The sequence below is a fragment of the Pseudophryne corroboree genome, chromosome 3, assembly GCF_028390025.1.
Source record: "Pseudophryne corroboree isolate aPseCor3 chromosome 3, aPseCor3.hap2, whole genome shotgun sequence".
In the NCBI taxonomy this organism is placed as follows: domain Eukaryota; kingdom Metazoa; phylum Chordata; class Amphibia; order Anura; family Myobatrachidae; genus Pseudophryne; species Pseudophryne corroboree.
This window is the reverse complement of record NC_086446.1, coordinates 119879656-119940603: the sequence shown is the minus strand read 5'-3', so window position 1 is coordinate 119940603 and position 60948 is coordinate 119879656. Positions and strand designations below refer to the sequence as shown.

General features: G+C 45.5%; 1 pseudogene; it reads left to right on the top strand.

Annotated features, from left to right (window-relative positions):
* The first annotated feature begins 19000 nt into the window (after window positions 1-19000).
* Window positions 19001-19119, top strand: LOC134887003 (5S ribosomal RNA; annotated as a pseudogene).
* The last annotated feature ends 41829 nt before the right edge of the window (window positions 19120-60948 follow it).

Sequence of the window (60948 nt, the reverse complement as noted above, 5' to 3'; positions counted from 1 at the left end):
GGAAACCTGGAAATCTGGAAATATTACCAGCGTCTGTGAATTGCACTGAGCCAGCATTTAACAGAGAGTCTTAATTAATTATGTCGTGCAGCTGCCCTGCTGCACAACTGAGAGGTGCAATCAACAGACAGGTGAGGCTGAACACATGGGAACAAGCTGCAATCACACAGACTCACCACTGGCAGCAAACAAGAATCTTCTTAAACCAGAGCAACGGGAAATCCTGGCCTGCAAGACTACTTATAAACATAAAATAGGAATGAACCACTACCTGTGGTTCATAACAGTACCCTCTCTTTAAGGGTGGGCTCCGAACACCCCATGACACCCACGGGGAACAGAAACAGAAGTATAACATAAAATACATAACCAAAAATGCAAAACAGGAATGAGCCACAGCCGTGGCTCATAACATTACCCCCCCCCCTTGAGGAGGGGTCAAAGGACCCCAAAATTCAGACTTTCCAAAACAAGGGATACAAAGAAAACCTGACACAGTGGTCTAACAGAAACAAGCTGTGACAACAGCTTGTAACGGTGCCCCCCTCCCCCCCCCTTGACGGTGGCCACTGGACACAAGACAAGGAAAGAAAAAAAAATCTTTTATTTTTTTTTATTTTTTTTTTAACAAGGCAAGAGTCAATAATCATTTCTTTTTCTTCTTATTATTATTTTTACAAAGTTCTTGAGGTCTGACCAAGGTAATTCCCCAAACATTGTCTGAACTGATGGTACCTCCCAGCTAGGCTGGGTTCAAATCAGAGATTGGTTTCTTAACCTTGGGAGCTGAACTTTCAGGCAAAGTACTACTATTAGAAGAAGAGAGAAAAGCACATCCTGCAGTCAAAACAACGGGCTGAGACTCTTGTGCCGAATTTACAGAATACGGTGAACTCTCAGCAGATAAGACGGGTGACCTAGAGGAACCTGAACCAATTTCTTTGGAACCATATCTCTTAAAAACTGCATCACTGAATGCCGGGGGATCCTGAAGAATGGGATCTTCAGCTTTCATTAGGCTGGTTGCCCACTCAAAAGGCTCTCCTCTAAAGGAATATATCAGATAGAGCACAAGGTTCTCTGAAGTGATGCCCAGAAATGGTCTAAACAACAAAATGGTGTAATAGTTGATAAAGCTGAATATTTATCAAATATAAAACCCTTTATGAGGTCTAAGAACACTGTACGCTATTTACGTATGAAGTACCGTAAGGGTACGCTTGTTGCGTAACAATCGCTTAGCCGTGGTCGAGACGCTCAATCGTCACGTTCGCTCACGGCCAAGAGATCACAGGCAGGCACGCTATTGGCTGCTGACTAACGTAATGGTTCACTAAAACGTAACGGACGCTGTATCGGGAGCGGGCTGCTCGAGCGATACAGACGCTCACGAGAATACGCTGTTGGTATCGGACACACTTATGGGTGAGCGACTACCGTAATGCTACGCTATCAGCGTAGCGGACGCTCGAGACCACGAGGAGATCACGAGCGGCGCTGACGCTCACAATGTTAAACCTTTAAATCTAAACCATAAACAGTATATTATGCAGTAAAACCTTAGTGTAGTGATAGTGTGTAGATGCAACCTTGTGTAACCTGATTAACTTAAAAGCTGTTTGAGCGTCACCGACGCTCTGAGAATACTAGACACTATAAGAAATACACAGATACCTGGGCTTAGGGTCCAACGCCTAATATGTATATATTTTGAATGATATACTTTGCAAAAGAATTAATACAAATACAAATCATACACTACAATATAACATAGACTACCTAACCAGATAACTACACAGGAAATATAATACAATTACTATTTAAGGGAAAATAAGAGAAAAAGAGGAGGAGAGAGAGAGAGAGAGAAATTGGCCCACAATAACAAGAAGATCAATATAGTTGCGGAGAAACACTTACGCACAAAGGAAACGATCGCATGCGCCTCTGGACATCCAGCTCCCGATTTTCAGCAATGATAACCGTTGAAGAGAGTGAACTGGATATGGTCGGCTTGCCTATTTATGCCCCACACACAATGCAATTCAATGGTCCCTACAATCTCATTGTTCATTGGACACAGGAATTCGGCTTCGCATTATAACAAAAGGTCATAGGTTGATTCATACAGGTGGGCTGTGACTGCTTCCAACTGTTCAGGTGGGTGGGACACTGAGTTTCCCGCCGCATGACTAAATAAGAACAAATAATAGTAAATGGACATAAACTTCTTATGTCCATAACTATTCGCACGAGCGATTAATCCGCTCCAAACCAACACCGGAATATTGCTATTTAAATACTCTTCCGATGGGTACCAAACACCACTGTATGACCCCTGTTAGACCCTTTGTACAATACAAAGAGGGATCTCTCTGTTCAGGAACATGCTATGTTAACTAAACTTTCAGAATCTATCAAAGGGACCATGATCTACAAAATACATTATATAGTGAAAATATGTAACGATTGAGTCGCACGCTACGATCACATAAACTCTACCGTAAATACGCATACCGTGCGCCTGCGGGTGCCCGCGACTGTGAGTATGCGCACGTACGGGAGAGCGCACGCATGCGCAGCACGGACCTGTGTGAGGTGCAAATATGGTAGTGTGCATAGAGATATTTTTCTGACTTTGACAGTCCACCCTTTGGCAGTCAATAATAACTGCCACCTTCTAAAACATTTCAAAAGAGAAAAATATATGTCAGGGGTTAATACATTTACATGGTTGGGTAGGGGAGGAGAGGAGAAGGTAGGAAAAGGGTATGACCTAGTGAGATAGCAGAAGCATGTGTGTATGAATCCGTGCTTGGGGGTCATGTATCATCGTGCCGTACGTGTTTTAAATCAAGCTTCGAGGTATTGCGAAGTATACATTTGAATTCCTTCTTATCCCGTGGTACGGGTCTGTGGATGGGCTGTCAAACTTTACCGAGCTCTTTCGGCTTTGGTTGTAACAAAATGGGGGAGCACATTTTAGTTGATGATACATGAATGGGGGAGATATGTGATTGCTGATATCTGTGCCTGTATTCCCTATCGACTATGTGTGTCATTACCTGAGGGTTGTAGAAATGAAGAAAAGACATAATTACGGTAAATGCGGTGGTATTCTATGTCAGGTAAATGTACATTCGTCGATTGAGGTCTTGTTTGGTGTCTGTTGAATGCAGTCTTCTTTGTGCTTTTGCCCATAAGGTGCGAGCAAAAGCTGTCAATGTCCATAGATTTACAAAAGTGTTGGGCTAGCGTAATTTTAAAATTTCTAGGAAAACTGGGGATCCATGGCATAGTTCATCAAAAATCTGTGTATCAGGTTGTCGAAACTTCTTCTTTAATCTCTCTGTTGTCTGTATATCGGCTCATCAAATTCCTCGTCCAAGTGGGTCTTTTTACCTTGGAGGAAACGGAAAAACAGGTGAAAGAAACGGACCGTAGAAATCGCATTTTCATCACATTATTGTTTCTACATTTGGGTCATAAATCAAGTCCATTGGAATTACAGTTTCCTCACTCCTTAAACTCATTACCTTAGTACGACGGTTGCACCTCATTAAAGCCTGACCGCATTTAAATATCAAACCGATCGTTATGATAACACCTAAGATACATAGGAGAAACTTCCCAACATCCATTATGACTCCTTGAGCCCAGTCTCCTAAACCAGAGAACCAATTTCGCGGGTTCAACCATGACACCCAACCAGTCAGCTCATTACCTACAGTAGCAAGAGTGAGATTGTGTCTCCTGCGAAATTCCCACTTCAGTTGGAGAATATCGTCCATCTTTTGGTCTATGACCTCGACTGGGTCCTCGGTGCTATTCGTAATATATGTGCAACATTTCACGCCGTATTGTGTTGCCAGTGTGACACAATATCCGCCTGTCACTGCTGTGAGGTAATTAAGAACCATTCTATGCTGTACCAGTTCTGTTTTATAAGCTTGAAGTTCCCTTCCAGTATACCTAAACGTGTCATCATACATTTCAGTGATATTATCTAACAAATTGGCGAGCGCAGATATGTATTTATAATTCAACACTCCTCTAGCGGTGCGAGTGATGTCTAACGCGATTAGAAACTGAATCCCGGTGGATTCATGGATCATGTCAGAGGCCGGATGCTCTGTTCTTTCTATCAGGTGCCGTTTAACTACGTGCTCGTAATGGGTGTGAGTATAAGGAGTTTGGGCAACACGTGTATGTCTTTCATTTTGTCATGTGATACAGTCATTACTTCAGGCAGTACTTTTCCAATATAACACAATCCTTCAGAGTTTGGGGCAAGCCACTTATACGCCTTTCTCCCGCATATGAAATATGCATCATCGGGGAGAACATATGGGACGGAGTAGGACATAACCATATTACACACCTTCCATGTGAAATCTCCTAACCCTAATTCTTCCATCTGCTTAGTACACGTATCAGGTTGTACGATATGTGCACAGTATCCTGGTGATACCTCTCCAACTCTCGTAATCCTATTTCCTAAGGTATACCTATACCGGAAAGATTTTCCTCTACTGGCTATGTGGCGTATAAGCTCTGTATCTGTAGGCATTCTATCTGCTCTATGCGAAAAGGTCATGGTTTGATTACTCCATGACACTTCCCAATTTCCCGGCTTTCGGGGATTGGAGATGTTAAAACATAATAGGGACCTATCCACATGGTATTGGTGGAGCTTCAAACTAGGAGGGCTGGAGATATTAAACCTCCTGTCCACCGGTCTCCCACCCTTTAGCTCAAGTACCTCCCCTACCGTTAAAGGAAATGGTACTAGCCCTGATTTGCTATGACCTTGAGGTACTTGAGAGCATACTCAACAATCTGTTTGATTTAACACACTACCCACTAAGGAGTGATAGTCACTCAATGGATGCCGGTCCACGTGGATATTAAAACTGGATTGGCATTTCTTGATGCACCCATCCTCAACTACGTTGTCACAGAGCCTACAGATACAGTTCTCTTTTCAGCTAACAATCCTTAAGAGAAAAATGTTTACAACTAGCATGGCTAGATCGTTTCTGGTACTCGCCTTTTGCTTGGTGGTTGTATTGCTATTGGAAATTTACACCTCCGTCTCAGTCATCGGAACCTTTCTGGATCCTTTCTCGACCTCCATGGTACTCTCGCCGGAACAGACTGCTCTGGTCAACATCATGGTCAACAGGAAAATCCATATCACAGTCTCTTTGGGCAAGTCCATCTTACAGGAGGAGAAAAGAAGAAATTTGTAATGGGGGTACAGAAAAAAACAGTTTGAGGGGGAGAGAAACTTGTCACGATAATTAAGTTCTCTAGTCTTGTTGTTCTTCTTGTTCTGCTGTCATCTCAAAGGTGCTGTCTCTCAGTCTTCCAAACGAACATTCCGGTGATGCAATATTCCCTCCAAACCAGCGATCTTTCTGTAAGGAGAAAAAAATCTTGCATTGCCATTTGTCTAACTGAGGTGTGACATACCATCTTTAAAACATGAGTGAGAAGAGGAAAAGAACAAAAGAGAGAGAGAGAGAACAATTCATATATGTATATATAACATAACACATCAATAAACACCAGAAAAAGAAAGAAACATTTTTCAACATAAACATTTTCTAAAACATTGTCAGATCATCAGGCTGTCATATCTACATGTCCAATGGTTTCCTTGCGCAGTCCCTCCCCCCCAGCACTTCCACATTCCATTGTCTGTATCTGGCCAGAATACATTGATGCGGATAGGTCATGCTGGGGTTTGGTAGACTTCTGCAAAGACCGAGTATATATGTAATGTTTGAATCCTACCAATAATCGTCAGAGATGGGGAGAGAGAAAAAGAAACATTTCACAGACACATTTACAACGTTTCACCCGGTCATTCCTGTGTCTTCAGGGAATGACCTCCCAATTTATTAACTATAACCTCAGGCTTACCATCAGTCCTAATGATCACCTTTCTTGATTGCACATTATGGGTGTGGCTCAAAATTCTTCCTATATGATCCCTGTTTATAATTGTGTGTGTTTTAATTTTGCTCATTTCTTGGTCTAGGGGGTCTGACTTTATGTGGGTTATTACAGTCGCTGGCATAATGCCCTTCTCTTCTACAATGATAACAAACCCTGGGTTTCCTCCAAGTGTCAATGACCTGAGGTCTTGGTTGATTTGATGCCTCCTCAAACGCTCGGATGCTCATCGCCATCAACCGTTTTCCCTGTGCTTCCCTGATTTCTTGGATATTATGATTATGTCGTTGTCTAGGGGGCTGATGTGACTTTTGTCTACTTCCTGATCTACAATCTCTTGCAAAATGACCTTCCTTCTAGCAATTGTAACAGACTTCCACATTTGAATTTCTCGCAGGGGTTTGGGGCTTATGCTGGAGTGGTCTTGTGGTTAGGGCCTGTATACTTGCGGCCATTAATTTATCACTTTGTGACTCTCTGTATCTGGTGATATTTTGATCAATATCAATAGCGGCCTCTCTTAATGCGGCCACTAAGATATTGCTCCAGTTTGGGTTGGTGGTCTGTACCCTTGTTCTCAATACCTCCTTTAAACCATTCATTAATACCTTAACCGCTATTTCTCTATGCTGTGCGCATGTTTTGATGTCTGTGATCCCAGTGTTCCTAGCCATTACTTGCAGTGCTCGATTGAAATAATTGGAAATACTTTCCCTTTCGTTTTGTCTTATGGAGAAGATTTCATTCCACTTGACAACGGCAGGGAAATATACTTCCAACTGTTGGTTTATCTGCTTAATACATTCCTGATTGTGTTCCTCCGTTTGAGGTACTTCTGTGTCTAATTGACAATCAGTAATAAATTTCGCAGGGTCAACACTGGAGGGCAAACATGCCCTCAGCACTGTCCGCCAATCTTTGTTGGTGGGTTCTGTTGAGTTTCCTAGTTCTTTAATGAACCTTTGACATGCGACTAGATTTTTCCTTGGATCAGGAAATTCGGACATAATTGATCTCAATTCGGTCCGGGACCAGGGACAGTGCATTGCACTGTCCTGGACGGGAATGGTTCCCTGATCGTCAGTCTTCCCATTGGGGACTGTGATCACCCTGACAGGACTAAACTCAATTACATCACCTTGTTTTGGTCTTACAATATGGGGTACATTTGTTTGTGCGTGATATAAAACATTGTACGTACCTGTGGACACGACCTCACCTGACCCTCCGTTAGGGGGTTTGATTATTGCCTTTACCGATTTGGTCGCGTCCACCTGGATGTCTTGTGTGATGGCTGCTGGAAGTGGTGCCGACATTGTGTTGAGTTCACTTTCTTGCTCGTATTCCTGAGGGAAGTTTGACATGGGGTGCAACTTGCACGGGTTAATAGTTGTACATTTAACAGCATTACAATTATCATCGTTATGTTTATTACACTTATTCTTATCATCTATACTACAGTTGCTAAGTGCGTTTTTATTGTTCAACATTGTGCCTTTCTCCGCAACCATAATCCTCTCCATTGCCACATCTCTCCTCCCAAGATGAGAGTCAGGTATGTCAGTTAGCTGTTTTTGCATTTCACTTTCCTGTTGCCATAACTTTAAACAGTCATAATGTTTGATCCGTCTCTTTGCTGGTTCAATAAGACCTATCCTTCTCCTTAGATTTAGTAACACTTCTGGGCTAAAGCTACCTATTCTTGGGAATTTCTCCCCGTCATGTACAGTCATTCTTTCCCATTCATCACATAAAACCTCTGTGTGTGAACCGTATTTTTCACACATTACATACCTGGCCGACCCTATTGGTCGGTTTACTAAATCAACCCGAACCGAGGTTGATCGCCCCCTACCTGAACAACTGGCCCCCATAACTTGCAGGTGTTGCTTTTCTTCAGCGAACCCTTACAAAAACCAAGATGTCCGGGGCAGGCTGGCGGTGAAGTTTACCGAGTACTCCACTCACTTCTCGCCCACGTTGGCCAGTAACACAATCACTGTATCCAGAGCTGTTGTACCCAACCTAGGGCCCCTGTGAACCTTTATTTACTGGGGCGCGTTCCCCAGCAAGTATCGGTTGTTGGATAGTTCCTGAGTGACCAGCGAACTTCCCTTAAAATAAAAAAATTTCACAAATCACGTTAAAATGTAAAAATAGCGTTTATGACCTTCGTACACAAATAGTACCGGTCAGGTTTACTAATGCACACAATTACGTGCGGTACAATCGTTCAGCACATAAGCAACTAATCTTATGTGCGGAGCGACCAGTGGAATCGAAAATTTCGGCTGCGAATTCCTTCAGCCAGAGCTTAATGGCCTATATGGGTTCCGCACCAACCCTTCTTGGTGTTGTGCTACTTGTCTCTATAGCGGACTTCCTTGTCTGCTGTACCTGGACCTCCCGGTCTGTTATGCGACCTCCTGGTCTGTTACAGTATGACCTCCTGGTCTGCTACACTCTAATGCTCAAATTTTTTATGTTTAACCAGAGATGCCTCCCTAGCCACCATGCACGTCACTTACATGTATGTACCTTCACGAGAACTCGATACTTTTCTTGTGGTTCAACCTCAAAATTGTATAATTGCAAACACTCACTCACCACATGTACACTTTTGTTTCTATTTCTATTTCTGCGCAGAAATTTTCTTTAAACCAGATGTGTTGTAAATTTGGAGAAGGATCTGTTAATCTAAATTTCGGATATAAAAATAGATTTGCGCTATTTATCGCCTGTTGCGTTACTTACCGCGTTGCGCTATTTATCGCGTTGGGAAAAAAAAATTAACACTTGTGATTTGAGTTACGTGGGCGTACCCGTACGCTCCGTTGCGTAATATACGCTGCGTGCGTCGGCCCTTGGATTGCGTACACAAGTCTCAGTCCTTTGTTAGAGACACGTGTACGCAAAGCAAAGATCCACCGTAACACAATTTATACGTTTATCAATGTAGATGATCCTTTATCATCTACCACGCACCACACTGACTTCGCCTTGTCTCTCAGGCACAGCTGTGTGTTTGTCTATACTTTAACTATATTACCTTTACTCTTAAACTATGAAATAGCGGCAAATCTCTCTTAGCACGTTTATCAACTATAAAACTGGCAAACAGGAGAGTGATATACGAAAATACACGAATGAAAAGAAATGCAGATATGCGTGCGTGTGTACGCAAGACAGAAATAAACAGTTTTAAAAAGACACTATCGTTTTGTTCTTACCTCCGGTTCCCGGATTCCTTCAGCACCCTTTACTAAGAGAAGCAGACGCTTATCCCGACAGCACTACGAGGAATATAACCTCCCGCCCTTTGCTGATGGATAATGTCTGCTGTATCTACCTAGTGCAGATATGTGAAGGACGGGCGAGCCGCCAATTGATAAAGCTGAATATTTATCAAATATAAAACCCTTTATGAGGTCTAAGAACACTGTACGCTATTTACGTATGAAGTACCGTAAGGGTACGCTTGTTGCGTAACAATCGCTTAGCCGTGGTCGAGACGCTCAAGCGTCACGTTCGCTCACGGCCAAGAGATCACAGGCAGGCACGCTATTGGCTGCTGACTAACGTAATGGTTCACTATAGCGTAACGGACGCTGTATCGGGAGCGGGCTGCTCGAGCGATACAGACGCTCACGAGAATACGCTGTTGGTATCGGACACACTTATGGGTGAGCGACTACCGTAATGCTACGCTATCAGCGTAGCGGACGCTCGAGACCACGAGGAGATCACGAGCGGCGCTGACGCTCACAATGTTAAACCTTTAAATCTAAACCATAAACAGTATATTATGCAGTAAAACCTTAGTGTAGTGATAGTGTGTAGATGCAACCTTGTGTAACCTGATTAACTTAAAAGCTGTTTGAGCGTCACCGACGCTCTGAGAATACTAGACACTATAAGAAATACACAGATACCTGGGCTTAGGGTCCAACGCCTAATATGTATATATTTTGAATGATATACTTTGCAAAAGAATTAATACAAATACAAATCATACACTACAATATAACATAGACTACCTAACCAGATAACTACACAGGAAATATAATACAATTACTATTTAAGGGAAAATAAGAGAAAAAGAGGAGGAGAGAGAGAGAGAGAGAAATTGGCCCACAATAACAAGAAGATCAATATAGTTGCGGAGAAACACTTACGCACAAAGGAAACGATCGCATGCGCCTCTGGACATCCAGCTCCCGATTTTCAGCAATGATAACCGTTGAAGAGAGTGAACTGGATATGGTCGGCTTGCCTATTTATGCCCCACACACAATGCAATTCAATGGTCCCTACAATCTCATTGTTCATTGGACACAGGAATTCGGCTTCGCATTATAACAAAAGGTCATAGGTTGATTCATACAGGTGGGCTGTGACTGCTTCCAACTGTTCAGGTGGGTGGGACACTGAGTTTCCCGCCGCATGACTAAATAAGAACAAATAATAGTAAATGGACATAAACTTCTTATGTCCATAACTATTCGCACGAGCGATTAATCCGCTCCAAACCAACACCGGAATATTGCTATTTAAATACTCTTCCGATGGGTACCAAACACCACTGTATGACCCCTGTTAGACCCTTCGTACAATACAAAGAGGGATCTCTCTGTTCAGGAACATGCTATGTTAACTAAACTTTCAGAATCTATCAAAGGGACCATGATCTACAAAATACATTATATAGTGAAAATATGTAACGATTGAGTCGCACGCTATGATCACATAAACTCTACCGTAAATACGCATACCGTGCGCCTGCGGGTGCCCGCGACTGTGAGTATGCGCACGTACGGGAGAGCGCACGCATGCGCAGCACGGACCTGTGTGAGGTGCAAATATGGTAGTGTGCATAGAGATATTTTTCTGACTTTGACATAGTGTTTGTAAAGCGCCAGAAATTGGACTAAGTCCCCATCAAAGATTATAGATGTTGAGATATCAACAGAGTCAGGATCTGCTTCCTTCCCATCTGACTGACTAGAGTGCTTTGCTAGGACCTGGTCACTATTGACCTTACTCGAGGCTAAGACTTTCTGAACCCCACCTGGGGCAGTGACTTTCTGAACCCCACCTGGGCAGTGACCCTCGGAACCCCACCTGGGGCAGTGGCCCTCGGAACCCCACCTGGGGTAGTGACTTTCTGAACCCCACCTGGGGTAGTGACTTTCTGAACCCCACCCGGGGCAGTGACTTTCTGAACCCCACCCGGGGCAGTGACTTTCTGAACCCCACCCGGGGCAGTGACTTTCTGAACCCCACCGGGGCAGTGATTTTCTGAACCCCACCCGGGGCAGTGGCCTCCGGGAACCCGCTGGGGCAGTGACCTCCGGGAACCCCGCTGGGGCAGTGGCTTCCGGGAACCCCGCTGGGGCAGTGGCCTTCGGGAACCCCGCTGGGGCCAGCACCTCGGATTCTTTTACTGGGACCGGGCCGTTGGCCTCCCTCACTGGGACCGGGCTCTCGGCCTCCCTCTCTGGGACCGAGCCATCGGCCACCCTCTCTGGGACCGAGCCGTCGGCCTCCCTCTGGGACCGAGCCGTCGGCCTCCCTCTCTGAGTCGATAATTATCGAAACTTCTCCCGGGACTAAGACTTCCGGGACCTTTGAAGCTATAACCTTCAGAACCTCCACTAACGCTATGCCTCTTAAGTTCTTTCCTGGGGAAGCGACCTCTGGACCCTTCTTTGGGGCTGCGTCTCTCGAGACCCCACTTGGGGATATTACTTCAACGATCCCTTCTGGGGTTTTGCTTCTCGAGTTCCCTTCTAGAACTATGGTTTTAGATACCCTTTCTGGGGTTGCGCTTTTCAAGTCCCTACCTGGGGTAACAGCTTCTGAGACCCCTTCTGGTATTGACACATGAGCTATAATATTCGATGTCCCTCTATAACCTAGAGCATCGGGTACCGCTCCAGGACTCTGGGCATCAGGCACCGCTCCAGGACTCTGGGCATCGGGCACCGCTCCAGGACTCTGGGCATCGGGCACTGCTCCAGGACCCTGGGCATCGGGCACCTCTCCAGGACCCTGGGCATCGGGCACCACTCCAGGACCCTGGGCATCGGGCACCACTCCAGGACCCTGGGCATCGGGCACCACTCCAGGGGTTTGCAACTCTGCTTCCACAGGAAAATCAAGAGAGGAGAGAAACATTCTCCTTTGGTTCCTGAATCTATAATGGGGCTCCCTAGCCCAAGGACCCCAATTATAGGACAGAGTGCTTTTTAGTGTGGGTTGTGTGACAAGTACCTCTGCCACAGTAGAGACAGGAGTTGGTCTTGTATCCTGACTCAACTTGGCCAGAGGGCAGGACTTGTCGCCACACTTTGGCTTGCGCAACTCACAGGTCTGCAGATAGTGGCCTAAACCCCACAATATAGGCATAAATCTAAGTTTCTGCGACGCAGACGCTCCTCTTCTGAGAGCCTGGGCCGCAGAAAACTTTCAAACTTTTTCTCTCTAATTAAACCTGAGGATTCACTTGTCACCATACTGTGAACAAGAGTCTCTTTAGAAAATGAACTCTCAAGAACTTCTGGCAAAATAAGCAAAATTTTGGTCAGAAGGTTTTGCAGTTGCTTTAAGGATTGCTGCAAAACTTCCAGCCGCTAAGGTTTCAAAGCACTGAAAGCAGAGTTCAGGGCTGAGAGAGACGCCTGCAGGGCTTGCATAGTTGGCATAGGAGGTTTTTAAACAAGACAAGATTAGACTAAACTAGACAAGACAAGACTGGACTGGATTTTTAAACTAGACAAGACAAGACTGGATTTTTAAACACCGGACTGGATTCTGCACACCGAATTCTAGACAGGACTGGATTCTAAACACCAGACTGGATTCTGCACACTGAGTTCTAGACTGGACTGGATTCTAAACACCGGACTGGATTCTGCACACTGAATTCTAGACAGGACTGGATTCTAGACAAGACACTGGACTGGGCCAAAAAAGAAAAAGTTTTATTTATTTTTTGTTGTATGGCTGGTGATAATGTTAGGTTCCTGGTGCTCAGAACAAGGGAGATGTTGCGTAGTGAGTCCTGAGCACCAGAACGTGACGCTGAGACGAGGTGTGGTGTGGAAATAGCCCCTAGCACCCTACCTCTGTTGTTTCACCCGTGTGGTCCGTTCACGCCTGTGTGACTATGGTTTCTTGGGCCCACGGCAGCCGCGTTTGTAGGGCGGATTAGGTCTGCCCAACTCCGATGCCCCCAGGTCTTAGATTGAGACAAGGCGTGAACCGAGACAGGATAATAACAAGGAGACCTCTAGCTAAAACAAACAGAAGGCTAGGGGCTACTAACAACCCTAAACCTAAATATATGTGCGGCACGCCACCAAAGGAAAAGAACAACAAAGGAAATGCTGTCCACTCGCCAACACAATACCGTTGTGTAACGGCGGTGACAGCACAAGCAGAACCCTCTGCAAAACACCAGAAACAAATTATAACCAAAGAATACTGCGGCCTGAGCCGACGGACGCGGCAAAGCCGCTACTCACGGAACCGGTACAAATACTGGCAAACGGACAGGAACCCCCAATGTAGCCGACACAGACTCTCAGAACTGGAGGACAGGCAGAATCCCAAACGACAGACCGGTGGACACCAAGAAGCCAGATATTCAACCAGGCACAGACAAAGCCACAGGACTCCTGGACAGGAATGCTTCACGGCAGGACACAGGATCAGACACTGGAATCGACACTGGAATCGACACAGGAACCGACACTCAAAGCAGCTAGACAGACACTGCTAGACAGGAGCTCAGGAACTGGCAGGGACTAGCTCAGAACTCAAGAACTCTGGAACCCAGGAAACCTGGAAATCTGGAAATATCACCAGCGTCTGTGAATTGCACTCAGTCAGCATATAACAGAGAGTCTTAATTAATTATGTCGTGCAGCTGCCCTGCTGCACAACTGAGAGGTGCAATCAACAGACAGGTGAGGCTGAACACATGGGAACAAGCTGCAATCACACAGACTCACCACTGGCAGCAAACAAGAATCTTCTTAAACCAGAGCAACGGGAAATCCTGGCCTGCAAGACTACTTATAAACATAAAATAGGAATGAACCACTACCTGTGGTTCATAACAAAACCAAAGATACAATCCATCCGGAAAAGACATTTATGGACACTCTAAAGACTTTTATGGACACTCTAAAGACATTTATGGACACTCTAAAGACTTTTAATGGACACTCACAGCAAAGATACACCCACACGGACAAGACTTCAACCAACACCCAAGAACGATTGCACAAATGTTATGTGAATGTATTTGTGATACGTGTCTTATCTCCATCTCTACAACCTTCAGGTAGTGACACACATAGTCGACAGGTAATATATATATACACATATTAGCATTCACATGTATTCCCCCTCCATGTATCATCAACTAAATGTGCACCCCATTTATTGGAACAAGAAGCCGAAAAGAGCTCGGTAGTGTTTGTTGGCCCAATTACAGACCCTTAATACGGGATGAGAAGGATTTAATGTATACTTCGCAATACCTCGAAGCTTATCTAGAACATGTACGGCACGATGATACATGCCCCTCAGACATGGATTTCATACATACATGCTTTTACTATCCCACTAGGTCATACATTTCCCGCCTACTCCTCTCCTCCTACCATCCAATTATTTTATAGATATTGTATTGTATATTTTTCTGTTTAATGTTTAGATAGTGGCAGTTATTGTTGACTGCCAAAGGGTGGACTGTCAAAGTCGAAAAATATTGTAATGCATGCCTAACGTACTAACCCCATGCACATGCCCGCTGCGCGTGCACTCGCTCTGCCGTGCGCGCGCATATCCGCAATTTGCGTAACGGAGCTCTTCACGGCCATGCGCCTTAGCGCGTGGTATGCGCATTTACGGTAGAGTTTGTGAGCGCATAGAGGGTTATTAGAACATTACATATTTAACCCAAATAGTGTACATTATAGATATAGTTCCCCTAGACCATGTCAGCGTGTATTAATAGTTTAAACAGTTCCTGGACAGAAGGATTCGCCTTTGCATAATAGGAAGGGTCAGATAAAGGTTGGAAGGTGATGTCTAGTATCCAGCTGTTGGGTATTTTGAGGGTAACATTCCGGTGTTAGTTAGATAAAGATCGCTTGTTCCCGCGTATAGTTATGTACAAAAGTAGAGTATGAACATTAACTGTATTTACTGTATTTTATGTATGCGGCGGGAATCCAGAGGATACCACCCACAAGAGCAGTTGGGGAAAGACATCGCCCACCCTTTCAAATCCACCTATGACCTTTTCTGTAATGTAGAGACACATCCCTGTGTCCAATGGACAATGAGATTACAATGACCATTGTATTGTGTATGCATGTTGTGTATAAAAAGACCATTGTTGCCTGGCCGGTCAGAAGACTCTAAACGCTATCTGTATGACCAGCGGAGGACCGAGCCGGGTTGCGCTTGCGAAACATTCTCACGTATGTACATTCTCTGTAGCCATTATTCTGTTTAGATTTACTTGTTAGCCTGTAGTGTATGATTTGTATTGTTTCACCCTTTTGGAATTAATCCACTGAGGCCTTAGAACCCGGTGGTTTCAACTACAAATCAGTGTTGTGTTTTCACTTTCCTGCATGGGTTTTAAAGTAGATTTATCTGTATAAGGTGTATCAGCATTGATAAGGTGTACGCACTGCGGGTACTTTGTATCGCCAGCGCTGCTTAAGGTTTAAAGGTATAACATCATTGCAGTACTTTACGGTTAAGGGTTTAAAGTGTAAGCATATCATTACATTGTATCATTAACAAGGTTTAAAGGTTATCCATTGTGTGTGCGCACGCTGAGCGTACTCCGTACACTCAGCACGGTGTGTGTATGCCAAGTGCGTACCACATGCAGGGCTCTGTACGCAAATAGCGTACAAAGTGCTTAGCACGTGCATTCAGTCTAGCGGCCATAGCGGCTCAACGGTAAAAGTGTATTTAGAGGTATAGCTTTGCGGTCTAAGATAATATCGACATTATCAATATGTGTATATATACATACATACACGCACGCACGCACACACTCACTCACTCAAGTGTTTATCAGTCACCATATAAAGTTTAATGAAATATGTAGGTTTAATACATAACGATGTGTAATATAAATCCAAATAGACTAATTGTACAAATTCAGTTTTTGTACAAATAATACTTGCATGTGAATTGCAAGCAGGACAGATAAGATATAGTAGCAGATATTCGGTACAAACAAGCTATTCTGTTTTACTTGTGTCATACTGGAGAGAGAGGGGAGAGAGAGAAAGAGAGAAAGTCAGAGAGAGAGAGAGAGAGAGCGGGTGCTAGGGAGAGAGGGGGGACAGAGAGTTAGTGCTAGGGGGTTAGCGAGAAAGACAGAGGGTGTCAGGGAGAGCGAAAAGGTGTCAGAGAGAGAGAGGGTTTAAAACATGGGGAGACAAAAGAAGGCATGCCCGCAAATTTTGCAAACTAACACGGTCATTGACAGGTTTGACCAGGTGGTCAAGCTACAACATTATTTTAACTGTAACACACAGGCGGTGATATACTGCATAACGTGTGAATGTAATCTAAAGTATGTAGGCATGACCACACGAAAATGGAAAGAAAGAATACTAGAACATCTTGGAAATATCCGTAATGCCTCTCGAGATCTCGATAGAATGAAACAACTCACATCGGTAGCGAGACATTTCAACTTTGTTCATAAAGGCTCCATCAAAGGCTTCAAGACCTTCTGCTTAGATCAAGTACGTCTTGGAATACGGGGAGGAGACATTACCAAAGAACTATTCAAAAAGGAGAGTGAATGGATCTTCCGCCTGAATAGCTTGAAACCCTTCGGCCTGAATGAAACCATCAATTACGGGGTTTTCTTGTAAAAAAAGTTCATCTATATCTCACCTGTCACTTTAATCTCTACAATTATAATCTAATTTCAATTTTATATTCATGTTTTAACAGCATACAGATACATAAGTCATTGTCTAACATGCACATTCTGTTCATACCCCATATTTAGGCTCTTCCACCATCCCCATCCCCTTCAAATTTTCACTCCCACTCCCAATCTCCCCACAACATTAATCACTCACACCACCTCTCAGTATTTCCTCCACATCCCACCCCTTTCCCCCCCCCTTTCCCCCCCCCCCCCTCCCTATAACTCTACCCCTAACCTTTCCCCCCCCCCCCCCCTCCATAACAACAAAACACCCCCCCCTCCCCCTCCCCTTTCCTTCATCTCCCCCGACCTTGTTCCTCCCCCTCATCCTGGTCGCCGTCCCTATCATTCCCTAATCACGCCCAAATTTTGCACCTAGTGCACCCATATTTCACTCACTTCACACCTAATCACTTTATCACATGACATACTCACACATGCCTCCCCAACTACCCAACATACACACCATTCACCACAGCCAACTTTTCATTACTTCAACATTCACTGTCATCACTCTATCACGATCCCTTCAATTCCTTCACACCAGTCACCAATCCTCCAATCCTATGTGCTTCACCTTTATCTAATAATAGGCACCCCCCACCCCCAACCCCCATCAATTCCGAACATACTCCCTCTATATATATACTGCATAGAATGAATTGCATCCTCCTATTTTGAATTTTAAAACTTTTATTTCTTCTTTTCCCCAGCAGTATATATCTCTCTCTCTTGTTTTCATAGCCAAAACGGAGATTGCAACATGTGTTAATAATATTGGATCTCCGGTAATGCTCGGTTTAGCTCTGCTTATTTAGTCTCCTAGCAATTAATATCAACAGTAAATATTATGACTAATCCGCATGGATATTTGTATATGTTGCACCAATTCCGCCGTTGCAGTCTCTTAGCAACTGCCCATATCACCAGCAGACACTGTTCCCTTATCCAACATGGCGTCCGTTATCTCGCGAGAGGTGATTATCCTCTGCCTTCCTGAATTACCGGCATTGTTGCGGTCTCCTAGCAACCGCCTATATCGCAAGATCACACCCACTACATCACGCCTCCGGATTGGACAGCTCTACTGGTAGCTGGTTTAAAAGCCCGCTCCCCACACCGGACCATACGGAACCCGGAAGTGAACAAGCCTGAGGGCGAAACGCGTCTTCCACGTCCTGACACTGGGGTCTCGTCGACACCTCCTTATCCTGGCATCTGCCATATCTATCTCTGTGCTCTGCTGGCTTTCTTACACCCTGGTGAAACCGTAAGATCTACTATCCGGTGGCTGCATGCCACGGATAGCAACTGTTACTGCAAAATCCTAGCCAACCTGCCTTATCACCTAGTCTACAATGTATATTATAGTGGTAATTAATTAGGGGCATCTATATTCTTTTGTAAGCAGTAAAGTCTCACCATTAGATGTATGTAAATCAACATACACCTTCACCTCTAGGAATGCATTTTGCACTTATCTGCCTTTATCACTTCATGCCTTCCCAGTAATTAGTGTATGAACCTAATGAGTATGCACCTAGTACAGGTTCTAATTACTTGAATGTCCTATCTATAACCAGAGGCTAATATTGAATCTCTGGTGACTTATGAGTCAATGTATTTGTTAACGGATATATGCATGTATAGTTTGGAAATAAGCTGATACCTCAGCACATAACTCGGCAGATTCTTACCTCTTTTTGTGCCTTGCAACAAATCTGCAGTACCAGAGCAACTACATATTTACCTAGCTCACTCAGAACTGCAGATCATTTACTATCTGTTTGACTAAATTACAATATATCAGCAGCCAGTCTCTCTTCCAACTGTAGAACCAAATCTTATCACTTTATCTTACTAAGATCACCATTTTTCGTGGACTCTCATTTACGATTCCCGGTACATTGCACCACGTGAGTGGGAATTCTGGAATTGGGTCTAACGTAAAAAGCAGATCCACTTATTTTCACGATTCTTTTTCTGATACTTTCCTATCAACTTCTAACTTTCAACATTCCTAAATAGGTGCACTCTCATTGGCGTTCGCATAAAACTCTCTACTACCATACCACGTTGTCAGCGCCCAATCTCGTCTGATCTTGGAAGCTAAACAACGTTGGGCCAGGTCAGTACCAGGAAGGGAGACCACCTGCGAATACTTGGTGTTGTAGAGCAGGATCTTCCTCATTTATGTGGTAATATCACCAACAGCAGTATCACCACTTTCTACTATCCTATCCAACCTAGCCTTATGGTCACTGGCACCATTACTGTGATGTGTAAAACTTCTCACTATCATCATCACTGTTTCCAATTCTTATGAGTACAAGTGATTTTTGTCTATAATACATGAGAGGAGTGACCACTGATCACTACTCTAATCCCTGATAAGCCTAAGAGCACAGTCTCATACTTCCTATATATCTTTGTGTGTCGACCACCCCGTGGTTCCATCAATACAGCAAGTCTGTACTGGTCAAGGGGAATGGGGGTATGACCAATTCAATGTCTACAACCCTTCCATACATTCTTTACCAATAAAGAGACCAGAACATTTTAATTAAGATGCTACATATTTTGCATTTTTGAGGGACAGATCTTTGGGAAGCACCTAGATTTCTAACAATACGAATAAAAGTTATGTTTTAAATATACTTTTCTCAATCATATCATATTGATTTGTTTCTATAAGAGTTTGCCTTCTTTTGTCTCCCCATGTTTTAAAGTTTGCATACTTTCTGGCTCTGGGTGCACCACCAACAAGGACAAGACTAACATTTATATGTGTATATATCTTTCATACACAATATAGTAAGGGCCACCTCCTGCCCTTCTCTCCCTTGTGTTATAAGGGAACTCCACTGTCCAATTTTGGTATTCTTCTTTACTTATTTGCAGGATTATCTCTAATTATTAATCGGTGCCGGATCGCCCAAGTTTTCTTTAGAGAGAGAGAGGGTGTCAGGGACAGAAAGAGGGAGAGGAGACAGAGTGCTAAAGTGTCAGAGAGAGATAGAGTGCCAAGAAGAGTGAGAGAATTGGAGCAAGGGGGGGGGGGGGTACTACCTGTTCCAGCATCAGATCTTTTTGGTGAACGGACACTTCATGGCATTAGGCCTCCTTCAACATACACCCGCGAATTTACGCCATTATGTCCGTGAGGGGCGGGGCTACGATTGTCAGTCACGCTCACTCCACTCTGTACAGGGACTGAATTAATGAACAGAACTCACCAACTGTGCTGATTACTGGAGCCAGAAGTTAGGGTAATGTCTGCAGCAGTGTTGGGGAGGGGTCAGTTTGTGGGGTGCCCTGACTGTCTGTCCTGCCTATAATCCGGCACTCGCCCCGACCAACCCTTTATTCAAAGAGCTTTAACAGGCAATCCAACCGAGCATCTGTATGTAAACATAGCACGATAAGCAGCTCCAACAGCCTACCCCTGTCCCCAGACTGCCTGCAGTGCCTGAGCCTGGCTCTCAGTGGCTGTGCTGCGGCAGCACTTGGAGCATTTCCCTTCATACAACCATGGCTGCAACTTTAAGACATACGGGAGATGTGTAAAGTGCGTAAAAGCGGGACTTTCCTAGCTGCATGCCACTACCTGTGCCCCCAACAGAACTAACCTGCACAATGAACGTAAATCCGCTCCTGGTCCCCGGTTAAGGTCCGCCCCCGACCTCCTCCTCTGGCTGCAGCAGCTCCGTGGCCTCTTTGCGCGGTTTCAGGACCCGTTGGAGAAAGCAGGTCTTACACGGTCATCGGGACAGGAGGGAGGGGGGAGTTAGGAGGAACGCGGTCACTTATTTATTTATTTTTTAGTTGCACTCAGTGCCGCCCTTCCAGCGCTGCCGCTCATAGGCAGCTGCCTAAAGCTGCCTAGTGGTGGCGCCGGCCCTGTGTGTGTTTGTATCTGTATGTGTGTGTCATTTGTAAATAGAAATTTTAATTGATACCATGCAGTACATAGAATTGAATGTATGTATATATCTATAGATGTGTGTGTGTGTGTGTGTGTGTGTGTGTGTGTGGTGTGTGTGTATATATATATACATATATATATACACACATACTGATAAAGCTAAATATTTATCTTATATAACACCCTTTATGAGGTCTAAGAACACTGTACGCTATTTACGTATGGAGTACCGTAAGGGTACGCACGTTGCGTAACAATCGCTTAGCCGTAGTCGAGACGCTTAAGCGTCACGTTCGCTCACGGCCAAGAGATCACAGGCAGGCACGCTATTGGCTGCCGACTAACGTAATGATTCGCTATAGCGTAGCGGACGCTCGGGACCACGAGGAGATCACCAGCGGCGCAGACGCTCACAATGTTAAACCTTTATATCTAAACCATAAACAACGTATTATGCAGCAAAACCTTAGAGTAATGATAGAGTGTAGATGCAACCTTGTGTAGCCTGATTATCTCAAAAGCTGTTCGAGCGTCACCGACGCTCTGAGAATACTTAACACTATAATGAACACACAACTACCTGGGCTTAGGGTCCAACGCCTTATATATATATTATGAATGTTATACTTGCAAAAGAATTAATACAATACAAGTCATACACTACAATATAACATAGACTAACTAACCAGATAACTACACAGGAAATACAATACAATACTATTACGTTTAAGAGAATACGAGAGAAAGAGGAGAGAGAGAGAGAGAGAGATATGGAGAGATATGGCTCAGAATAACAAGGAAGACAATATGATTGCGGAGAAAAACTTACGCACAAAGGGGAACGATCGCATGCGCCTCTGGACATCCAGCTCCCGATTATCAGCAATGAGAACCGTTGAAGAGTGAGCTGGATGTGATCGGCTTGTCTATTTATGCCCCACACACAATACAATTCAATGGTCCCTACAATCTCATTGTTCATTGGACACAGGAATTCCTCCTCGCATTATAACAAAAGGTCATAGGTTGATTCATACAGGTGGGCTGTGACGATTTCCAACTGCTCAGGTGGGTGGGAAACTAGGTTTCCCGCCGCATGGATAAGTAAGTGCAAATAATAGTAAATGGACATAAACTTCTTATGTCCATAACTATTCGCACGAGCGATTTATTCGCTTCAAACCAACACCGGAATATTGCTAATTAAATACTCTTCCGATGGATACTAAACACCACTGTATTACTTCTGTCTGACCCTTCGTATCAAACAAAGAGGGATTTCTCTGTACATGAACATTCTACATTAACCATACTGTCAGATTCTATCAAAGGGACCATAATCTACAAAGTACATTATAAAGTGAAAATGTGTAACGAAAGAGTCGCCCGCTAGACGCATACAATCTCTACCATAAATGCGCATACCGTGCGCCTGCGGGTGCCCGCAACAGCGAGTATGTGCACGCACGGGAGAGCGCACGCATGCGCAGCAGGGACACATATGAGGTGCAAATATGGCAGTGTGCATAGTGATATTTTTCTGACTTTGACAGTCCACCCTTTGGCAGTCAACAATAACTGCCACTTCCTAAAACATTTCAAAAAGAGAAAAATATATGTCAAGTGTAAATACATTTCCATGGTTGGGTAGGGGAGGAGAGGAGAAGGTAGGAAAAAGGGTATGACCTAGTGAGATAGCAGAAGCATGTGTGTATGAATCCGTGTTTGGGGGTCATGTATCATCGTGCCGTACGTGTTTTAAATCAAGCTTCGAGGTATTGCGAAGTATACATTTGAATTCCTTCTTATCCCGTGGTACGGGTCTGTGGATGGGCTGTCAAACTTTACCGAGCTCTTTTCGGATTTTGGTTGCAACAAAATGGGGAGCACATTTTAGTTGATGATACATGAATGGGGAAATATGTGATTGCTGATATCTGTGCCTGTATTCCCTATCGACTATGTGTGTAATTACCTGAAGGTTGTAGAGATGAAGAAAAGACATAATTACGGTAAATGCAGTGGTATTCTATGTCAGGTTAATGAACATTTGTCGGTTGAAGTCTTGTTCGGTGTCTGTTGAATGCAGTCTTCTTTGTGCTTTTGCCAAAAGGCGTGTGGGCAAAAAGCTTTGTCAATGTCCATAGGCTTACAAAAGTGTTGGGCTAGCGTAATTTTAAAATTTCTAGGGAAACTGGGGGTCTATGGCATTGTTCATCAAATATCTGTGTATTAGGTTGTCAAAACTTCTTCTTTAATCCATCAGTTGTCTGTATACAGGATCATCAAATTCCTCGTCAAAAGTGGGTCTTTTTACCTTGGAAAAACCAGAAAAACAGGTGAAAGAAACGGACCGTAGAAATCGCATTTTCATCACATCATTGTTTCTACATTTGGGTCATAAATCAAATCCATTGGAATTACAGTTTCCTCACTCCTTAAACTCATTACCCTGGTACTACGTTTGCACTTCATTAAAGCCTGACCGCATCTAAATATCAAGCCAATCGTTATGATAACACCTAAGATACATAGGAGAAACTTCCCTACATCCATTATGACTCCTTGAGCCCATTCTCCTAAACCAGAGAACCAATTTCGCGGGTTCAACCATGACACCCAACCAGTCAGCTTATTACCTACAGCAGCAAGAGTGAGATTGTGTCTCCTGCGAAATTCCCACTTCAATTGGAGAATATCGTCCATCTTTTGGTCTATGACCTCGACCGGGTCCTCGGTGCTATTCGTAATATGTGTGCAGCATTTCACGCCGTACTGCGTTGCCAGTGTGACGCAATATCCGCCTGTCACTGCTGTGAGATAATTAAGAACCATTCTATGCTGTACCAGTTCTGTTTTATAAGCTTGAAGTTCTCTTCCAGTATACCTGTTCTTTCTATCAGGTGCCGTTTAACTACGTGCTCGTAGTGGGTGTGAGTATAAGGAGCTTGGGCAACACGGTGTATATCTTTCATTTTGGCATGTGATACAGTCATTACTTCAGGCAGTACTTTTCCAATATAACACAATCCTTCAGAGTTTGAGGCAAGCCACTTATACGCCTTCCTCCCGCATATGAAATATGCATCATCGGGGAGAACATATGGGACAGAGTAGGACATAACCATATTACACATCTTCCATGTGAAATCTCCTAACCCTAATGCTCCCATCTGTTTAGTACACGTATCAGTTTGTACGATATGTGCGCAGTATCCTGATGATACCTCTCCAACTCTCGTAATCCTACTTCCTAGGGTATACCTATATCAGAAAGATTTTTCTCTACTGGCTATGTGGCGTATAAGTTCTGTATCTGTCGGCATTCTATCTGCTCTATATGAAAAGGTCATGGTTTGGTTACTCCATGACACTTCCCAATTTCCCGGCTTTCGGGGATTGGTAATGTTAAAACATATTAGGGATCTATCCACATGATATTGGTGGAGCTTCAAACTAGGAGGACTGGAGATATTAAACCTCCTGTCCACCGGTCTCCCACCCTTTAGCTCAAGTACCTCCCCTATCGTTAAAGGAAATGGTACTAGTCCTGATTTGCTATGACCTTGAGGTACTTGAGAGCATACCCAACAATCTGTTTGATTTAACACACTACCCACTAAGGAGTGATAGTCACTCAATGGATGCCGGTCCATGTGGATATTAAAACTGGATTGGCATTTCTTAATGCACCCATCCTCAACTACGTTGTCACAGAGCCTACAGATACAGTTTTCTTCAGCTAACAATCCTTCACAATTCCTTCTATTGTCAATGCTATCGGATCGTTTTCTGATACTCGCCTTTTGCTTGGTGGTTGTGTTGTTATTGGAAATTTACACCTCTGTCTCAGTCATCGGGATCTTTCTGGATCCTTTCTCGACCTCACTGGTACTCTCGCCGGAACAGACTGCTCTGGTCAACATCATGGTCAACAGGAAAATCCATATCACAGTCTCTTTGGGCAAGTCCATCTTACAGGAGGAGAAAAGAAGAAATTTGTAATGGGGTACAGAAAATCAGTTTGAGGGGGAGAGAAACTTGTTACGATAAATAAGTTCTCTAGTCTTTGTCGTTCTTCCTGTTCTGTTGTCATCTCAAAGGTGCTGTCTCTCAGTCTTCCAAACGAACATTCCGATGATGCAATATTTCTTCCAAACCAGCGATCTTTCTGTAAGGAGCAAAAATCTTGTATTACCATTTGTCTAACTGATGGGTGACATACCATCTTTAAAACATGAAAACCTGAGAAAGAAGAGAGAAAACAAAAAAAAACAAAAGAGAGAGAGAACAATTCATATATGTATATATCACATAAATCAACAGTGAACAACAACAGGGAAAAAAACATTTTTCAAACATTTTTTAAAACATTGTCAGATCATCAGGCTGTCATATCTACATGTCCAATGGTTTCCTTGCGCAGTCCCTCCCCCCAGCACCTCCATATTCCACTGTCTGTATCTGTCCAGAATACATTGATGCGGATAGGTCATACTGGGGTTTGGTAGACTTCTGCAAAGACCAAGCAGACATGCAATGTTTGAGTCCTACCAATAATTGTCAGAGATGGGGAGAGAAAAAGAAACATTCCACAGATACATTTACAACGTTTCACCCGGTCGTTCCTGTGTCTTCAGGGAATGACCTCCCAATTTATTAACTATAACCTCAGGCTTACCATCAGTCCTAATGATCACCTTTCCTGACTACATATCATGGGTGTGGCTCAAAATTCTTCCTATATGATCCCTGATTGTAATTTGGTGTGTCATTTTCATTGTCTAGGGGGTCTGACCTTACGTGGGATGTTACAGTTACTGGCATAATGCCCTTCTCTTTTACAATGATAACAAACCCTGGGCTTCCTCCAAGTGTCAGTGAAATGGGGCCTTGGTTGATTTGATGCCTCCTCAAACGCTTGGATGCTCATCACCATCAACCGTTTTCCCTGTACTTCCCTGCTTCCTTGGATATCATGGTTATGTTGTTGTCTAGGGGGTTTATATACCTTCTGTAAATTTCTTGATCTACCATCTCTTGCATAATGGCCTTCCTTCTGGCAATTATAACAGATTTCCACATTTGAATTTCTCGCAGGGGTTTGGGGCTTATGCTGGAGTGGTTTTGTGGTTAAGGCCTGTATACTTGCGGCCATTAACTTATCACTTTGTGACTCCCTGTGCCTGGTGATATTTTGATCATGATCAATAGCGGCCTCTCTTAATGCGGCCACTGAGATATTTCTCCAGTTTGGGTTGGTGGTCTGTACCCTTGTTCTCAATACCTCCTTTAAACCATCCATTAGCACAGATACTGCTACTTCTCTGTGCGGTGCACTTGTTTCAATGTTTTCTATACCCGTGTACCTAGTCATATCCTGTAATGCCCGATGGAAATAATTAGAAGTACTTTCCCCTTTGTTTTGTCTTATGGAGAAGATTTTGTTCCACTCGACAATGGCTGGGAAATATACTTCCAACTGTCGGTTGATCTGCTTAATACATTCCTGATTGTGTTCCTCCGTACAAGGTACCTCCGTGTCTAATTTACAATCAGCAATAAATTTCGCAGGGTCAACACTGGAGGGCAAACATGCCCTCAGCACTGTACGCCACTCTTTGTTGGTGGGTTCTGTTGAGTTTCCTAGTTCTTTAACAAACCTTTGACATGCGACTAGATTTTTCCTAGGATCAGGAAATTCAGACATAATTGGTCTCAATTCGGTCCGGGACCAGGGACAGCGCATTGCACTGTCCTGGACGGGAATGGTTCCCTGATCGTCAGTCTTCCCATTGGGGACTGTGATCACCCTGACAGGACTAAACTCAATTACATCACCTTGTTTTGGTCTTACAATATTGGGTACATTTGTTTGTGCGTGATATAAAACATTGTACGTACCTGTGGACACGACCTCACCTGACCCTCCGTTAGGGGGTTTGATTATTGCCTTTACCGATTTGGTCGCGTCCACCTGGATGTCTTGTGTGATGGCTGCTGGAAGAGGTGCCGACATCGTGTTGGGTTCACTTTCTTGCTCGTATTCCTGAGGGAAGTTTGACATGGGGTGCAACTTGCACGGGTTAATAGTTGTACATTTAACAGCATTACAATTATCATTGTTATGTTTATTACACTTATTCTTATCATCTATACTACAGTTGCTAAGTGCGTTTTTATTGTTCAACATTGTGCCTTTCTCCGCAACCATAATCCTCTCCATTGCCATGTCTCTCCTCCCAAGATGAGAGTCAGATATGTCAGTTAACTCTCTTTGCAATTCACTTTCCTGTTGCCATAACTGCAAATAATCATAATGTTTGATCCGTCTCTTTGCTGGTTTAATAAGACCTATCCTTCTCCTTAGATTTAGTAACACTTCTGGGCTAAAGCTACCTATTCTTGGGAATTTCTCCCCGTCATGTACAGTAATTTTCTCCCATTCATCACATAAAATTTCTGTGTGTCTTCCGTATTTTTCACACATTACATACCTTGCCGACCCGACTGGTCGGTTTACAGAATCAACCCGAACCGAGGTTGATCGCCCCCTTCCTGAACAACTGGTCCCCATAATTTGCAAGTGTTGCTTGCTCTACCTCTGACCTTTATATCAGGGTGTTCAGCGAACCCTTACAAAAAACCAAAATATTCAAAGATAGGTTGACGGTGAAGTTTACCGAGCACCTCACTCACTCGCCCACGCCGACCAATATGCCCACACACTGATATAGTGCTGGCGTACTCGACCCAGGGCCCCTATTAACCTTAGTTTACTGGAACATGTAGGTATGATCCGAAGAGCATTAACCCTTTCCAGTAAAGGTGGGGTTGTCGGATAGTTCTAGAGTGACCAGCGAACTTCCCTTTTTGAAAAAATAAAAAATTACACAAATCACGTTAGAATGTACAAATAGCGTTTGTGACCGGGTTTGTACACAAATGGTACTGGTCAGGTTACTAACTAATGCACACAATTACGTGCGGTACAGTCGTTCAGCACATAAGCAACTAATCTTATGTACGGAGCGACCAGTGGAATCGACATTCGGCAGCTGCGAATTCCTTCAGCCTGAGCTTTTATGGCCTATATGGGTGTTGCACCAACCCTTCTTGGTGTTGTGCCTTGTCTCTATAGCGGACTTCTTTGTACCTAGACCTCCTGGTCTGTTATATGACCTCCTGGTCTGCTATACTTCCTGGTCCGCTACACTCTAATGCTCAAATTTTATGTTTAACCAGGGATGCCTCCCTAGCCACCGTGCATGTCACTTACACGTATGTACCTTCACGAGAACTCAATGATTTCTGTGGTTCAATCCCCAAAATTGTAAAAACAAACACTCACTCACCACATATACACTTTTGTTTCTATTTCTATTTCTGCGCAGAAATTTTCTTTAGACCAGATGTGTTGTAAATTTGGAGAAGGATCTGTTAATTTAAATTTCGAATACTAAAATAAACTTGCGCTATTTATCGCCTGTTGCGCTATTTATCGCCTGTTGCGCTATTTATCGCGTTGCCACCTTTTCGCTTGTTAAAAATCAACACTATCGTGTGACTTGAGTTACGTGGGCGTACCCAGACGCTCCGTTGCGTAATTTACGCTGCGTGCGTCGGCTTTTGCGTACGCGAGTCTCAGCCCTTTGTTAGAGACACGTGTACACAAAACCAATGTCCACCGTAACACAATGTACACGTTTATCAATGTAGATGATCCTCGATCATCTACTGAACCCCACACCAATCTCTCCTTGTACCTTTAGGTAGAGCTGCGTGTGTGCTTTACACTTTATCCCTTAATATATTACTTTTACACTTTAACTATGAAATAGCGACAAATCTCTCTTAGCACGTTTTATCAATTATAAAATGGCAAACAGGAGAGTGATATATGAAAATACACGAAAAAGAAATGCAGATATGCGTGTGTGCGTACGCAAGATAGAAATAAACAGTTTTAAAAGACACTAGCGTGTTGTTCTTACCTCCGGTTCCGGATTCCCTCAGCACCCTTTACTAAGCGAAGCAGACGCTTATCCCGTCAGCACTGCGAAGAATATGATCTCCCGCCCTTTGCTGATGGATAATGTCTGCTGAAATTACCTAGCAGAGATATGTGAAGGACAGGACGAGCCGCCAATTGATAAAGCTAAATATTTATCTTATATAAAACCCTTTATGAGGTCTAAGAACACTGTACGCTATTTACGTATGGAGTACCGTAAGGGTACGCACGTTTCGTAACAATCGCTTAGCCGTAGTCGAGACGCTTAAGCGTCACGTTCGCTCACGGCCAAGAGATCACAGGCAGGCACGCTATTGGCTGCCGACTAACGTAATGATTCGCTATAGCGTAGCGGACGCTCGGGACCACGAGGAGATCACCAGCGGCGCAGACGCTCACAATGTTAAACCTTTATATCTAAACCATAAACAACGTATTATGCAGCAAAACCTTAGAGTAATGATAGAGTGTAGATGCAACCTTGTGTAGCCTGATTATCTCAAAAGCTGTTCGAGCGTCACCGACGCTCTGAGAATACTTAACACTATAATGAACACACAACTACCTGGGCTTAGGGTCCATCGCCTTATATATATATTATGAATGTTATACTTGCAAAAGAATTAATACAATACAAGTCATACACTACAATATAACATAGACTAACTAACCAGATAACTACACAGGAAATACAATACAATACTATTACGTTTAAGAGAATACGAGAGAAAGAGGAGAGAGAGAGAGTGAGAGAGAGAGAGAGAGAGATATGGAGAGATATGGCTCAGAATAACAAGGAAGACAATATGATTGCGGAGAGAAACTTACGCACAAAGGGGAACGATCGCATGCGCCTCTGGACATCCAGCTCCCGATTATCAGCAATGAGAACCGTTGAAGAGTGAGCTGGATGTGATCAGCTTGTCTATTTATGCCCCACACACAATACAATTCAATGGTCCCTACAATCTCATTGTTCATTGGACACAGGAATTCCTCCTCGCATTATAACAAAAGGTCATAGGTTGATTCATACAGGTGGGCTGTGACGATTTCCAACTGCTCAGGTGGGTGGGAAACTAGGTTTCCCGCCGCATGGATAAGTAAGTGCAAATAATAGTAAATGGACATAAACTTCTTATGTCCATAACTATTCGCACGAGCGATTTATTCGCTTCAAACCAACACCGGAATATTGCTAATTAAATACTCTTCCGATGGATACTAAACACCACAGTATTACTCCTGTCTGACCCTTCGTATCAAACAAAGAGGGATTTCTCTGTACATGAACATTCTACATTAACCATACTTTCAGATTCTATCAAAGGGACCATAATCTACAAAGTACATTATAAAGTGAAAATGTGTAACGAAAGAGTCGCCCGCTAGACGCATACAATCTCTACCATAAATGCGCATACCGTGCGCCTGCGGGTGCCCGCAACAGCGAGTATGCGCACGCACGGGAGAGCGCACGCATGCGCAGCAGGGACACATATGAGGTGCAAATATGGCAGTGTGCATAGTGATATTTTTCTGACTTTGACAATACATATATACAGGGATATTTGGCGGCACTAAGAGAGGTTATCAACGTAGTTTAAAGTTCCATTCTATAGTAGAGATATGTATGTATATATATATATATATATAAATAGTCTCCACGTGCGGCACTCCTAGGCAAATAGCAGTCAACTCTTATATCGGCATATAGGGTAACGTTTCAGTGCCCCCTTCTTTTATTACATCGGCACTTTCATCAGACAGACAAATACATACAACGAATCTTACCTAAATAAGTGCTCCCATCACCAGAAACGCCAATCGCCGGACGCCAGGCTGCCCGGCGCACCCGGTCTCATCAATAATGACGTCATTTCCCAGACACGTCTCACACGGACGGGCCGGTTCAAAGATCATCACCCAGTGCACTGATAAAAAATACAGTACATAAAATACAAAATACTAAAAAGCACATATATTGCTTGTCTTATAATTAAGCATATTGGAACAAGTTAAATTCAATATGATAATAAGGAATATATATATATTTTTTAAAGATAATTAAACAGAAAACATATTGACAGGTAAGCCGTGCATTGAGATTATGCAATTATTAGACAGATCTTTAATGTATCAAGAAACTGGCAAATTTGAAGGTTATAGGAACCAATTTAAACCTAGATGTTCGTTTAACCCCTTAGGGCTGAGCGTATCTAGTCTGAATATCCACTCAGACTCACGCTGCAGTAATTTGAGTGATCTATTACCACCCCGAATCATCGGGGGTATATGATCAATCATACGATATCTTAGGGTACTTAAAGGGTGTCTAGCCATAGAGAAGTGACGGGCCACCGGCTGTTCACTACCCCCTTTATTAATAGCTGCCTTAATGGCACTACGGTGCGCGGCCATACGTTCTTTAAAGGCTCTTTCCGTTTTGCCTATATAAGATTTTCCACAAGGGCAGATGATTTGGTAGATAGTGAACTTGGAATTGCATGTCAAAGCATGTCGGATCTTATACTTTTTTCCTGACCCAGGGTGGTGAAATGTATCGCCTGCAATTAAAAATTGACAGGTGGTACAGGAACATCTCGTACAACCCATTTTTCTTTTTAGGAAGGTTTCTCTAGCAGTAGTTTGTGATCTAACATCTGTCCGCACTAGTATATCTCTCAGATTCCTACTCCTAGTGTAGCAACTCATCAGGCTAGTGTTATTGAGTTATATCAGCATATAGGGGGTAATTCCAAGTTGATCGCAGCAGGAAATTTTTTAGCAGTTGGGCAAAACCATGTGCACTGCAGGGGAGGCAGATATAACATGTGCAGAGAGAGTTAGATTTGGTTGGGTTATTTTATTTCTGTGCAGGGTAAATACTGGCTGCTTTATTTTTACACTGCAAATTAGATTAGATTAGATTGCAGATTGAACACACCCCACCCAGGGCCGGAGCTTCCACTAGGCAGCTTTAGGCAGCTGCCTAGGGGCGCCTTGACCTGAGGGGGCGGCCTGCTACAGCTGCCTAAAAAGGTAGCATAGTCCTACCTTTCACAGCCACTGCAATCTCCCAGAATGCGTATTTTACAGTAGCCGCGACTGCTAAGCTCCCGTATTGCAGCCTCCAGCTCCAGCTCCACCTCCACCCGGCACAGGCAGTAACTTTGACAGCTCCTGGAGTCCTGGCTGGGGGTGACATGGAGCACTGCTCTTCATTCCAGGCTCTTTCACAGACTACTCATTTCCAATTGTGCACTGCAGCCTGCAGGTAAGGTGGCTGCACAGTGCATTCTCCGCATTGATAAGGAAAGAGAGAGTGAGAGCAGCGGTGTGGTGAGGGGGTGGGGGGATAGAACAGCAGACATTTAACAGAGTAGGGGGAGGGGTGAGAGCAGCATGCCTTTCATCTGAAGGGTGGGTAGGGGGAAGGGGCAGAAGGCAGAAGTTTTGCCTAGGGTGTCGAGAAACCTTGCAGCGGCCCTGACCACACCCAAATCTAACTCTCTCTGCACATGTTATATCTGCCTCCCCTGCAGTGCTCATGGTTTTGCCCAATTGCTAACAGAATTCCTGCTGCGATCAACTTGGAATTACCCCCATAGTCCGGCACTCCCTGTCATAGAGAGTAAATAGCCCAGGTGCCTTCCGCAAAATCGTTATGGATAAAGGTGAAAAAAGACGGCGGCACTCCAGGACTTTAAATGGTCAAATTCCGTGTATTTACAGCTTCAAAAGATACAGCTTAAACCGACATTTTTTTTATACACCTTGAAAAAGGGGCTACGTGCCCCGAAACGTCGGTTTAAGCTGTATCTTTTGATGCAGGGAGAGCCGGACCATGCTTGTTGTGTGTGTGTGTGTGTGTGTGTATATATTTATATATATATATATATATTATACAATATATATATTTATTAATTATACAGAAACCCCCATCTGTAAATCCTGCATTTGCCCCTGATCCTTTCTGCCTTATGTTCCTCCACATCAAAAGAAAACGCACCACTACCCGATGCAGTCTTTTCGGCCCAATAAATACAGGAAAGGCCGAGGTTCTTCCTTCCTTGCTACTAGAGGAAGGGGAAGAGGTAAACGGTCACCAGCCTTGTCAGTCTCCCAGGAGCAGAAGTCCTCCCAGGTTTCTGCCAATTCCACCGCATGACGTTGGGGCGCCTCTGCGGGAGTCAGCACAGGTGGGGGCACGTCTCAAAATCTTCAGTCAGTGCTGGGTTCGTTCGGACCTGGACCCATGGGTTTTGCAAATAATATCCCAAGGGTACAAACTGGAGTTTTAAGACGTCCCCCCTCACCGATTTTTCAAATCGGCCTTGCCAGTTTCTCTTCCGGACAGAGAGGACATTTGCAACGCCATACAAAAGTTATGTCAAAATCAGGTTGTCGTCACAACAAGGAGAAGGCTCTTATTCAAGTCTTTTTGTGGTTCCGAAGCCGGATGGCTCGGTCAGGCCAATCCTGAACCTGAAATCCCTCAATTTCTACCTAAAAAAATTCAAATTCAAATTTATCCTCCGCATCAGGCTTACCTAAGGTTTGCAGTTCAAGATTGTCATTACCAATTTCAGACGTTGCCATTTGGTCTATCCACAGCTCCGAGGATTTTCACCAAAGTAATGGCCGAAATGATGGTTCTCCTGCGCAAGCAAGAGGTCACAATTATCCCGTACTTGGACGATCTCCTGATAAAGGCGAGATCCAGGGACCAGTTGGTAAAAAACGTGACCCTGTCTCTGACAGTTCTTCAACAACACAGTTGGCTCCTGAACTTGCCAAAATCACAGTTGATTCCGACAACAAGGTTGTCATTTTTAGGGAGGATACTGGACACAGAACTACAGAAAATTTTTCTTCCGGTAGAAAAGGCTCAGGAACTTCAGAGCCTGGTCAAACAAATTCTGAAACCACCAAGAGTGTCAATCCATCAGTGCACTCGGTTGCTGGGGAAGATGGTGGCGACCTACAAGGCCATTCAGTATGGCAGATTCCATGCCAGAGTATTTCAGTGGGACCTGTTGGACAAGTGGTCTGGATCCACCTGCACATGTACCGGAAGATAGTCCTGTCTTCAAAGACCAGAATATCGCTCGTGCGGTGGCTGCACAGCTCACACCTCCTGGAGGGACGCAGGTTCGGAATCTAGGACTGGATCCTAATGACCACGGATGCAAGTCTCCGAGGATGGAGTGCAGTCACGCAAGGGATAAACTTTCAAGGAAGATGGTCAAGCCAGGAAACGCGTCTCCACATAAACGTTCTGGAGTTAAGGGCCATTTACAACGGCCTTGTGCAGGTGGAACATCTTCTTCGCAATCTGCCCGTGCTGATCCAGTCGGACAATGTGACAGCAGTAGCGTACATAAACCGCCAAGGCAGAACAAAAACTGGGCAGAGAAGCATACAAGAGCGCTGTCAGCGATCTTCATTCCAGGAGTAGACAACTGGGAAGCAGACTTTCTCAGCTAACACGATCTCCATCCAGGAGAATGGAGCCTCCATCAAGAGGTCTTCACAGATATCACATGTCATTGGGGAATTCCTCACATAGACATGATGGTGTCGCACCTCAACAAAAAGCTTCAGAGATATTGTTCCAGGTCCAGGGACCCCCAAGCAATAGCAGTGGATGCACTGGTGACACCATGGGTGTTTCCGTCGGTGTATGTGTTCCCTACACTTCCTCTCATTCCAAAAGTTGTAAAGATCATAAGAAGAACAAAGGTTCAAGCGATCCTCATTGTCCCAGACTGGCCAAGGAGGGCTTGGTATCCAGATCTTCAGGAATTACTCATAGGAGATCCCTGGCCTCTTCCTCTGCGCGAGGACCTGTTACAGCAGGGGCCGTGCGTATGCCAAGACTTACCGCGGCTACGTTTGACGGCATGGCGGTTGAACGCCAGATCTTAGCATGAAAGGGTATTCCTAGTCATTCCCACACTTCTTCAGGCCAGGAAGGGAGTAATGTCTAAACATTACCACCGCATTTGGAGGAAGTATGTATCTTGGTGTGAATCCAAGAAGGCTCTGCAGAAGAGTTTAAGCTAGGACGCTTTCTCCATTTTCTGCAAGCAGGTGTAGAGGCCTAAAGTTGGGCTCAATTAAGGTTCAAATTTCAGCCTTATCGGTTTTCTTTCAAAAGCAATTGGCCTCCCTTCCAGAAGTTCAAACTTTCGTGAAGGGTGTGTTGCACATCCAACCTCCATTTGTGCCCCCTGTGGCACCATGGGATCTTAACGTGGTGTTGCAGTCCCTTCAATCGCATTGGTTTGAGCCTTTACAGACGGTGGAGTTGAAGTTTCTCACTTGGAAAGTGGTCATCCTGTTGGCTTTGGTGTCCGCAAGGCGCGTGTCTGAGTTAGCGGCCTTGTCTCACAAGAGCCCTTATTTAATCTTTCATGAAGATGGAGCAGAGTTGAGGACTCGGCAACAATTTCTGCCAAAGGTGGTTTCATCTTTCCACATGAACCAACCTATTGTGGTGCCAGTGGCTACTGACGCTTTAGTTGAGTCAAAATCTTTGGATGTGGTCAGAGCTCTTAAAATCTATGTCGCCAGAACGGCTCGGGTTAGGAAAACCGATGCTCTGTTTGTCCTGTATGCTCCCAACAAGATTGGGTGTCCTGCTTCTAAACAGACAATTGCACGCTGGATCTGTAACACGATTCAGCATGCTCATTCCGCGGCCGGGTTACCATTATCGGAATCGGTGAAGGCCCATTCTACTAGGAAGGTGGGCTCTTCTTGGGCGGCTGCCCGAGGGGTCTCGGCATTGCAACTTTGCCGAGCTGCTACTTGGTCGGGTTCGAACACTTTTGCGAAGTTCTACAAGTTTGATGCCCTGGCTGATGACGACCTAAAGTTTGGTCGATCGGTGCTGCAGAGTCATCCGCACTCTCCCGCCCGTTCTAGAGCTTTGGTATAACCCCATGGTTCTTTTGGTGTCCCCAGCATCCTCTAGGACGTATGAGAAAATAGGATTTTAATACCTACCGGTAAATCCTTTTCTCTTAGTCCGTAGAAGATGCTGGGCGCCCGTCCCAGTGCGTACTGTATCTGCAGTTATTAATTATAGTTACACGCATGTTGTGTTATGTTTATAGTCAGCCTGTTGCTGACATTGGTTCATGCCATTGGCTTGGGTTCTGTTGAATGCCATGTTGTGCAGCGTAATGTGGTGTGTGCTGGTATGTGTATCACCTTAATTAACAATAAATCCTTTCTTCGAAATTTGTCCGTCTCCCTGGGCACAGTTCCTATAACTGGAGTCTGGAGGAGGGGCATAGAGGGAGGAGCCAGTGCACACCCCTTTTTCAAAGTCTTAAAGTTCCCATGTCTCCTGCGGATCCCGTCTATACCCCATGGTTCTTTTGGTGTCCCCAGCATCCTCTACGGACTAAGAGAAAAGGATTTACCGGTAGGTATTAAAATCCTATTATTTATTTTAAGCAGCCCAACTAGGGGGCACAACTCTACAGGGGGCACAGTACTGGGGGCACAGCGCAACTAGGGGGCACACCTCTACAGGGGGCACAGTACTGGGGGCACAGCGCAACTAGGGGGCACACCTCTACAGGGGGCACAGTACTGGGGGCACAGCGCAACTAGGGGGCACAACTCTACAGGGGGCATAACTGACCACGCCCCTTATCCACAAAGCCACACCCCTATTTTTTCACCCGGGGCACCACAAAGTCTAGATCCGGCCCTCCACACAGGTTACATCCAATGGGAGGCTCTGCCCTTTGGCTGCTGTGTGTTCCCAGAGCAGGATTAACAATGGGGCTGATAGAGCTGCAGTTCCAGGTCCACACCCCAAAATAGGCCCACTGCATCTGCACAACATAACCTCCAACAATTTACACATAATAACCGGGTCAAATTCGAAAAGGGGGAATGGCCACGGGTAAAGTGGCGTGTCCACGTCCCTTTTCCTATACTTTCAATGGAAGTTTGGAGAGTCAAAAATCTACGACCCCTTAACCATCGCACGCCCTTTCTCCGTGCAATATTTAACCACTCATATAATTATGATTGGAGGTAATACACCATATAATAAAAATATTACACGCCAAAAGGGCGTGCAAAGGTTAAGAGGGCGTAGCTCTTTAAGGCGGTGTGAAAAGTGCCCGTAGGGTGCGATAAATCACCTAGTTAGGAATAAGAGTAATTCTGTGTGTATATTGGGGGTCATTCCGAGTTGTTCGCTCGTTATTTTTTTCTCGCAACGGAGCGATTAGTCGCTAATGCACATGCGCAATGTCCGCAGTGCGACTGCGCCAAGTAAATTTGCTATGCAGTTAGGTATTTTACTCACGGCATTACGAGGTTTTTTCTTCGTTCTGGTGATCGTAATGTGATTGACAGGAAGTGGGTGTTTCTGGGCGGAAACTGGCCGTTTTATGGGAGTGTGCGAAAAAACGCTACCGTTTCTGGGAAAAACGCGGGAGTGGCTGGAGAAACGGAGGAGTGTCTGGGCGAACGCTGGGTGTGTTTGTGACGTCAAACCAGGAACGACAAGCACTGAACTGATCGCACTTGCAGAGTAAGTCTCGAGCTACTCAGAAACTGCACAGAGAAGTCTTTTCGCAATATTGCGAATCTTTCGTTCGCAATTTTGATAAGCTAAGATTCACTCCCAGTAGGCGGCGGCTTAGCGTGTGCAAAGCTGCTAAAAGCAGCTTGCGAGCGAACAACTCGGAATGACCCCCATTATGTGTGAGAGTGTGACTGTGTATATTATGTATGAGAGTGTGATTGTGTGTGTATTTTATGTATGAGAGTGTGTCTGTGTATATTATGTATGAGAGTGTGACTGTGTGTGTATATTATGTATGAGAGTGTGATTGTGTGTGTATATTATGTATGAGAGTGTGATTGTGTGTGTATATTATGTATGAGAGTGTGTCTGTGTATATTATGTATAAGAGTGTGATTGTGTGTGTATTTTATGTATGAGAGTGTGTCTGTGTATATTATGTATGAGAGTGTGACTGTGTGTGTATATTATGTATGAGAGTGTGATTGTGTGTGTATATTATGTATGAGAGTGTGATTGTGTGTGTATATTATGTATGAGAGTGTGTCTGTGTATATTATGTATAAGAGTGTGATTGTGTGTGTATTTTATGTATGAGAGTGTGTCTGTGTATATTATGTATAAGAGTGTGATTGTGTGTGTATTTTATGTATGAGAGTGTGTCTGTGTATATTATGTATGAGACAGTGGCGTGCGGTGAGGTCAGTGGCTGGTGAGGTGCACTGCAGCCATAATGTCAGCCGAATCCCGCAGATGCCCGCTACCGCCTCCGAGCTGATGCCCGCTACCGCCACTATCCCTGCATGCGCCGAAGGCACACGTGCTCCCAGAAAACTGGTTGTGGTTTTGCAGTGAGGGCGTGGCCTCACAACAAGAGGGGAGATACAGTGGATGACAGGGAGAGGGTGATGCCAAGGAGAGTATGACAGCAGTGGGTAACAGGGACAGGGTGATAGCAGTGAGTGATGCCAGGGAGCTGGTGACAGGAAGAGGGTGACCGCAGTGGGTAACAGTGAGAGGGTGCCAGCTGTGGGTGACAGGGAGAGGGTGATGCCAGGAAGCCGGTGACAGGAAGAGGGTGCCAGCAGTCTGTACCAGCTGTGGGTGACAGGGAGAGGGTGACAGTGAGAGGGTGACAACAGTGGGTGACAGGGAGAGGGTGACAACAGTTGGTGCCAGCTGTTGGTGACAGTAGAGGGTGATACTAGGGAGAACACATTACTGTACCACTCTGTCAGCAGTATGCATACAACATATACGCAGTACAGCCTTGGGTACCCAGTACAGCATGGGTGAGCTTAGACCCATGTCAAAATAAAGTTCCCGTCAATCTCCCCCATAAATCATAGCCAGCCATGGCCCACGCCGATAATAGAGAGAGGAATTAACAAACCTGCTCCCTATGGCGGGGCTGATCGTCCTCCAATAGTTCCACTTCTACAGTGCTGCGCGGCCTGCGCTGGCCGGTGAGTGCACCGCAGGGTGCTGGAGTCAGAGCAAGAGAGGAGAGGAGATCGCTGCCCCAGGGCTGGATTAAGCCTTCAGGGGGCCCGAGGCACTTCAGACAGTGGGTCCTGTACCCAGAGCCGGCCCTAACCAATATGATGCCCTAGGCAAGATTTTGGCTGGTGCCCCCTAGCACCGCCGCTAGTTCTGAAGGAGATGCCTGGCATGAGTCAGCTGGCAGCTCTGCTAATGTCGGGCGCCTTTTGTTTATGAAAATGCATCTTACTTGCATTACTATGTGGCTAGGATGCACAAGCAGCTTCTGCTGATTAAAATGATATCCAGCATGCCTATATACTGTGTACGACTGTGGCTGTATCTGCATACGAAATGCTACATTACAGTGATTTCCAGCAATACACTGCAACGTAGCATTTCTTATGCAGATACAGCCGCAGTCACACACAGAATATAGGCATGCCGCATATCATTTTAATCAGCAGAAGCTGCTGGTGCCCCTAAGCATACAAAATGCCCTAGGCATTTGCCTAGTTTGCCTATACCTAAGGCCGGCTCTGCCTGTACCTCATGTCAGTACCGTGTCTCTGGATGTGCCCACCATGCCTCTGCCCCCTGTGCAAGTCCTATATTTATAAAAAAATAAAGTGTGATCTGCCGGCACTCGAGGTCAGTGTATAAATATTGATAAGGTGGTTACACCTCTAAACTTCTCAATGTTTTAATTTTATAAGAAAAATTTTCATCAAGTAAAATAAGATAACTGTGGCTTACCTTAAATACTCTTCACCAAGCCCCATATGCAGCTATACTTCCTGCTGTCCCAGACTCCCACTGACGTCAGAACGGCGTCCATTCGCAGTAAGCATGACGTCAGCTGAAATTTTTTTCATAAAATTGAAATGTTGAGAAGTATACAGATGTAACCTGTAACCGCCTTATCATTATTTATACCGCCCTGCCAGATCACTCTTTCTTTGACCCCTGCATTGGAGGGCACCCAGGACGCTGTACTGTTATAGGCCCTACACACTGGCTGATAATCCTCAAAGATATGAACGATCTCGTTCATTATTGAACGAGATACCGTTCATATCTTTGAGTGTGGAGTCACCAGCAATGAACGATGCGCGGCCCCGTGCTTGTTCATCGCTGGTGCCCAGTCGGCTGTGCATTAAGGCCAATATGGATGATCTCAACCATATTTGCCTGCACGTCAATGGAGCCGGGTGACGGGGGGACGAAGTGGCGCTTCCTGATTGGCTGAAGGGACCTTTCTGTGACAGCAGTCACGGTGGGGTCTCTGCATTCGGGGAAAGGGGTCCCATGTGTAAACATGGGACCTCTTTCAGTCCGTGTGGTCCGGGTATTCGTTTTTTTGTTTTGCCAAGTACGTGGATTATAAATCACAGGACACTGGATTGAGGTGAGTATAATTTTATTCACAGGTACCCCGGATCGTCGGCGACATTGGAGACGTGGCAGTCGGCGGGTCAACATAGGTAAGTATGTATGTGTCGGCATGTATGAAATAAACTTTTACTTTCACGGTGTGTGTCTCCTGTTTTTATTTGGGTATTTTTTTCCCAGTAGAACTACAGGTACCAGCGGGCCCATTTTTCCACCCGCATGCTGGTACTTGTGGTTCTCTAAGTACCAGTTTGCGGGGGAGGCTTGCTGGGACTTGTAGTTCTTCTGGAAAAACCAATATTCTTTCATTTTACTCAAGGCTATCAGCCCCCCATCCGCAGCCCTTGGATGGGGGGGACAGCCTCGGGCTTCACCCCTGGCCCTTGGGTGGCTGGGGGAGGGGGACCCCTTGATTGAAGGGGTCCCCACTCCCCCAGGGTACCCCGGCCAGGGGTGACTAGTTGGATATTCAATGCCACGGCCGCAGGGCGCTGTATAAAAGAGACCCCCGGCTGTGGCATTATCTGTCCAGCTAGTGGAGCCCGATGCTGGTGTAAAAAATACGGGGGACCCCTACGCTTTTTGTCCCCCGTATTTTTTGCACCAGCACCAGGCGCAGAGCCCGGTGCTGGTTTTAAAAATACGGGGGATCCCATGTCAGTTTTTACCCCGGATTTTTAGAACCAGGACCGGCTCGAAGAGCCCGAGACTGGTTATGCTTAGGAGGGGGGACCCACGCATTTTTTCCCCCTGATTTTTACCATTCCATTTAAAAAAATAATAATAATAATATTTTTAAAAATATATAAATAATATTTGTGCCTCCAAAATAGACAAACCAAGTACCTAATCCCTTCTAATATAAATAGATATGCTATTACCAATAAAAAAAACGCAAAAAAAACATGTTTTTTATTTTTTTTATTAGATTCCGCCAGCAAAGTGTGGCGGATTTAAAATGACGAATTTACTGTCTAAAAGCACTGTTGTCGAATTTACAATCTTCAATTGAATATACTTTTGACGAATTGCCGCATTTGTACCATTGCAGAAATGTCGAATTTGACAAATGTCGAATTTCAAAAAGTCGAATTTTGAAAGTCCGTTTTTTTGACGAAAAGTACTGAATTGCATTGTCGAATTATTTTTTTGGGCGAAAATGTCCCGTTTTTCGACATTTTCGGGAATTCGACCGCAATTGCATATACCCCTATGTATGATAGTGTGACAGTGTGTGTATATTATGTATGCGTGTGTGACTGCATATTATGTATGATAGTGTGACAGTGTGTGTATATTATGTATGAGAGTGTGACTGTGTATATTATGTATGAGAGTGTGACAGTGTGTGTATATTATTTATGAGAGTGTGACAGTGTGTGTATATTATGTATGAGAGTGTGACAGTGTGTGTATATTATGTATGAGAGTGTGACTGTATATTATGTATGAGAGTGTGACAATGTGTGTATATTATGTATGCGAGTGTGACAGTGTGTGTATATTATGTATGAAAGTGTGACTGTGTATATTATTTATGAGAGTGTGACAGTGTGTTTAATAGGATTTTAATACCTACCGGTAAATCCTTTTCTCTTAGTCCGTAGAGGATGCTGGGGTCTCTTCAAGAACCATGGGGTATAGACGGGATCTGCAGGAGACATGGGCACTTTAAGACTTTCAAAGGGTGTGAACTGGCTCCTCCCTCTATGCCCCTCCTCCAGACTCCAGTTATAGGAACTGTGCCCAGGGAGACGGACATTTCGAGGAAAAGGATTTATTGTTAAACTAAGGTGAGATACTACATACCAGCTCACACCTCAAGCACGCCGTACAACATGGCATTCAATACAACGCAAGTCAACGGCATGAACAACATCAGCAACAGGCTAACTATAAACGTAACACAACATGTGTGTAACCACAACTAATAACTGTAGATACAGTACGCACTGGGACGGGCGCCCAGCATCCTCTACGGACTAAGAGAAAAGGATTTACCGGTAGGTATTAAAATCCTATTTTCTCATATGTCCTAGAGGATGCTGGGGTCACTCCAAGAACTATGGGGTTTATACCAAAGCTCTAGAACTGGCTCTGCCCTACTTTCCCCGTATGGAGGACTGCACTGTGCACTCCCTGTTGCTGTGAGTTGCTGGGAGACGAGGGTTGGCCCGGGTGATGACAGGGGTGGGGGCAGTGCCACTGGCCAATCACATATAAATCAGTGACAGGGCATGTCAAAGCGGCACTTCCAGTAGGTGCCGCCTATAGGGATTTTTTTAATGGGCTTTTACTGCCCGATTCTCAGCCCCGCCCCCCACTTCCGTCTCTTTAACATTGTTTGCTGGAGGCACTGAGAGTGGTGCCTCTGAAACAAAGTCAGAACCATTTTTAATAAAGTAGAAATGATTCAAATAATGTAAAGGATACAGCAGATACTTATGACACAGAATATGCGTCATAAGTATCTTCTTTATATTATTTTAATCATTAATGACATCGGAGGCACTACCTCCCACGCCTCCCCTGACTGCACGTCCCTGGTATGAGAGTGTGACAGGGTATGTATAATATGTATGAGAGTGTGACAGTGTGTGTATATTATGTATGAGAGTGTGACTGTGTATATTATGTATGAGATTGTGACAGTGTGTGTATATTATGTATGTGTGTGTGACTGCATATTATGTATGATAGTGTGATAGTGTGTGTATATTATGTATGAGAGTGTGACTGTGTATATTATGTATGAGAGTGTGACAGTGTGTGTATATTATTTATGAGAGTGTGACAGTGTGTGTATATTCTGTATAAGAGTGTGACAGTGTGTGTATATTATGTATGCAAGTGTGACTGTGTATATTATGTATGAGAGTGTGACAGTGTGTGCATATTATGTATGAGAGAGTGACTGTATATGGGCCCTCATTCCGAGTTGTTCGCTCGGAGTTTATCATCGCATCGCAGTGAGAATTCTCTTAGTGCGCATGCGCAATGTTCGCACTGCGACTGCGCCAAGTAACTTTACTATGAAGAAAGTAAGTTTACTCACGGCATTTTCATCGCTCCGACGTTCGCATTGTGATTGACAGGAAATGGGTGTTACTGGGCGGATGCACGGCGTTTTAGGGGCGTGTGGCTGGAAACGCTACCGTTTCCGGAAAAAACGCAGGAGTGGCCGGAGAAACGGTGGGAGTGCCTGGGCGAACGCTGGGTGTGTTTATGACGTCAGCCAGGAACGAAAAGCACTGAACTGATCGCACAGGCAGAGTAAGTCTGAAGCTACTCAGAAACTGCTAACTCGTTTGTAATCGCAATATTGCGCGTACGTCGGTCGCAATTTTAAGAAGCTAAGATTCACTCCCAGTAGGCGGCGGCTTAGCGTGTGTAACTCTGCTACATTCGCCTTGCGAGCGAACAACTCGGAATGAGGGCCATTATTTATGAGAGTGAGACAATGTGTTTATATTATGTATGCAAGTGTGACAGTGTGTGTATATTATGTATGAAAGTGTGACTGTGTATATTATTTATGAGAGTGTGACAGTGTGTTTAATAGGATTTTAATACCTACCGGTAAATCCTTTTCTCTTAGTCCGTAGAGGATGCTGGGGTCACTCCAAGAACCATGGGGTATAGACGGGATCCGCAGGAGACATGGGCACTTTAAGATTTTCAAATGGTGTGAACTGGCTCCTCCCTCTATGCCCCTCCTCCAGACTCCAGTTATAGGAACTGTGCCCAGGGAGACGGACATTTCGAGGAAAAGGATTTATTGTTAAACTAAGGTGAGATACAGACCAGCTCACACCTCAAGCACGCCGTACAACATGGCATTCAATACAACGCAAGTCAATGGCATGAACAACATCAGCAACAGGCTGACTATAAACGTAACACAACATGTGTGTAACCACAACTAATAACTGCAGATACAGTACGCACTGGGACGGGCGCCCAGCATCCTCTACGGACTAAGAGAAAAGGATTTACCGGTAGGTATTAAAATCCTATTTTCTCATATGTCCTAGAGGATGCTGGGGTCACTTCAAGAACCATGGGGTTTATACCAAAGCTCTAGAACTGGCGGGAGAGTGCGGGTGACTCTGCAGCACCGATTGACCAAACTTTAGGTCCTCATCAGCCAGGGTATCAAACTTGTAGAACTTCGCAAAGGTGTTTGAACCCAACCAAGTAGCCGCTCAGCAAAGTTGTAATGCCGTGACCCCCCGGGCAACCGCCCAGGACGAGCACACCTTTCTGGTAGAATGGGCCTTTACCTATTTCAGTAACGGCAATCCAGCCGTAGAATGAGCCTGCTGAATCGTATGACAGATCCAGCGCGCAATAGTCTGCTTGGAAGCAGGAGCCCCAATTTTGTTGTGAGCATACAGGATAAACAGAGCCTCCGTTTTCCTAAAACTGAGCCGTTCTGGCCACATAAATTTTCAAAGCTCTGACTACGTCAAGAAACTTCGATTCCAGCAAGGCGTCAGTAGCTACTGGCACCACAATAGTTTGGTTTAAGTGGAACGACGAAACCACTTTTGGCAGAAACTGCTGCCGAGTCCTCAACTCTGCTCTATCTTCATGAAAGATCAAATGAGGGCTCTTGTGAGACAAGGCCGCCAATTCAGACACCTGCCTGGTGGATGCCAAGGCCAACAGCATGACCACTTTCCAAGTGAGGAATTGAAACTCCACCTTTTGTAAAGGTAGATTGAAGGAATTGCAACACCATGTTAAGATCCCATGGTGCCACTGGGGGCACAAAGGGAGGTTGGATGTGCAACACGCCTTTCACAAAGGTCTGAACTTCTGGAAGGGAAGCCAATTGTTTTTGAAAAAAAAACGATAAGGCTGAAATTTGTACTTTAATGGAGCCCAACTTTAGGCCCACATCCATTCCACACTGGCTTGCCGAAAATGGAGAAAACGTCCTTACTGAAATTCTTCCATAGGAATCGTCTTGGATTCACACCAAGACACGTTTTTTCTCCAAATACGGTGGTAATGTTTAGACGTTACTCCTTTCCTGGCCTGAACAAGAGTGGGGATGACCTCCTCGGGAATACCCTTTCGGGCTAGGATCCGGCGTTCAACCTCCAAGCCGTCAAACAAAGTCGCGGTAAGTCTTGGAACACGCATGGCCCCTGCTGTAACAGATCCACCTTCAGAGGAAGAGGCCAGGGATCTCCTATGAGTAATTCCTGAAGATCCGGATACCAAGCCCTCCTTGGCCAGTCTGGAACAATGAGGATCGCTTGAACCTTTATTCTTCTTATGATGTTTATAACTTTTGGAATGAGTGGAAGTGGAGGAAACACATACACAGACCGAAACACCCACGGTGTCACTAGGGCGTCCACTGCTATTGCTTTAGGGTCTCTCGACCTGGAACAATATCTCTGAAGTTTCTTGTTGAGGCGAGACGCCATCATGTCTATTTGAGGAATTCCCCAAAGACTTGTCACTTCTGCAAAGACCTCTTGATGAAGACCCCACTCTCCTGGATGGAGATCGTGTCTGCTGAGGAAGTCTGCTTCCCAGTTGTCCACTCCTGGAATGAAGATCGCTGACAGAGCGCTTGTATGCCTTTCCGCCCAATGGAGCACCTTTGTGGCCTCTGCCATTGCCGCTCTGCTTTTTGTTCCGCCCTGGCAGTTTATGTACGCTACTGCTGTTATGTTGTAGCCTGAATCAAGACGGGCCGATTGCGAAGAAGATGTTCCGCTTGCAGAAGGCCGTTGTAAATGGCCCTTAGCTCCAGAACGTTTATGTGTAGACAAATTTCCTGGCTTGACCATCTTCCCTGGAAGCTTTCCCTCTGAGTGACTGCTCCCCAGCCTCGGAGACTAGCATCCGTGGTCACTAAGATCCAGTCCTGGATCCCGAACCTGCGTCCCTCTAGGAGGTGAGAGCTGTGCAGCCACCACAGGAGTGAGAGTCTGGTCCTGGAAGACAGGATTATCCTCCGGTGCATGTGCAGATGGGACCCGGACCACTTGTCCAACAGGTCCCACTGAAACACTCTGGCATGGAATCTGCCAAACTGAATGGCCTCGTAGGCCGCCACCATCTTCCCCAGCAACCGAGTGCATTGATGGATCGATACTTTTGCTGGTTTCAGACATTGTTTGACCAGGTTCTGAATTTCCAGAGCCTTTTCTACTGGAAGAAAAACTCTCTGTAATTCTGTGTCCAGAATCATTCACAAAAAGGACAGCCGTCTCGTCGGAACCAACTGTGATTTTGGCAAGTTTAGGAGCCAACCATGTTGCTGCAGAATTGTCAGGGAGAGCGTAATGTTCTGCAGTAATTGGTCCTTGGACCTCACCTTTATCAGGAGATCGTCCAAGTACGGGATAATTGTAACCCCTTGCTTGCGCAGGAGAACCATCATTTCGGCAATTACTTTGGTGAAAATCCTCGGAGCCGTGGACAGACCAAACGGCAACGTCTGAAATTGGTAATGACAATCCTGAACTGCAAACCTCAGGTAAGCCTGATGTGGAAGATAAATGGGAACATGTAAGTAGGCATCCTTTATGTCTACTGACACCATAAAATCCCCCTCCTCCAGACTGGAGATCACTGCCCGGAGAGATTCCATCTTGAATTTGAATTTCCTTAGGTAGAAATTTAGGTACTTGAGGTTCAGGATTGGTCTGACTGAGCCATCTGGCTTCGGGACCACAAACAGGCTCGAGTAAAAGCCTTCTCCCTGTTGCGACGGGGGAACCCTGACAATGACTTGATTGTGACACAATTTTTGTATTGAGGCGCCTACCACCTTCCTGTCCGGAAGAGAAGCTGGTAAGGCCGATTTGAAAAATCGGTGAGGGGGAACGTCTTGAAACTCCAGTTTGTACCCCTGGGACACTATTTCTAAAACCCATGGTTCCAGGGCCGACCGAGCCCAGAACTGACTGAAGAGCTTGAGTGTGCCCCCACCGCTGCGGACTCCTGCAGAGGAGCCCCAGCGTCATGCGGTGGATTTGGCAGAAGCCGGGGAGGACTTCAGTTCCTGGGTACCGGCCACGGCCGGTGATCTTTTCCCTTTTCCCTTTCCTCTATTAGCAAGGGAGGAAGACCCTCGGCCTTTTCTGTATTTATTGGGCCGAAAGGACTGCATCTGATAGTGGTGTTTCTTTTATGGTGCAGACACATAAGGTAAAAATGATGACTTACCCGCGGTAGCCGTTGATACCAAATCAGCGAGGCCATCACCAAACAATATACCACCTTTATACAGTAGAGACTCCATAGCTTTCTTAGAGTCAGCATCAGCGTTTCATTGATTTATCCACAATGCTCTCCTAGCTGAGACTGCCATGGCATTGGCCCTTGATCCCAAGAGGCCAATATCCCTCGCGGCTTCCTTTAGGTAGACTGCAGCATCCCTGATATAACCTAGTGTCAAAAGAACGCTATCCCTATCCAGGGTATCTATTTCAGATGACAAGTTATCTGCCCATTTTTCGATAACGCTACACACCCGCGCAGATGCAATGGCTGGTCTGAGTAGCGTACCCGTGGTGACATAAATGGATTTCAATGTATTTTCCTGTCTACGATCCGCAGGATCTTTTAGGGCTGCCGTGTCAGGGGATGGAAGAGCCACCTTTTTGGACAGCCGAGATAGAGCTTTGTCCACAATGGGGGGGGGGGGGTGACTCCCATTTTTCCCTATCCCTAGAGGGAAACGGATACGCCACTGGAATCCTTTTGGGAATCTGAAACCTTTTGTCAGGATTTTCCCAAACCTTTTCACAAAGCGTGTTCAGTTCATGAGAGGGAGGAGACGTTACCTCAGGTTTCTTTCCTTTATACATACAGACCCTAGTATCAGGAACAGTAGGGTCCTCACTGATATGTAATACGTCTTTTATTGCCACAATCATGTACTGAATGCTCTTTGCCAGTTTTGGATGTAATCTGGCATCACTATAGTCGACACTTGAGTCAGTGTCCGTGTCGGTTTCCGTGTCAGCCAGCTGGGCAAATGAACGTTTTTGTGACCCCGAGGGGGTCTGGACTTGAAACTACACATCCTCTACGGATTTCTTCCATGCCTGGTTTTGAGACTCAGATTTATCCAAGCTCTTATTTATCAGAGCCACATTAGCATTCAAAGCACTCAACACATTTACCCAATCAGGTGTCGGCGGGGCCGACAGGGTCACTCCCGCAGCCGTTTGTGTTCTCAACATAGTCTCCTCCTGGGAAGAGCACTCCGCCTCAGACATGCCGACACACGTGCACCCAACACACGCAGACACACTGGGCCTATAGGGGACAGACCCACAGTAAAGCCTGTCAGAGAGACACAGAGGGAGTTATTGCCAGCTCACACCCCAGCGCCCAATCCCGGTCTGAAAACACCACAGAAAATGTCCCAGACCTGCAGCGCTTTTATAAGTTACATATAATGCACTAAAATAACTGTGCCCCAGAGGCGTATCTAGGGTAGGGTGAGTGGGGCACGTGCCCTGCGCACCTTGGCAGGCCCAGGAGAGGGGGGCGCCGCAGGCAGCCAGGGCATTATGCCCCACTCGCCCCCGTCAAGCCGAAATGTGAGGGGAGGAGAGCGCAGCCTCTCTCCCTCCCCTCACCACCGCTGTCAGCCCTAGCAGCGCTGCTGTGTCCGGTCTCCGGCGGCGTTAGCCAATCAGAGCTTGCGGACCGGCTCCTGATTGGCTGCCGGTCCGCGAGCTCTGATTGGCTAGCGAACCGGCGCCACACAGCTGCCGGAGACCTGGAGCGGTGAGGGGAAGGAGAGGCGCTGCGCTCTCCTCCCCTCACATATCAGAGCAAGCGGTTAGTGACCGGGGGGGGGAGAGAGCACAGTGGGGCATGTAACTGGCACAGTGGGTCATGTAACTGGCACAGTGGGGCATGTATCAGGCACAGTGTGGGGCATGTATCTGGCACAGTGGGGCAATGTAACTGGCACTGTGGGGCATGTAACTGGCACTGTGGGGCAATGAAACTGGCACTGTGGGGCATGTATCTGGCACTGTGGGGCAATGTAACTGGCACTGTGGGGCATATATCTGGCACTGTGGGGCAATGTAACTGGCACTGTGGGGCATGTATCTGGCACTGTGGGGCATGTATCTGGCACTGTGGGGCAATGTAACTGGCACTGTGGGGCATGTATCCGGCACTGTGGGGCATTGTATCTGGCACTGTGTGGCAATGTAACTGGCACTGTGGGCCATTTTCAGTGGCCACACCCCTTCTGGTGCGTGACCACACCCCTTCTGGTGCGTGGTCACACCCCTTCTGGTGTGTGGCCACACCCATTTTCACACCGCGTGCCGAAGGCGCGCGCACATACTTCTTTTGCTGTTTTTTTTTGGGGTGGGGGCCATTTTCCATCTTGCCCTGGGCTTCAAAAACCTTAGCTACGCCTCTGCTGTGCCCCCCCCCCCCCCCCGTTTTGCACCCTGTTACAGTAGTGTGAGGAAGGACAAGCGTCTCTGCAGCCTTGTGTAGAGAAAATGGCTTCAGGCTGTGTGCTGTGAGGGCACGAAAAGGGACAGGAAAGATTGTCTCTTAGTTGGCGCACAGAAGGAAAAAAGATGATTTAATCTAAAATATAACTTTTATTAGTAATCAGTTAAAATAGATGTGAAATGTATATGAAAAAATATTTTATTAATAAAAGATATTATATCTGTTGAGGATATTCACTGTGTCACTTGTTTTATTTCCATTTGTGTTATTGTTCTGAGGGTCCAGGTCACTCGTAGTAATCTGATAATTTCAATATAAGCATATATCCACCAATGGTTGTGATTTATTAGATAGTGTGTCACACACCAGGGGACCTGAGAAAAAACTTGTGTGGAGTGTATGATTTTGTTACGTTAAGATCTCCTTGTCACACTTTTAATGTGGTATCTTGTAATATGATGCACTTATTTGTGCAATATCATCTGTCCAACACCCCCGTCCTGTGATTTCTCATACAGGGTTATTGCTTGCCTATTCGTATTATTAGGCTAAGGTATTGAGGTATAGACACTGTAATAGATTGAATCATACAATGTTGCTGTCCCCTTTTGAATTGACACAACTCTCTGACTATTTACTTCTCTCCTGTAGTAAGGAGGTTCGTGGATATAGTGAGATGAATTGATATATATTATGTTTTATATTCAGTGGGATAAATTAATATATATTATGCTTTGTATTCAGCATCATACATATGTCTTTATAGTTTTATCCCTTTGTAATAAAGAGCCATTGAGGGTAACCACAATATTTTATATCATGTAACTGAGAATTATACACGTGTGTGTATGTGTTAAATCCCTTCACACCTATGTCGTCTGATTTGGCATACGATATTAATATTATAATTAATTTCTCATATGTTTCTCATAAAATGAAGGTACGAAGCCACTGAGATATATGACATATGTTATTTCTACATGTATTCGTCCGGCCGTACACAGTTTGCAGTGGTTTTTATTAAGCGTGTTATCACTTAGCCGCGGTCAGGGTGTTATTGCAGCAGCTGTTTAAATTGCTGATTCCCCCCTAGGTTCGTTGCTGAGGGGATCAGTGCTTATTCTGTTGCTGGTGTTATGATTTAACCGCCATTGGTGTATGCCTGCAACAGCTGTTCTGCTTGCGAGTGTGTACTATACAGATTCCCCCGCGTCTGACGTTAGTGGTACCCGTACTTATTTTATTGCGGGTGTTATAATTCCCATCAGTGTGTCACTGCCAGCTGTTTTGGGTGTGATTTATGCTGTTTTTCACCAAATTCAATACTGACACTATGTACGTCTGTGGCGCGTGCATAGGTTCTACTGTCCGACCCTGTGGCTCTCTCAGTTAATCAGCACCTCACTGTAGCACCTGCTGATATATATGTGATACCTGTTGTGTGGGTCTAACAGATCTATTGCTAGCAATATGCATGCACTATTCCTTGCTACATGTATGTGGTTCTCTTAATAGCTCTCTCTGCTCCCTCCTTATCTGGCTTGGTTATAGTTCTATCAATACGAGTGATCCTATTTCTATATCACATATTCATTGACTGCATTATATTTAAACAAGTGATTTCAACATTTTTAGTGAATAAAACAGGCAATTTGATGCCGCTCTGAAATGCCACCTATTCCTCTTTCACATATTCAATAGCTATATTGCATTTAATGTGTGCTGTGAGGGCTAAGCTCCGCTCTTTTTCTAAATGTTTTTTTTTTTTTTTTATACTGGCGGGGGTCCGGACAGTGCCCTGGCTCTTGCCAGGTAGTTATTGAGGCTAGATATGCTGCCCACGGTGCCCCCCCCCTTCACGCTCGGCACCTGGTAGTGCCGCTGTGTAGTGGGAGCATGGCGCGCAGCGTGCGATCGCTGTGCGGTACCTCAAAGCCATCACTGAAGTCTTCTGATCTTCTTCTACTCACCCGTCTTCTGACTTTTGGCTCTGCAAGGGGGGTGACGGCGGGCTCTGGGAACAAGCATCTAGGCGTACCTAGCGATCAGACCCTCAGGAGCTAATGGTGTCCTGTAGCCAATGAAGCAGAGCCTTGAAACTCACAGAAGTAGGTCTGACTTCTCTCCCCTAAGTCCCACTAAGCAGGGAGACTGTTGCCAGCAGCTCTCCCTGAACATAACAAAACCTAACATAAAGTCTTTTCAGAGAAACTCAGTAGAGCTCCTCAGTGTGCATCCAGTCTACCTGGGCACAGATTCTAAACTGGAGTCTGGAGGAGGGGCATAGAGGGAGGAGCCAGTTCACACCCTTTGAAAGTCTTAAAGTGCCCATGTCTCCTGCGGATCCCGTCTATACCCCATGGTTCTTGAAGTGATCCCAGCATCCTCTAGGACGTATGAGAAATTATGTGAGTGTGACAGTGTGTGTATATTATGTATGCGAGTGTGACAGTGTGTGTAAATAATGTTTGCGAGCGTGACAGTGTGTGTATATTATGTATGAGAGTGTGACTGTGTATATTATGTATGCGAGTGTAACAGTGTGTGTATATTGGGGGTCATTCTGCACCGATCGCACGCTGCAGTTTATCGCAGCAGTGCGATCGGGTCAGAACTGTGCATGCGCATGCCAGACGGCCGAAGGCCATCGGGCTGCAATGATAGCCTCTGCCCGATTGACAGGCAGAGGTGGTCGCTGGGCGCAGGGGGCGGAACGGCGCGGTCCGGTCAACACAGGCGTGGCCGGACCGAATGGGGGGGCGGGCCGCAGCGGCTGCGTGACGTCACACGCAGCCGCTGCGGGCCGGGGAGCGATGAGTAGCTCCCGGCCAGCACGCTAAAACTGCGCTGGTTGGGAGCTACTCTTGAAGTGCAAAGGCATCGCCGCTGTGCACTTCTGCGGGGGAGGGGGGGGGGGGCGGCACTGACATGCGGGGCGGGTTAGCCCTGTGCTGGGCGTCCCCCCGCATGTCAGTGTGAATGATCGTAGCTGCTAAATTTAACACAGCTACGATCATCTTGGAATGACCCCCATTATGTATGCGAGTGTGACAGTGTGTGTATATTATGTATGCAAGTTTGACAGTGTGTGTATATTATGTATACGAGTGTGACAGTGTGTGTATATTATATATGAGAGTGTGACTGTATATTATATGAGATTGTGACACTGTGTGTATATTATATATGAGAGTGTGACTGTATATATTATATATGAGAGTGTGGCAGTGTGTGTATATTATTTATGAGAGTGTGACAGTGTGTATATTATGTATGCGAGTGTGACAGTGTGTGTATATTATGTATGCGAGTGTGACAGTGTATGTAAATAGCATTTGCGAGTGTGACAGTGTGTTTATATTCTGTATGAGAGTGTGACTGTGTATATTTTGTATGTGTGTGTAACAGTGTGTGTATATTATGTATGCGAGTGTGATAGTGTGTGTATATTATGTATGCGAGTGTGACAATTAGAGATGAGCGGGTTCGGTTCCTCGGAATCCGAACCCCCCCGAACTTCACGCTTTTTACACGGGTCCGAGGCAGACTCGGATCTTCCCGCCTTGCTCGGCTAACCCGAGCGCGCCCGAACGTCATCATCCCGCTGTCGGATTCTCGCGAGGCTTGTATTCTATCGCGAGACTCGGATTCTATATAAGGAGCCGCGCGTCGCCGCCATTTTCACACGTGCATTGAGATTGATAGGGAGAGGACGTGGCTGGCGTCCTCTCCGTTTAGATAGAGAGTGAGACACTTGATTTACTGGAGCATTAGGAGTACTCAGAGAGTGCAGAGTTTTGCTGATAGTTATACTAGTGGTGACCACCAGTTTTATTTATTATTTAATATAATCCGTTCTCTGCCTGAAAAAAAACGATACACAGTCACATACCATATCTGTGCTCAGCCTCAGTGTGCTGCATGATAATATCATCTATGTATATCTGACTGTGCTGAGTAGTGCTCACTGCTCACACAGCTTAATTGTGGGGGAGACTGGGGAGCAGTTATAGCAGGAGTACATATTTAACAGTGCACACTTTTGCTGCCAGAGTGCCAGTGTGACTGACCAGCAGTGACCACCAGTATATTGTCTGCCTGAAAAAGTTAAACACTCGTGTGGTGTTTTTTTTTTTAATTCTATAAACGCATTCTGCTGACAGTGTCCAGCAGGTCCGTCATTCATTATATTTCTATCTTCTTCATACTAGTAGTTTAGGAGTCTGCAGTGCTGACAGTGTCCAGCAGGTCCGTCATTATACAATATATACCTGTCCTGCAGTAGTGATATATATATATTTTTTATATCATTATCATCCAGTCTATACTAGCAGACGCAGTACGGTAGTCCACGGCTGTAGCTACCTCTGTGTTGGCAGTCGCTCGTCCATAATTGTATACCTACCTGTGGTGGGTTTTTTTTTTCTATCTTCTTCATACTAGTAGTTTAGGAGTCTGCAGTGCTGACAGTGTCCAGCAGGTCCGTCATTATACAATATATACCTGTCCTGCAGTAGTGATATATATATATTTTTTATATCATTATCATCGAGTCTATACTAGCAGACGCAGTACGGTAGTCCACGGCTGTAGCTACCTCTGTGTCGGCAATCGCTCGTCCATAATTGTATACCTACCTGTGGTTTTTTTTTTTTCTATCTTCTTCATACTAGTAGTTTAGGAGTCTGCAGTGCTGACAGTGTCAAGCAGGTCCGTCATTATACAATATATACCTGTCCTGCAGTAGTGATATATATATATTTTTTATATCATTATCATCCAGTCTATACTAGCAGACGCAGTACGGTAGTCCACGGCTGTAGCTACCTCTGTGTCGGCAGTCGCTCGTCCATAATTGTATACCTACCTGTGGTGGGTTTTTTTTTTCTATCTTCTTCATACTAGTAGTTTAGGAGTCTGCAGTGCTGACAGTGTCCAGCAGGTCCGTCATTATACAATATATACCTGTCCTGCAGTAGTGATATATATATATTTTTTATATCATTATCATCCAGTCTATACTAGCAGACGCAGTACGGTAGTCCACGGCTGTAGCTACCTCTGTGTCGGCAGTCGCTCGTCCATAATTGTATACCTACCTGTGGTGGGTTTTTTTTTTCTATCTTCTTCATACTAGTAGTTTAGGAGTCTGCAGTGCTGACAGTGTCCTGCAGGTCCGTCATTATACAATATATACCTGTCCTGCAGTAGTGATATATATATATATTTTTTATATCATTATCATCCAGTCTATACTAGCAGATGCAGTACGGTAGTCCACGGCTGTAGCTACCTCTGTGTCGGCAGTCGCTCGTCATCCATAAGTATACTAGTATCCATCCATCTCCATTGTTAACCTGAGGTGCCTTTTAGTTGTGCCTATTAAAATATGGAGAACAAAAATGTTGAGGTTCCAAAAATAGGGAAAGATCAAGATCCACTTCCACCTCGTGCTGAAGCTGCTGCCACTAGTCATGGCCGAGACGATGAAATGCCATCAACGTCGTCTGCCAAGGCCGATGCCCAATGTCATAGTACAGAGCATGTAAAATCCAAAACACCAAATATCAGTAAAAAAAGGACTCAAAAATCTAAAATAAAATCGTCGTCGGAGAAGCGTAAACTTGCCAATATGCCATTTACCACACGGAGTGGCAAGGAACGGCTGAGGCCCTGGCCTATGTTCATGGCTAGTGGTTCAGCTTCACATGAGGATGGAAGCACTCAGCCTCTCGCTAGAAAAATGAAAAGACTTAAGCTGGCAAAAGCACAGCAAAGAACTGTGCGTTCTTCAAAATCACAAATCCACAAGGAGAGTCCAATTGTGTCGGTTGCGATGCCTGACCTTCCCAACACTGGACGTGAAGAGCATGCGCCTTCCACCATTTGCACGCCCCCTGCAAGCGCTGGAAGGAGCACCCGCAGTCCAGTTCCTGATAGTCAGATTGAAGATGTCAGTGTTGAAGTACACCAGGATGAGGAGGATATGGGTGTTGCTGGCGCTGGGGAGGAAATTGACCAGGAGGATTCTGATGGTGAGGTGGTTTGTTTAAGTCAGGCACCCGGGGAGACACCTGTTGTCCGTGGGAGGAATATGGCCATTGACATGCCTGGTGAAAATACCAAAAAAATCAGCTCTTCAGTGTTGAAGTATTTCAACAGAAATGCGGACAACATTTGTCAAGCCGTGTGTTGCCTTTGTCAAGCTGTAATAAGTAGGGGTAAGGATGTTAACCACCTCGGAACATCCTCCCTTATACGTCACCTGCAGCGCATTCATCATAAGTCAGTGACAAGTTCAAAAACTTTGGGCGACAGCGGAAGCAGTCCACTGACCAGTAAATCCCTTCCTCTTGTAACCAAGCTCACGCAAACCACCCCACCAACTCCCTCAGTGTCAATTTCCTCCTTCCCCAGGAATGCCAATAGTCCTGCAGGCCATGTCACTGGCAATTCTGACGAGTCCTCTCCTGCCTGGGATTCCTCCGATGCATCCTTGCGTGTAACGCCTACTGCTGCTGGCGCTGCTGTTGTTGCTGCTGGGAGTCGATGGTCATCCCAGAGGGGAAGTCGTAAGACCACTTTTACTACTTCCACCAAGCAATTGACTGTCCAACAGTCCTTTACGAGGAAGATGAAATATCACAGCAGTCATCCTGCTGCAAAGCGGATAACTGAGGCCTTGGCATCCTGGGCGGTGAGAAACGTGGTTCCGGTATCCATCATTACTGCAGAGCCAACTAGAGACTTGTTTTAGGTACTGTGTCCCCGGTACCAAATACCATCTAGGTTCCATTTCTCTAGGCAGGCGATACCGAAAATGTACACAGACCTCAGAAAAAGACTCACCAGTGTCCTAAAAAATGCAGTTGTACCCAATGTCCACTTAACCACGGACATGTGGACAAGTGGAGCAGGGCAGACTCAGGACTATATGACTGTGACAGCCCACTGGGTAGATGTATGGACTCCCGCCGCAAGAACAGCAGCGGCGGCACCAGTAGCAGCATCTCGCAAACGCCAACTCTTTCCTAGGCAGGCTACGCTTTGTATCACCGCTTTCCAGAATACGCACACAGCTAAAAACCTCTTACGGCAACTGAGGAAGATCATCGCAGAATGGCTTACCCCAATTGGACTCTCCTGTGGATTTGTGGCATCGGACAACGCCAGCAATATTGTGTGTGCATTAAATATGGGCAAATTCCAGCACGTCCCATGTTTTGCACATACCTTGAATTTGGTGGTGCAGAATTATTTAAAAAACGAGAAGGGCATGCAAGAGATGCTGTCGGTGGCCAGAAGAATTGCGGGACACTTTTCGGCGTACAGGCACCACGTACAGAAGACTGGAGCAACACCAAAAACGCCTGAACCTGCCCTGCCATCATCTGAAGCAAGAAGTGGTAACGAGGTGGAATTCAACCCTCTATATGCTTCAGAGGTTGGAGGAGCAGCAAAAGGCCATTCAAGCCTATACAACTGAGCACGATATAGGAGGTGGAATGCACCTGTCTCAAGCGCAGTGGAAAATGATTTCAACGTTGTGCAAGGTTCTGCAACCTTTTGAACTTGCCACACGTGAAGTCAGTTCAGACACTGCCAGCCTGATTCAGGTCATTCCCCTCATCAGGCTTTTGCAGAAGAAGCTGGAGACATTGAAGGAGGAGCTAACACAGAGCGATTCCGCTAGGCATGTGGGACTTGTGGATGGAGCCCTTAATTCGCTTAACAAGGATTCACGGGTGGTCAATCTGTTGAAATCAGAGCACTACATTTTGGCCACCGTGCTCGATCCTAGATTTAAAACCTACCTTGGATCTCTCTTTCCGGCACACACAAGTCTGCAGGGGTTCAAAGAACTGCTGGTGAGAAAATTGTCAAGTCAAGCGGAACGCGACCTGTCAACATCTCCTCCTTCACATTCTCCCGCAACTGGGGGTGCGAGGAAAAGGCTCAGAATTCCGAGCCCACCCGCTGGCGGTGATGCAGGGCAGTCTGGAGCGACTGCTGATGCTGACATCTGGTCCGGACTGAAGGACCTGACAACGATTACGGACATGTCGTCTACTGTCACTGCATATGATTCTCTCCCCATTGAAAGAATGGTGGAGGATTATATGAGTGACCACATCCAAGTAGGCACGTCAGACAGTCCGTACGTATACTGGCAGGAAAAAGAGGCAATTTGGAGGCCCTTGCACAAACTGGCTTTATTCTACCTAAGTTGCCCTCCCACAAGTGTGTACTCCGAAAGAGTGTTTAGTGCCGCCGCTCACCTTGTCAGCAATCGGCGTACGAGGTTACTTCCAGAAAATGTGGAGAAGATGATGTTCATTAAAATGAATTATAATCAATTCCTCCATGGAGACATTCACCAGCAGCAATTGCCTCCACAAAGTACACAGGGAGCTGTGATGGTGGATTCCAGTGGGGACGAATTGATAATCTGTGAGGAGGGGGATGTACACGGTGATGAATCGGAGGATGATGATGAGGTGGACATCTTGCCTCTGTAGAGCCAGTTTGTGCAAGGAGAGATTAATTGCTTCTTTTTTGGTGGGGGTCCAAACCAACCCGTCAATTCAGTCACAGTCGTGTGGCAGACCCTGTCACTGAAATGATGGGTTGGTTAAAGTGTGCATGTCCTGTTTATACAACATAAGGGTGGGTGGGAGGGCCCAAGGACAATTCCATCTTGCACCTCTTTTTTCTTTCATTTTTCTTTGCGTCATGTGCTGTTTGGGGAGTGTTTTTTGGAAGGGCCATCCTGCCTGACACTGCAGTGCCACTCCTAGATGGGCCAGGTGTTTGTGTCGGCCGCTAGGGTCGCTGAGCTTAGTCACACAGCTACCTCATTGCGCCTCTTTTTTTTCTTCTTTGCGTCATGTGCTGTTTGGGGAGTATTTTTTGGAAGGGCCATCCTGCCTGACACTGCAGTGCCACTCCTAGATGGGCCAGGTGTTTGTGTCGGCCTCTAGGGTCGCTGAGCTTAGTCACACAGCTACCTCATTGCGCCTCTTTTTTTCTTTGCGTCATGTGCTGTTTGGGGAGTGTTTTTTGGAAGGGCCATCCTGCGTGACACTGCAGTGCCACTCCTAGATGGGCCAGGTGTTTGTGTCGGCCACTAGGGTCGCTGAGCTCACTCACACAGCTACCTCATTGCGCCTCTTTTTTTCTTTGCGTCATGTGCTGTTTGGGGAGTGTTTTTTGGAAGGGCCATCCTGCCTGACACTGCAGTGCCACTCCTAGATGGGCCAGGTGTTTGTGTCGGCCACTTTGGTCGCTGAGCTTAGTCACACAGCTACCTCATTGCGCCTCTTTTTTTTCTTCTTTGCGTCATGTGCTGTTTGGGGAGTATTTTTTGGAAGGGCCATCCTGCCTGACACTGCAGTGCCACTCCTAGATGGGCCAGGTGTTTGTGTCGGCCACTTGGGTCGCTGAGCTTAGTCACACAGCTACCTCATTGCGCCTCTTTTTTTCTTTGCATCATGTGCTGTTTGGGGAGTATTTTTTGGAAGGGCCATCCTGCCTGACACTGCAGTGCCACTCCTAGATGGGCCAGGTGTTTGTGTCGGCCACTTGGGTCGCTGAGCTTAGTCACACAGCTACCTCATTGCGCCTCTTTTTTTCTTTGCGTCATGTGCTGTTTGGGGAGTGTTTTTTGGAAGGGCCATCCTGCGTGACACTGCAGTGCCACTCCTAGATGGGCCAGGTGTTTGTGTCGGCCACTTGGGTCGCTGAGCTTAGTCATCCAGCGACCTCGGTGCAAATTTTAGGACTAAAAATAATATTGTGAGGTATGAGGTGTTCAGAATAGACTGAAAATGAGTGGAAATTATGGTTATTGAGGTTAATAATACTTTGGGATCAAAATGACCCCCAAATTCTATGATTTAAGCTGTTTTTTAGGGTTTTTTTAAAAAAACACCCGAATCCAAAACACACCCGAATCCGACAAAAAAAATTTGGTGAGGTTTTGCCAAAACGCGTTCGAACCCAAAACACGGCCGCGGAACCGAACCCAAAACCAAAACACAAAACCCGAAAAATTTCCGGTGCACATCTCTAGTGACAATGTGTGTATGCGAGTGTAACAGTGTGGGGTAAATTTACTAAGATTTGTATTTTCCCGTTTGAGGTCAAAGTTCAATCACGAATGACATCGAAAGTGTAAATATGCAACTTTTTGAATTGATTACGACTAATTTACTAAGCTGCCGTATTCTGCATTTTCGGTTTTTCCGATGTCGATGTCATTCGTTTTTTTAGGCAGTGTTTTACGTGAGTGACTTGTAAAACACTGCCGACTTTAGTACAATGAATCTCGGCCGGATCTGAGAGATCCGTGCAGGGCTTCATTGTGCACCTTGTAAAAAAAAAAAAAAAAAATGTTTAAACTTTAAAAAAAAATTGCGTGGGGTCCCCCCTCCTAAGCCAAACCAGCCTCGGGCTCTTTGAGCCGGCCCTGGTTGCAAAAATATGGGAAAAAAATTGACAGGGGTTCCCCCATATTTAAGCAACCAGCACCGGGCTCTGCGCCTGGTCCTGGTTCCAAAAATACGGGGGACTAAAAGCGTAGGGGTCCCCCGTATTTTTGAAACCAGCACCGGGCTCCACTAGCTGGACAGATAATGCCACAGCCGGGGGTCACTTTTATACAGTGCCTTGCGGCCGTGGCATCAAATATCCAACTAGTCACCCCTGGCCGGGTACCCTGGGGGAGTGGGGACCTCTTCAATCAAGGGGTCCCCCCCCCCCAGCCACCCAAGGGCCAGGGGTGAAGCCCGAGGCTGTCCCACCCATCCAATGGGCTGCGGATGGGGGGCTGATAGCCTTTGTGAAAAGTGTTTGATATTGTTTTTAGTAGCAGTACTACAAGGCCCAGCAAGCCTCCCCCGCAAGCTGGTACTTGGAGAACCACAAGTACCAGCATGCGGCGGAAAAACGGGCCCGCTGGTACCTGTAGTACTACTACTAAAAAAATACCCCAATAAAGACATCACACACACACCTTGAAAGTATAACTTTAATACATACATGCACACCAACATACATACATACTTACCTATGTTCCCACGCAGGTCGGTCCTCTTCTCCAGTAGAATCCATGGTGTACCTGTAGAAAAAATTATACTCACATAATCCATGGTTGAAGGCTCCTCTGC